This window comes from Dendropsophus ebraccatus, chromosome 4 (genome assembly GCF_027789765.1).
Source record: "Dendropsophus ebraccatus isolate aDenEbr1 chromosome 4, aDenEbr1.pat, whole genome shotgun sequence".
NCBI classification, from domain to species: Eukaryota; Metazoa; Chordata; class Amphibia; order Anura; family Hylidae; genus Dendropsophus; species Dendropsophus ebraccatus.
The window spans coordinates 102,194,863-102,266,951 of record NC_091457.1 but is presented as its reverse complement, the minus strand read 5'-3'; the positions used below and the strand labels follow the sequence as shown (position 1 = coordinate 102,266,951).

The 72,089-nt window shown below is 45.5% G+C and overlaps 1 protein-coding gene across 1 annotated transcript; it reads left to right on the top strand.

The window, feature by feature from the left end:
- The first annotated feature begins 29,662 nt into the window (after positions 1 to 29,662).
- On the top strand, positions 29,663 to 71,290 carry TRAIP (TRAF interacting protein). The gene is made up of 15 exons (XM_069968657.1): positions 29,663 to 29,868; positions 38,402 to 38,459; positions 38,762 to 38,845; positions 38,940 to 38,979; positions 52,349 to 52,476; positions 52,558 to 52,652; positions 53,315 to 53,428; positions 58,228 to 58,315; positions 59,918 to 60,007; positions 61,034 to 61,122; positions 66,577 to 66,726; positions 67,895 to 67,949; positions 68,030 to 68,170; positions 69,829 to 69,879; positions 70,518 to 71,290. Exons 1-15 carry the CDS (start codon positions 29,771 to 29,773, stop codon positions 70,635 to 70,637), a joined length of 1,401 nt encoding a protein of 466 aa, XP_069824758.1. The 5' UTR covers positions 29,663 to 29,770; the 3' UTR covers positions 70,638 to 71,290.
- The last annotated feature ends 799 nt before the right edge of the window (positions 71,291 to 72,089 follow it).

Here is a 72,089-nt window from a genome sequence, read left to right as displayed (position 1 = left end):
ACCTTCGGCCGGGAATTTACGCAAGTTGCGGGCGGCTACGTACGGACCGCGAACTTACACCCGTAGTCTACTTACACTTCCCGAGCGCCCTACATAGCGATCTGACAGCGGTCTTTTACTTGGAAATCTTCGGCTAGCCCTGGACACCCCACAGAACCTTTTGGATCGGCAAAGAAAAGTGGAAAAATGAAGAAATCACCACTCCGTACGGGACCACATGTTACGCTACGGGAGTAAGTTACGGCATTTTCGTCCTCAAACAATGGTCTGGTTCATTTTTTACGGCGCCGCGTACGTTCCGGGCGTAAGTTCGTAGGTAGTGTGAACTGTATACATCGTATACTTTCCATTGTACGCAAACTACGTAAATCTCCGGCCGCTTATTCACGGAACGCGCTATGTCCGGAGACTTACGCAGTGTGAACATAGCCTAAGCCTGGAGTAACACACTGTAAAATGAAAAAAAAAAAGGCTGTAAAATATGTAGAAAAGGCAGACTGGTTATAGTCTAACAATGTGTTGTAGTAGCGTCTATGGTAAAGCACTCCTGAAGATATATGCTGTTTACCACATCTTCTCCACGTTTATAAGATAATTCTTCATATCTCGTAATTCGGAATAGACAGTCAATACAAATGTATGGGTTATGTTCCCATACTGTACAAACAACAACCATTACATTGTGAACGGACATTGTTTAACGCTACCTACGTCCGGAATTAATGATCATGATCATTAATTCCGGCCGTAGGTAGCATTAAACAACATCCGTTCACGTAGAAGGACGTTATTTGTAGGGTGTGGGAACACAGCCTCTGGGTGCATCCATATCATAGAAAAGGACACAAATTTATGAGGCTCAAAGGAGAAGTCCAGTGAAAATTGTTATTAAAGTATTGCATTGCCCCCCAAAGGTTATACAAATCCCCAATATACACTTATTATGGGAAATGCTTATAAAGTGCTTTTTTCCCTGCACTTACTACTGCATCAAGGCTTCACTTCCTGGATAACATGGTGATGTCACGACCCGACTCCCAGAGCTGTGCGGGCTGTGGCTGCTGGAGGGGATGATGGCAGAGGGACACAGGGCACTGGAGGGACACTGAGCATCCCTCTGCCATCATCCTCTCCAGCAGCCACAGCCTGCACAGCTCTGGGAGTCGGGTCGTGACCCTTGATCAGGGGCGTAGCTAGTATTCATTGGGCCCCATAGCAAAAAAAACTTTATGGGGCCCCCTCCCCTACACACTATAACTATACTATATATATATATATATATATATATATATATATATATATATATATATATATACAGTGGTACCTTGGTTTAAGAGTAACTTGGTTTAAGAGCGTTTTGGTTTAAGAGCTCACAGTTTTTCAAAATTGTGACTTGGTATAAGAGCATTGCTTTGGTTTAATGCTCCCTGTACTGGGTGGGAGCACAAGTGGGGGAGGGGCATGGCCTGCATAGCGGGGTCTACAGCACTGTACTCTAACCCAGGAAGTCTCCCTCACCTTCCAAATCATAGCAGATCCACTTGAGGCTGGGGCTTGCATCAGGGGACAGAACTGTGGGGTAATCTCTTCATAGCTGTAACCCCCCTCTCTCCCCGGACAGAGAGTGCTGCGTGTATGTGCCCACATATGTCCTGCTCACTCCTTCATGCTCCCTGCAGTCTCCGTCAGCCTTTGTGTTTCCCATCCTCTCCCTTAATGTACAGTAACTCATAATATCACATATTCTGCTGTTTCTGAATGTTTGTTTTACATGTTATTCAGAATAATAAATTATTTTTGGGGTGTGGAACCAATTTTCTGCATTTCTATGATTTCTTATGGGAAAATTTGCTTTGGATTACAAGCATGGTCCTGGAACGAATTATGCTCGTAATCCAAGGCACCACTATATATATAGTGTTCTCTTACATGCTGCAACACAAAAAAGGGTTAATAGGCAGAAGACAATTAGCTCTCTGCTTCACTACTCTACTACTGCACTGATAACCCCTGACCTCTGCAGGAGCTCAGGGAACAGAGGTCAGAGGTTATCAGAGCAGTGAAGCAGAGAGCTAATTGTCTTTAGCTTATTAACGCTTTTTTGTGTCTTTAGCTTATTAACCCCTTTTTGTGTTGCCTTTTTTTGTGTTGCAATTAACCCTTTTTTGTGTTGCAGTACATAAGGGGGTTAAGCAAAAGGACACATGCTGTTATCTTCCCTGTGCATCCCCAGGCCCCCCTCCCCCCAAGGGCCCCATAGCAACTGCCTTCCCTGCCTCTATGGTAGCTACGCCACTGGCCTTGATGTAGTAGTAAGTGCAGGGAAAAAAGCACTTTATAAGCATTTCCCGTAAGAAGTGTATATTGGTGATTTGTTTAACTTTTGAGGGAAAATAAAATAAACATTTTCACTGGACTTCTCCTTTAAGCAAAAATGTGCAGCTTTTATTTTTAAGCCATAAAACTGACAAACAAGCCTTGATAATTTTCCACAGGTTGACTTACAGTACAGAAAGGTAGACATCCTTACAACAAATACTACGGTAGACATAGATTCATCCATACCTCACCATAAACTTCAGTGTAGGGTATATTCCTTGCTTAAAACAAATATAAAAATATGTGCATATTATAGACATGTGAATAGCCCTATAGATCAACTAAGCTCCATATGGACCTTTTACAGATTGCCAAAATGGACATAGGCCGGGCCCTCATTGCCTCAGAGATTCTGTTCAGCACTGACAAACTGAGCCAAACATGAACAGAGCCCAACAGACCCTACTGACTGTAATAGGGTCAGTCAGGTTTCTTCCATGTGTCCGCACAAGGAAGTCTTACAGGGATAAATGCTGCACACACTGACCAGTCATTTTAAAAGGACTCTAAGATGGAGGCTCCGTCTGACAGTGTAGACCAAGTCTAATACACTTGTGTGTCCAAAAGTGAGGCCAGTCAGCTGTCAGCTGTAGTCACTTAGCAGTGATCAGATCCTGTGGGAGATAGTCATAGTGGGGGAGGACACTGGATACACAGCCATGGCCTCTACAGTGTTCACATCTGAGACGCCATGAGAACCATCTCTGCATCATCTGCTGTAAAACCACAGACACTGCATCATCTGTAAACTTTACCACCAGGGAAGAAATAAAGCTTCATCAGCGTGATAATAAAAGGTCTGCAACTTTCTAGCAGTCTTTGGGGGAAATATATAATTGTAGGCCACCAGTTTTGAGCCCCTCATGCCACTCGGGGGCACAGCAAAAGGGGGTGTGGACGGTTTCACACAAACGTGCTGTTGGACATTTTTCCAAAAAAAGAAGCCAATAAAACAAAGCATGCACTCTACACAAAAATCTGCAATTATGTTTAAAAATGTGTTTGGTCTAGTCTCATTCGCCTAAAGGAGGTGGGGGTGGCACCTCTTCCTGCGCCAGATTTAACATGATTTACACATGTTAGCAGCCATTTATCATGAACAAAATCCATGATGTGTGCCGTCTCAGATTAGCTTATGGCTGTATCCATAGTTTCCCTACGGCTGCATCCAACTTCTTCAGCCCCCAGAATTCAAATGCTGAATGACTGGACTTGAGCATGCTTGAGTTGCGGTCATCTCTAACACAATGTAAACCTAGCCTTAAAGCAATCAGTCCGGAACTCAGCATCTCACTGTTGTGGTAAGTGGGGGTGTGATGGTCTCTGTAGAACAAGCTATGACAAGGGTCCATTAGATACACACACGGATAAAGGGGACAGGCAGCTGCTTGTGTTGACACGGAGTTAATGGACAAGCTTTTTGTGGACGCCGCTATGCAGGTGCTGAGTATTGGTTTTACTTATCAGCAACATGAGGGCGTTGATAATAAGTTTATCCTCAGAGCCCCTGTTAGGGCACAGAGAGGAAGTCATAGCCACCCCACTCCGTCTAACCCATCACCCCCCTGCTTCGCAGCAAACCAAAGGCAACAATGGGGCTCATTTATACATAAGGTGGAAGGGTGGAGGCAATGTCTGCAGCCGCAGCACGTCATTCTCACTTCAATCCAAAAGACACAACCTCCAGGTACAAATCTAGTCTGTCAGTACGATGTATGGGATAGTAAATATTGAATGACACCTGAAGTGTACTTAAGGATCCAGCATCTTCTGTGAATGTAAAGTAATAGATTATGGGCCAATATGGTTTTCTGGCTCATTTAGCACAACTTTCTAGACATATTTGTGCTATTGTTTTTTTTTGCTAAATTTCACCACACGTGATTTGAGACACATTTATTATATGTGACTTCAATGAATAGATGGCATAAAAAACACACAACAAAAAAAGTGCATTAAAAAGAAAAATTCATTTTAAAAAATGCTATAAAGGTCCCATGAATCTTACATTGCGTAAGAACTTACCTGATACATGTTGCACAGCTGAATCCGGCATAAAGGAATGAAAGCCTGAAAAACGGATAAAAGTCACACATCTAAGGCACTGTTTATGTGCTGTACACCTATAAGCAGTTCTCGCCATCTGTGCAGCACATTTTTATAGCCTTTTTTACATTATTTTATCATGAGTCTACACACTTAACTTTTGTTGTTCTCTTGGGGGGTGGTTTGTGCTCCACATGTTCACCGTTGTGCAACCGTTTTTGCGTAACAGTACTCCAGCCCAGACCAAGTGTAATTCCGGGATCTGTGACAAAATGTCATTGCTATCTCTCCCCAACCTCCAGTCATCCAAATGTTCTGAAGGGATGCTGGGGAAATTTACTAAGTTGGTTATAGCTATATTCACATTTACTAAGTTGGTTATAGCTAAAATTTTGTGTGAGTATATCTGTGTAGCCAAGCTCTGCTCTGTGTTTATACGTGTTGTGTATAGAGATGAGCGAATCCGAGCGTGCAGCAGCTTTTAATTGGAAGTTGGATGCAGTCCTAAGGCTGCATGGGAAAACATGGCCGTTTTTGGCCATTTGACAGCTGTTTTTATTTTTAGACGGCTGTCTTTTCACTGCCAAATAATGGCTGTTATTTGTTGAACAACGGCCATCTAAAAAAAAAACGGCCAAAGAAAGACGTTATGATTGTGGCCTAAGACGTGTGATTGTGGCCTAAGGTTGTATCCATGTTTTCCAGGAAGCCTTAGGGGTGCATCCAACTTCTAATGAAATGCTGCATGCTTGGGTTCGCTCATCCCTATACACAACACATATATATATACACACACACACACACACACACACAGAGCTAGACTGTATCCATGTGTTCCCGGACTCCCTAGGGCTGCATCCAACATGCATGTGTGTATGTGTGTATAACAAAGTTGTGTTTGGGCTACGATTTATCTGTGTTTGTGACAAACAATCAACATGTATGGCTGATGATGTGGATACAACACCAATCTATTTACTGTTGCTAGAGATGAGCGCAATCCTATTATTCGGCATTAAAATACTGGTGGCTGAGGCAGTTAGATGCAGCCCTAGGGAGTCCTAAAAAAAACATGGATACAACCTTAGGCATGCTTGAGTTGTTCTCATCTCTATGGAAGAGGTGTGATATAAAATACTGTCACCACTAATTTAAACCTATAGTTCCTTTACAGGTGAGCAATGGCTCTGGGTGGTAATGAGAACTGGTCTGGGGACGGGCGTGAGTGGATCGGAGAGGCCTGCACTGGGTGTCAACCAGGGCCCTCTATTCCAATCCAACTGAAGGATGGTTACTAGAGTAAGAACGACAAATATAGAACAGGGGGTAAAAGATAGATGTAGACTTTCCAGAGCTGGGTGGAGATACATCCCATGGATAGTAAAGTACTGAAAAATGCAATATTGATGGCAATTAATTTTGGAGGGGTTGGGTATCTCAAGTCTCTATCTATTAATTTTATGTGGATTTTTGTATGTATATGTGATTTGTTAAATGAATAAATATATAGAAAAAAATAAATATATATATATACCTATGGAGTTATCAATAAAGTGTGAATGAAGGAATGGCAGTTGAGAAAGGCGGTAATGCCGAAACGCGTCATGACTTTGTGTATGTATGTGCACCTCCTGTTATGAATAAATCACTTTGCAATTGAAGTGCTGATCGAGTGCCGGGAATTTGTTCGTGTGGAATCGTATTGACATCCACGAGCACCAAGCCACAGAGTGCCGACAACTTGGCAAAGATAAATGAAGGACAAAACACCATAAAAAAATGAGATTACTGAATGTCATGGTGGTTGTTGTAGTCTCTGCACCGTTCATTTACGTATACATTCTTGAAGGATTCTTCTCCTCTGATCTTGTAGACGTCAGGACTGATGCAGAGCTGTCAGCGGCTGCGCTCTTATGTCATATACGCCCTTTCAAGCTGCAGAGACAGGTAATGCTGCAGTGTACACAGAACAAGGAGAAGAAATAACCACAGTATACAATCAATGGAGCCTTTATGTGCTGAAAAAACGTAAATCCACTGAAAAATTTGCAGTCGGTCATCACTGCTTCCACAAGCTAAAGTAACAACACAGAGTGAGGTCACTATCTCCATAGGATGGAGTGACTGTCTCTGGGGTCATAGACTGTTTGAGATTACTACTGCCATAGGTTGGAGTTAGAGCTAAACTATGGCTGCTAACAAGTGAGCAATGCATGTATCTACCAAACAGCTATATATCCTGCTGTTAGTATGGATAGTGGCCCATATCTCTTAAAGGGAACCAATCACTGCAAAAATGCCTGGGAAGCTGTATGTAAGGTGTAATAAAGTCCCCTGTTTCTAAACGTATAACTGACATCTATGCAAGCAAATTTTATAAATGTCCTGCACTGTATGTAAATTACCCTCATCTAGTCCTGTAGGGGTTTCTCAAGCCCTCTCTCATTTTTGCAGTGATTGTTTCCCTTTAACGCATTCAGCTGGTTTTCCCCGGTCGGTGCACAGTTGCCGCTGCCACTGGAATAAAGGTTGATCATGGATAAGTCCACACTGGCTGAGTTCTGTGCATGAGCCCCACTGAATCAGAATAGGGCTCGTATACAGAACAACAGGTTCTGTATAACAGCAGAATAACAGGTATACTTTAGAGAAGTACGTCTTCTGTGATTTGAGTGTACTGGCGTTCCTACCACCCGACCATACATGGATGGCTTTTAACCTATGATGATTCAATAAAAGAAGAAGACATTTTACTGGGTGAGTGCGCTCTTGTCTTTCTAATTGCATATACTTTAGGGTATGTTCACATGGGCAAAACCTGTGCCAGGAAATGCCCCATAAAACATGTGGTTTCCATCTCCTATCGACTTCAAAGAAAAGGAAAAGATGTTACTTTCAAAACAAAGCAATCATATTCTTTTCCATGATAAATACTTTAGGGGAAATTTCCTAAGTTTCAGAAGCTTGTTTTAAGTAACATCCCACTGGAGGTAGTTTAGCCGAATTTAGAGGCGCTCTTCTCTTAAAGCATTACTGCTTCTGAGATGTCACACAGACACGTTAAAAGTTTTGATCAGTCAGGGTCCCAGTGCTCAGACCCTGTCTTAACATTAGTGACAGCCAGGTGAGACACGTGGCAGTTTGATTCACTCCCCTGCTTGGAGCTCAGTGATTGCAGGAGACAAGCTTCATAGACCTATATTATAATTTACCATCTGTGGAAGTCTTTGGACTTACAGTAACACTGTAATAAATCCGGCACACTGGTAGATGCCCTGGTGTCTGACTTTGTAATGTATTCCAGCTCTATGCTGATGCACATTTCAACTAAAACAGGAATTAGGTATGTATGACTTCAATGTATGGTATGTCAGTACCAGTTTACTGGTGAAAATCATATTAATTTTGCTGGGAAGCTGTAACCACTCCTCTCTAGACAGAGCTCCACCCACTTTTTTGCGCAACTGAGAGTAAATTTCAGTTGATCTACTACTATTGGTCTATAAGACATCCATGTTAAGAACTGAGCAAAAGGAGCTCAATAAGCCGTACTCATCCATGAAATGTAGAGTCACATTGAGAGCTAAAACTTGCTGTGTAAAGCATGGAGGATCTCATTATGAGAAATTACTTTAATCACCATACAATTGTATCCATCTTAGTTTATTTAATACAGGGACTAATCCTGAACCATGTCTATTACAGTGGATGATACAGGACCTTTGTATTACACCTGGCTGCTGTGGAGCCCTGTGTATATTCAAGTGGCTGATATGGGACCTTTGTATTACACCTGGCTGCTGTGGAGCCCTGTGTATATTACAGTGGCTGATGTGGAGTCCTTTGTTTTACACCTGGCTGCTGTGGAGCCCTGTGTATATTACAGTGATTTGGAGTCCTTTGTATTACACCTGGCTGCTGTGGAGCCCTGTGTATATTACAGTGGCTGATGTGGAATCCTTTGTATTACACCTGGCTGCTGTGGAGCCCCGTGTATATTACAGTGGCTGATGTGGAATCCTTTGTATTACACCTGGCTGCTGTGGAGCCCTATGTATATAACAGTGGCTGATGTGGAGTCCTTTGTATTACATAATGAGCTGTGATTATTACAATTGATAGTAAGGATCATGTATATGACAGTGGCTATCATGGAGCACTGTCTATACTACAGATGACACTGAGTTATGTACATTACAGTGGATGATACACAACCCTGTGTATTACAGTCACTGATAAAAGGCCCTGTGGATTACAGTTACCTATACTGAATTGTGATTACAGATGCCAGTATACGTGGTGTATGCTACAGTGACATGAAGCTGTGCAGTATATATGTAAATGGTCGCACGTGTGAGGCTTGTACAGTCTGACAAGCAGCTGTGTGTCTTACAATCAGTGATGGATTGCTGCCTGTCTCAGACAGTGATAAATGGTCGGACTGCATAAAAGCCTCATCATTTTTCAGCACAAAGCTTCTACCAGATCTAACTCATTAGCCATTTAACAAGAGGGGCACCATGAGCGACTTTTCACTGCAAGATGAAAGCAATACTCTCAGTAGCCCCTCTCCCTGACCTCTGGGGAACTGAATTAGGTCCAGACTTTGCCTTGAGGCAAAAACATATGTCTCTCCACTGAGCACAATACAAGGAAAGATGTGAGGGGCGCATTGACATCTAGTGGTGGCATTAGGTACTGCTACTGCAGCAAAGTGATCTAGTGGTCATGATGTGCATATACACAATGGCCGGAATGTGATATTAATACACAGTTATTATACCGTTATAATACATAAAATACAGTCATGATATGGTATAATATACAACATACACTATATACAGTGATGGGGATACAATAATATAATTTACAGTGATGCCTTGATATATACAATATACAGTGATAAATTAAGGTGGTATAACATATGATATACACTGGTGATGCGATATTATATACAGTGATGGTGGGGTGTACTTCACAGTGATGGTAATATATAGCAATGTGATATATTATACAAGAGTTTAAACCTTTTTATGCCATGGTTTTTCTTGTGTTTTGACCCCTTCCTATATTGTAGATGCATCTTGAAGCAATTAAAACTATGAAAGAAAGAATATGGAATTAAGTAACAAAAAAAAAAAACGTTTTAAACAAAGGAGAATATGTGTTATATTTCAATATATCTATCAATGTTGCCCCTTTTACTTAGGTGATGGGTTTGCACACTCTTGTCATTGTCTTCCATGCTTTACAGTGGGAACAACACATGTAGAAAACCTCTGCTCACCTTTTCTGCTTCTGACAAAGACATAGTGGTTGGAAACACATTTTGTTTTTTGCAAACTTATTATTTTCATAAGCTTTTCCATATAATGCATATACAGAACATAGAAAGAAAGTGCAAAAGCGTGCGTAAGAGCAGCATGTTGTTGCACAGTAGGAACATAGTAATATATGATCTGCCATAAACAAAGAAGTTATACAAGCAGGGGCGGTCTTGGCATTTCTGGGGCCCCAAGCGAAGTTATGTCTGGGGCCCCCCCCCTCGACACTCGTTCCAAAACAATAGACCGCTGTGTGTTGCCCCCAGTAGTATATACCCCTTGTGCGCTACCGCCAGTAATATATACTCCTTGTGTGCTGCCCCCAATAGTATATACCCCTTGTGTCCTGCCCCCAGTAGTATATACCCCTTGTTTGCTTCCCCCAGTAGTATATAGACCCCTGTGTGTTCCCCCAGTTATATATAGCCCCCCGTGTGCTCCCCCAGAAGTATATAGACCTCCTGTGTGCTGCCCCAGTTGTATACACTTCCTGTGTGCTCCCCCACTAGTATATAGGCCCCCCTGTGTGCTCCCTCAGGGGTATTTAGCCCCCCTGTGTGCTCCCCCACTTGGATATAGACCTCCTGTGTGCTCCCCCACTTGGATATAGACCTCTGTGTGCTCCTCCAGTAGTATATAAACCCCCTGTGTGGTTCCCCCAGTAGTATATAGACCCCCTGTGTGCCCCACCAGTATTATATAGACCCCTTGTGTGCTGCCCCAGTAGTATACAGACCCCTGTTTGCTCCCCCAGTTAAATATAGACCACCTGTGAGCCTCACAAGTAGTATATAGACCCCCTGTATGTTCCCCCAGTAATATATAGACCCCCTGTGTGCCCCACCAGTAGTATATAGCCCCCCTGTGTGCTCCCCCAGTAGTATATAGCCCCCCTGTGTGCTCCCCCACTTGGATATAGACCTCCTGTGTGCTCTCAAAGTTGTATATAGACCCCATTCTGCTGCCCCAAGTAGTATATAGCCCCAAGTAGTATATAGACCCCCTGTGTGCTGCCCCCAGTAGTATGTAGACCCCTCTGTGAAGCCCCAGTAGTCTATAGCCCCCCTGTGTACTCCCCCATTTATATAGACCCCCGATGTGCGCTCCCCAGTTAAACAGACCCCTGTGTGCTCCCCCTCCCATATAGTATATAACACAATAAAACAAACACTTATACTCACCTGGGTCCGGTCGTCTCCTCTTCTCTTCACTCACAATCTCTTCACAATCACAAGAGGCCGCACTCCCCTTGTCCTAGCGCCGATGCTCCAGTGATGTCACTGGAGCGCCGGCACCACACGGACAAAACCCTTCCTGCGGCCACAAGAGTGACTGACAGGAAGGGAGCCAATGTCTCCCGCCCTGTCAGTGCTTCTGCATGTATCTATGAGCGCTCATTACGAGTGCTCATAGTTACAGTTCAGATGGCAGCAGCGAGCGGGGCAGCGGCCCTGTCCAGCGGTCTTGAGCACAAGAGCAGGGCGTGGGGGCCCCCCTGGATGTTGGGGGCCCCAAGCGATCACTTGGGGTGCTTGGTGCCAAAGACCGCCACTGTATACAAGAATAAACTCCCCCCCCCCCCTCACAGGAATGGAGTCTCGCACCCACCCTTAATATAACAAAAGCAGGCAAATCAATTTGGAAGTCTAAGGGCTCCCAAAGACACAGCAACATCAGCTCGTACCACGTTGTATTTCGGAATGGAGTTAACACCTTACGTATATCTATTTGATATAAAAGTGTAAAATTTTGACTCATCAGCCCTAACCTCTGATGGCCTGCCCTCTAAATGGACCATCAATATAAGACTGGCGAGAGTCTGACACCTCTGTCATCAGTGTTCCCACCAGTTCTCCCTCAGCCATTCCATCTGGGCTCCCTCTAAGCTGCTGCACAATATTTAAGCGGTTATCCAGCCTGTAATAGGAATTATAATAAATCAGCGCCGATGCCACAAGTCGTTTCAATGGTTGCCTGCACTTGTCCCTGAAATCACCTTGCTTTTACTAGTGTTGATACAAGGTACGGCAGCTTTGTCCCACTCAAGCGAATAGAATGGAGATTACAAGGTTCAAGTAAACTTTAAACATACTGTGGTGCTCACATGGGCACTGTGGCCCCATCAAAATACTCCTGGGCCTCTCTCTGATCTAATATTTTTATCATTCATTTGTATGGGCTGGATGATTCTTTAAACCTCTTATTGTCCAACAATGTTATTTCTGTCATGAGTGGGTGGTAGTTCTGGTGCCAGGCTGGATATACCATTCACTATAATCTCATGGCTACTATCCAGTGACCCCATAAGAATGCAGCAGCATCTCATCTGTCATACACAAGCCAGGCTTCTGTGCCAGAGAGCTCCCTCTGCCTGGTCTCCTGGGGGCTAGTGGTTACTATGACAGCTGGAGGCCTCATAAAGGCCTCCAGGTCTGCCACTGACAACTGCCTATTAGGCTGTGCCAGATGCAAGTCAGTATGCTTGTCAGTGTAACCCTAGCTTTAATTGCTGCTTCTGCTTTAATAAAGTTTTAACATACATAAAAATTCCTCTTTCTCTCTAAACAAAAAAAATCCTTTTTTCATTAAAATGGAAGGAAAAAAAAGTCATCCAGCATTCCAGTCAACCAATCTTTTGCATGAAATACAGAATGGAGTCTATGGCACAGGCGGAGATGCGCGCCACCGCGAGCAGGGATGAACGACGGAATCCGTGGGAATTTCTCTGTGCGGATTCCTTAGTGTGAACACACCCTAACACTCACAATTTAGGGCTAGGCTTGGATTGTGTCCAGTGTCCATCTCCACTCCTTTTAGTGGAGATGATGGCTGAAGACCCAACTCCCTCTTCCTCTCACTAGATGGGCTGGGCCAGTGCAAACACCTTCTTCCCCTCTAAAGGTATGTGTCAGGAACTCACCTGACCTGGCTCCTGCGGCGTCTTCCCCGGCCTCTGCTCGAGAACGCGCCGGAGCTCCGCCCGCCGGAGCAGAGTGACGTCACGGAGACCCGACGGCGTCCCTAGTAACCGGGGACGCCGCGGTCTCACGTGACAGTCAGTCAGCTGACCGGTCTGTGCAGCTGATGCGGCTCGTGCGGGCTGAGTGGCAGATCGCTCTGCCACTTGGTCTGCAGCACCGCAGCTGCAGGGATTGCTGGATCAGGAGACCGGACCAATCAGTGTCTGGTCCGGGCTCCTGGTCCAGTATAAAGTAATGTGAAAGCCAGCTGGTATTTGCTGGCTATTAGTTGTTCTGATCCCAGCTCCCCTTGTCCTTCTCCTGCGTATCCCGTCCTGATCCCTTCTGCCTGACTGCTCGTGTTCTGACCTCTGCCTGACCTCCGACTATCCCTTGTATTTCGATTTTGTACTGCGTTGCCTGTGTGGTTTGACCCGGCTTGTTCGACTATTCTTCATTGTGTTTGTCTGTCCGTGCTGTTCTGTGTTTCACTTACGCAGTGTAGGGAACGCCTTCGTGGTTGTCCGCGACCGTTTAGGGTCGGCCGAGGCAATTAGGCAGGGCCAGTGGTGGGTTCAGATTCAGGGCCCACTGTCTCTGTCCTGTCTGTTCTAGCCGGTCCTGACAGAATAGCCAGCCCAACTGTTGTTTTTGCCTCATGGACAACCGAACAGCCCTGACTAACATTGTGGACCAAATGCAGCGACTCAACACGATGGTCCAGGAGCTCGCTGTAAGGGTCCAAGAACAGGAGACGGCACCCCGACAACTCACGGTGACCTCCTCCACACCTCCTGAACCACCTGTTCAACTTCCTGATAAGTTCTCGGGGGACAGGAGGAAATTCCGTGCCTTCAGAGAGGGGTGTAAGCTGTATTTTAGGTTACGCCCTACTTCGTCTGGGGATGAGGTTCAGAGGGTGGGCATCATCATGTCCCTCCTCCAAGGACCACCACAGGAGTGGGCATTTTCCCTACCATTTGACTCCCCTCACCTACAGAGCCCCGACCAGTTCTTTTCCGCCCTAGGTCTATTGTATGATGACCCTGACTGTGCAGCTAACACTGAACGACAGCTGACGGGGTTGAGACAGGGCCGACGTCCAGTGGAGGAGTACTGCTCAGAATTCCGGCAGTGGAGCGGTCTCTCCACGTGGAACGATTCGGCCCTCAGATATCAGTTTCGAGTGGGTCTCTGTGACAGACTGAAAGATATGTTGGTGGCATACCCTACTCCTGACTCGCTTGAGGACAGCATGACACTAGCCATCAGGGTTGACCGACGACTCAGGGACCGACAGAGAGAGAAGGGTACCCCTGACCACCCTAGAGCCCCTGTATCACCGCTCTCACACCCCAAATCCTCTCTCCCAGTCTTACCACCACCCGAAGAGCCGATGCAGGTGGATGCCACTGATGCTAAAGCCCGACGCGCCCATCGCCTGCAGAATAATTTGTGCCTTTACTGCGGTAAAGCAGGACACCAAGTTCGGCAATGCCCTTCCAGGCCAGGGCCACCGCCGGAAAACTTCAACGCCTGAGAGATTGTCGAAGGGGTCTCTCAGGCGCACAGGTAACCTTCAAAAATAAGTTGTTGTTACCAATTTCTTTGTCTGTGGGGAATAAAAATATTAATGGGTACGCCCAAGTTGATTCTGGATCCGCAACCAACTTTGTTAATCCTATGTTTTTTTCTGGTTTGGAGGTATGTCCCCTGTTGCTCCAGCGTCCTATTAATGTCACTGGAGCAGATTCTGCCCCTTTTGCCCAGGGAAGTGTACGTTATTTGACACCGTGTCTTGAGGTCAAGGTGGGGTCTGTCCATGTGGAAAGACTCGACTTCTTACTCATGCATAACTTGTCATCTGACGTGATTCTGGGGTTGCCCTGGTTGGAGACTCACAACCCTGTCTTTGATTGGCCCAACAGGGAGCTGGTACGATGGGGGCCTGGATGTGCCTCCCACTGTAATGCTGTGTCTCTTGCGGAATGCTCCTCCGGAGAGGGGGAGGTTCCGGAATTTTTATCAGACTATGTTGATGTGTTCGACGAAAAAGCAGTAGAAGAATTACCACCACACAGACCATATGATTGTGCTATTGAGCTACTTCCTGGGGTCAAATACCCTCGAGGTCGGATTTTCAATCTGTCCTGTCCTGAGAGGGAAGCTATGAGGGAATATGTAAAAGATAGCCTGCGTAAAGGTCATATACGTCCATCTTCTTCTCCCATGGGGGCGGGGTTCTTTTTCGTTGGGAAGAAGGACGGGGGTCTCCGTCCCTGTATTGATTACCGGGAGTTGAATAAGATTACTGTTAAGAATCAGCACCCCTTGCCATTAATTCCTGACCTGTTTAACCAAATCATAGGAGCTAATTGGTTTTCCAAGGTAGACCAGAGGGGAGCATACAATTTAATCCGCATCAGGGAAGGTGATGAGTGGAAGACTGCATTCAATACCCCAGAGGGCCATTTCGAGTATCTCGTCATGCCCTTTGGGTTGTGCAATGCTCCGGCCGTCTTCCAGCATTTTGTCAATGATGTTTTTCGTGAGTATCTGGGACGGTTTGTTGTGGTGTACCTCGATGACATTTTAATCTTCTCCCCAGATTGGTCTTCCCATGTGTTGCACGTCCGTACGGTAATGGAGCTTCTCAGACAAAATAATCTGTATGCCAAGTTGTCAAAATGTCAGTTTGGTCTCCAGGAGGTCTCGTTCTTGGGTTATAATATTACTCCCCATTCGTTTAGTATGGACCCGGTCAAGGTGGCGGCCATAAAAAATTGGGAAAGACCTACCAACCTGAAGGCCTTACAAAGGTTTTTGGGCTTTGCCAATTATTACCGGAAATTTATTAAGGGCTTTTCTATCATAGCTAGGCCCCTTACCGATCTAACCAAGAAGGGGGCAGACCTTGTACACTGGTCCAAAGAGGCTCTTGAGGCGTTTGACACACTTCGGCATTGCTTCTCAGAGGCTCCAGTACTGACTCAGCCAGATTTCGAACGCCCGTTTGTGGTTGAAGTAGACGCGTCCGAGGTGGGGGTGGGGGCGGTCTTGTCACAAGGGTCAGACACCCTTACTCACCTACGGCCGGTTGCATTCTTCTCTAAAAAAATTTCACAAGCAGAACGCAATTCTGACATTGGCAATAGAGAACTGTTGGCCATTAAGATGGCCTTTGATGAATGGAGGCACTTCTTGGAAGGGGCCAAACATAAGGTCACTGTACTCACTGACCACAAAAATTTAGTTTACCTCGATACTGCTAAACGTCTTTCTCCCAGGCAGGCCCGGTGGGCACTGTTCTTTTCTAGGTTCGACTTTGAAATCACCTATCGACCCGGTTCTCGTAATATCAGAGCTGACGCCCTCTCCCGCAGCTTTGATTTTGAAGTTATGCCCGAAAACTATGTCGATACGATACTAAAACCTGGTGTTGTAATATCGGTTTTGCAACCTGACTTAGTGACTCTCGTCACGCAGTCTCAGAGTATGGCCCCCCATAACACTCCTGAGTCTCTCTTTTTTGTACCGCCGAATCTCCGTCTCCGAGTATTGGAAGAGATTCATGGTTCTGTGTTGGCAGGGCATCCTGGTATTGCTGGAACTAAATATCTGCTGTCACGTCATTTCTGGTGGCCAACATGGAGCCGAGATGTTAAATCGTTTGTGGAGGCCTGTGAGGTCTGTGCTCGATCCAAGGTTCCCCGTAGTCTACCGGAGGGGTTGTTACACCCTCTGCCGGTCCCTGCGAGACCTTGGACGCACTTATCCATGGATTTTATCACAGACCTACCACTATCTAGGGGTAAGACGGTCATTTGGGTAGTGGTGGATCGTTTTTCTAAGATGTGTCATCTTATTCCACTACGTAAACTACCCAGTGCTCGCTTATTAGCCACGCTGTTTGTCAATCATGTGTTACGCTTGCATGGGATCCCGGAGAACATTGTTTCTGACAGGGGTGTTCAATTTGTTGCTAAATTTTGGAGAGAGTTTTGTAGTAAACTGGGGGTCTCATTGTCTTTCTCTTCTGCGTTCCACCCTCAAACGAACGGACAAACCGAGAGGGTCAATCAGTCGTTGGAGCAGTTTCTAAGATGTTTTGTGTCTAATACCCAGGACAAATGGCGTGACTTCATTTCACTCGCTGAGTTTGCCTTAAACAACCATGAGCAGCGCTCTACTAGTATGTCGCCGTTTTTTTGTAATTATGGGTTTAATCCCAGATACTCGTCCGTCCACTCTGCCGAATCTGTAAACCCTTCAGCTGAAGATATATTCTCGAAACTGTGCACAGTTTGGGCCCAAGCTCATCAGAGCTTGGTGAAAGCCCAAGAAACCTATCAAAAGTATGCCAACAGAAGACGCATATCTGGCCATCAATATGTTGTAGGTGAAAAAGTCTGGCTCTCAACAAAAAACCTGAAATTGAGAGTCCAATCAGGGAAACTGGCACCCAAATACATTGGGCCATACATGATCGTAGAAGTTATTAACCCGGTAACTTTCAGGCTTAAACTACCATCGTCCCTAAAGATTCATTCGGTTTTTCATAAAGTCTTGCTGAAAAAATATGTGCCACCAGTGTTTCCGTCACCTCCTCCTGCTCCGCTAGTCGTCCAGGGTGAACTGGAGTATGAGGTAGAGAGAATTCTAAACTCTCGGTGGGTGCAGGGTTCATTACAATACCTAGTCCACTGGAAGGGTTTTGGACCAGAGGAGCGTACATGGGTGGCAGTTAGAGATATACACGCTCCTCAGTTAATCCGACGATTTCATACCCAGAATCCGTCTAAACCCGGTCCAATGGATAAGGGTCCTGAGGCCCCTCATAAGAGGGGGGGTAATGTCAGGAACTCACCTGACCTGGCTCCTGCGGCGTCTTCCCCGGCCTCTGCTCCGGCGGCCGGCTCGAGAACGCGCCGGAGCTCCGCCCGCCGGAGCAGAGTGACGTCACGGAGACCCGACGGCGTCCCTAGTAACCGGGGACGCCGCGGTCTCACGTGACAGTCAGTCAGTTGACCGGTCTGTGCAGCTGATGCGGCTCGTGCGGGCTGAGTGGCAGATCGCTCTGCCACTTGGTCTGCAGCACCGCAGCTGCAGGGATTGCTGGATCAGGAGACCGGACCAATCAGTGTCTGGTCCGGGCTCCTGGTCCAGTATAAAGTAATGTGAAAGCCAGCTGGTATTTGCTGGCTATTAGTTGTTCTGATCCCAGCTCCCCTTGTCCTTCTCCTGCGTATCCCGTCCTGATCCCTTCTGCCTGACTGCTCGTGTTCTGACCTCTGCCTGACCTCCGACTATCCCTTGTATTTCGATTTTGTACTGCGTTGCCTGTGTGGTTTGACCCGGCTTGTTCGACTATTCTTCATTGTGTTTGTCTGTCCGTGCTGTTCTGTGTTTCACTTACGCAGTGTAGGGAACGCCTTCGTGGTTGTCCGCGACCGTTTAGGGTCGGCCGAGGCAATTAGGCAGGGCCAGTGGTGGGTTCAGATTCAGGGCCCACTGTCTCTGTCCTGTCTGTTCTAGCCGGTCCTGACAGTATGTAGGTTAACCCTAAGGGTGCCTTCACACACACCAGATCTGCAGCGGATGTCACGCTGCGAATTCACAGCGAAATCCACTGCGGATCCAGTGCTTCTTCATCCCAATAAGAATACATACTCGCAGTGGGATTAACATCCCACTGCTTGTATGTAAGTTAACCCCCCGCCGGCCGGAGCATACATTACCTGCTGCATGATCCGGCTTGCTTCGGGGGTTCTCGGCTGGAGTACGGGGGAACGCACTGATTGGCTGAGCGGTACGAGCAGACACTGGAAACCCCCGAAGCAAGCCGTAGCGCGGGTAAACAGGCACTGGATCCGCAGAGGATTTCATGGTGTGTGTGAAGGCACTCTTAAAGGGGTACTCCGGCAAAAATATTTTTCTTTCAAACCAACTGATTTCAGAAAGGTATATAGATTTGTAATTTATTTCTATTTAAAAAAACTCAAGTTTTTCTGTACTTATTAGCTGGACAGGGTGGCAGCAGAGAGCACTCTGTCAGACTGAAAATAAAACACCACTTCCAGCAGGACATACAGCAGCTGATAAGTATGGGAAGACCTGAGATTTTTTAAATAGGAGTAAATTACAAATCTATATAACTTTCTGAAACCAGTTGATTTGAAAGAAAAAGATTTTAGCCGGAATAACCCTTTAAATCATTCTTTCCCTTGCCTGCTACATCAATTCACAGTTTTAACATAACAATAGTGCATGATAAATAAGGCAGACACCATAGGACGTACAATATAGGGCACCCAACCACAAGCTGTGCAGAGAGTTCAGTGGGACACTGCATTGTAAATTTTTTTTATACAGTGATTTTAAGTGATGTAATATACAGTGATGGTATAATATACAGTCATGGCGTGATGTAATATACAGTGATGGTCTAATATACAGTCATGGCGCAATGTAATATACAGTGATGGTATAATATACAGTCGTGGTGCGATGTAATATACAGTGATGATGTAATATACAGTCGTAGCGCGATGTAATATACAGTGATGGTCTAATACAGTGTTTCTCAACCTTTTCAGGCCAAGTACCCCCATGCGACAAGATGCTCCAGCCGAGTACCCCCAACGATGCCATCCATTAATAACATTGCCCAGGGTAGATTTACATGTATGTTTCACAGCAAAATCCACTGCGATACGCTGCACTGTTATGGCCTATGGCTCTGCATTCTCACAGAGGATTTTCTATCTGCTGCGAGAATGTAGCCGCTGCCTATTTACCTAATTAGCTGCCGGCCCTTAACAGATCATACTTACCTCCCTGTACTCCCACCTGCTTCTCTGGCTCCCAGCTCACTGACAGCCCGCTCATCCAATCAGTGGCTACGGTGGGACTGTGCACTGATTGGCTGAGCAGGCTGTCAGTAAACCGGGTGCCAGAGAAGCAGGTGGGATATATCCCACAGAGATGGATATGTCCCCCTGGAGCCAGATACCTCCGACCATGTAGTCAAGAGGCCTTCTTCTATGTAGCCAGATATCTCCCCCATGTAGTCAGATACCTCCGCCATGTGGTCAAGAGGCCTTCTTCTATGTAGCCAGATATCTCCCCTATGTAGCCAGATACCCCTTATATGTAGCAAGATATCTCCCCATGTAGCCGGATACCTCCTCATGTAGTCAGATACCTCCCCCCATGTAGCCAGATATCTCCCCTATGAAGCCAGATACCCCTTATATGCAGCAAGATATCTCCCCATGTAGCCAGATACCTCCTCCCCATGTAGCCAGATATCTCCCCTATGTAGCCAGATACCCCTTATACGTAGACAGATACCTCCCACCATGTAGTCAGATACCTCCCCCATGTAGCCAAATACTTCCTCCCATGTAGTCAGATACCTCCCCATGTAGCCAGATACCTCCCCCATGTAGTCACATACCTCTCCCCATGTAGTCACATACCTCCCCCATGTAGTCAGATACCTCCCCCATGTAGTCAGATACCTCTCTCCCATGTAGCCAGATACCTCTCCCCAGGGGCGTAGCTAATGTCTCCTGGGCCCTGGTGCGAGAGGCCAACTTGGGCCCCCCCCCCCCTCCTTTCACGACCAAGTGATGCTATTGTTGTGTGTGTGTGTGTGTGTGTGTGTGTGTGTATGTGTGTGTGTATATATATATATATATATATATATATATATATATATATATATATACACAGTGGTGCCTTGGATTATGAGCATAATTCGTTCCAGGACCGTGCTTGTAATCCAAATCCACTCTTAAACCAAAGCAAATTTTCCTATAAGAAATCATGTAAATGCAGACAATTGGTTCCACACCCCAAATATATTTATTATTCTGTACTGTACAGTAATGAAGAGGATGGGAAACACAAGGGTGGACAGAGACTGCAGGGAGTATGAAGGAATGAGCAGTACAGATGTGGGCACATACATGCAGCACTCTCTGTCCGGGGAGAGAGGGGTTACAGCTATGGAGAGATTACCCCCCCACACACAGTCCTGTCCCCTGATGTAAGCCCCAGCCTGAAGGGGATCTGCTATGATTTGGAAGGTGTTTAGAGTACAGTGCTGTAGACCCCGCTATGCAGGCCATGCCCCTTCTCCACTCGCGCTCCCACCCAATACAGGAAGTTCTTAAACCAAAGCAATGCTCTTAAACCAAGTCACAATTTTGAAAAACTGTGAGCTCTTCAACCAAAACGCTCTTAAACGAAGTTACTCTTAAACCAAGGTACCACTGTGTATATATATATATATATATATATATATATATATATATATATATATATATATACACACACACACACACACCAAGACAGATATTACCTATTACTGCCATACTGTTACCGACCAAATCCTGTATACTGAGACCAATATTACCAGTAATACCAGTATATAGGGAGGAAACATTACCGCCACACCACAACCACTACCATCACCACCATATTGTTACTGACCAAATCCAGTACACTAAATCACCTCATCCAGTCATATAGAGGTGGCCCCAGCTCTACACAGGCTCTATACACCATATACATTACAGTGCAGTTATATCAGGTGACTCACAGGAGACGTCTTCTCTGATCGGAGTTCTTTCCTTTTCATCATCTTCTCCATCCGTCCTGGGCCGTTATGAGAACTTCTCCGAGCCACGAATCCACAGAATCTGCCAGACAGACATATTAGGCTCCACACTCTGACACCATCCTCATCTATATACACACTGCACATCTGTACTGTCCCCTTTACACCCTCATTTAGTGGGTAGCCCTGACTCTATGTGACCTCCTAATATATGCCCCCCTCTGTGTATTCCCTCTCCCCCTATGTTGCCCCCCCAAATAGATGGCCCCCTCTACCCCCTCCCTTATAGATGGCCCCCTCTACCCCCTCCCTTATAGATGGCCCCCTCTACCCCCTCCCTTATAGATGGCCCCCTCTCTCCTCACCCTCCCTTATGGATGGTCCCCTCTCCCCCCACCCTCCCTTATGAATGGCCCCCTCTCCCCCCACCCTCCCTTATAGATGGTCCCCTTCCCCCCCCCCTCCCTTATAGATGGTCCCCTTCCCCCCCCCTCCCTTATAGATGGTCCCCTTTCCCCCCCTCCCTTATAGATGGTCCCCTTTCCCCCCCTTTATAGATGGTCCCCTTCCTCCCTCCCTTTATAGATGGTCCCCTTCCTCCCTCCCTTATAGATGGTCCCCTTCCCCCCCCCCCACACCCTCATAGATGGCCCCCTCCTTTCCCCCCACCCTCATAAATGCCCCCCTCTTCCCCCCCACGCTCATAAATGCCCCCCTCCTTCCCCCCCACCCTCATAGATGCCCCCCTCCTTCCCCCCCACCCTCATAGATGGCCCCCTCTTTTCCCCCCACCCTCATAGATGGCCCCCTCTTTTCCCCCCACCCTCATAGATGGCCCCCTCCTTTCCCCCCACCCTCATAGATGGCCCCCTCCTTTCCCCCCACCCTCATAGATGGCCCCCCTCCTTTCCCCCCACCCTCATAGATGGCCCCCTCTTTCCCCCCACCCTCATAGATGCCCCCCTCCTTTCCCCCCACCCTCATAGATGGCCCCCTCCTTTCCCCCCACCCTCATAGATGGCCCCCTCCTTTCCCCCACCCTCATAGATGGCCTCCTCCTTTCCCCCACCCTCATAGATGGCCCCCCTCCTTCCCCCCCCCACCCTCATAGATGGCCCCCTCCTTTCCCCCCCCCCCCACCCTCATAGATGGCCCCCTCCTTTCCCCCCACCCTCATAGATGGCCCCCTCCTTTCCCCCCACCCTCATAGATGGCCCCCTCCTTTCCCCCCACCCTCATAGATGGCCCCCTCCTTTCCCCCACCCTCATAGATGGCCCCCCTCCTTCCCCCCCCCCCACCCTCATAGATGGCCCCCTCCTTTCCCCCCACCCTCATAGATGGCCCCCTCCTTTCCCCCCACCCTCATAGATGGCCCCCTCCTTTCCCCCACCCTCATAGATGGCCCCCCTCCTTCCCCTCCCCCCACCCTCATAGATGGCCCCCTCCTTTCCCCCACCCTCATAGATGGCCCCCCTCCTTCCCCTCCCCCCACCCTCATAGATGGCCCCCTCCTCCCCCCCCACCCTCATAGATGGCCCCCTCCTCCCCCCCCACCCTCATAGATGGCCCCCCTCCTTCCCCTCCCCCCACCCTCATAGATGGCCCCCTCCTCCCCCCCCACCCTCATAGATGGCCCCCTCCTCCCCCCCCACCCTCATAGATGGCCCCCTCCTTTCCCCCACCCTCATAGATGGCCCCCTCCTTTCCCCCCACCCTCATAGATGCCCCCCTCCTTTCCCCCCACCCTCATAGATGGCCCCCTCCTTTCCCCCACCCTCATAGATGGCCCCCTCCTTTCCCCCACCCTCATAGATGGCCCCCCTCCTTCCCCCCCCCCACCCTCATAGATGGCCCCCTCCTTTCCCCCCCCCCACCCTCATAGATGGCCCCCTCCTTTCCCCCCACCCTCATAGATGGCCCCCTCCTTTCCCCCACCCTCATAGATGGCCCCCTCCTTTCCCCCACCCTCATAGATGGCCCCCCTCCTTCCCCTCCCCCCACCCTCATAGATGGCCCCCTCCTTCCCCCCCACCCTCATAGATGGCCCCCTCCTCCCCCCCCACCCTCATAGATGGCCCCCTCCTTTCCCCCACCCTCATAGATGGCCCCCTCCTTTCCCCCCACCCTCATAGATGTCCCCCTCTTTCCCCCCACCCGTACAGGCTGATAAAAAAACAAAACTTAACTCACCTGACATCGCGCTCCCACGTTGATCCTCACTCCTTCGCCTTCGGTCTGTCCCCGGCTGCTGCGCGGCTGCCGGGGGTGTCGCGTCTTATCCCCGGCAGCGCGCGCATCCCAGAACTCCCTGCGCGCCGGAAACCGGAAGTCAGGGCCCAAGGCGCGCAGGGAGTTCTGGGATGCGCGCGCTGCCGGGGGTAAGACGCGACACCCCCGGCAGCCGCGCAGAAGCCGGGGAAAGACGGAGCCAGACTCTTGTGACCGCAAGCAAAACAATGCTTGCGGTCACAAGAGTGATTGATCGGGGGGCCCCGCGGGCCCCCCTTGTGGCGGGCCCGGTCGCGGCGGCGACCCCCGCGACCACGGTGGCTACGCCACTGCCTCTCCCCCATGTAGCCAGATACCTCTCCCCCATGTAGCCAGATATCTCCCCCATGTAGTCAGATATCTCCCCCATGTAGTCAGATATCTCCCCCATGTAGTCAGATATCTCCCCCATGTAGTCAGATATCTCCCCATGTAGTCAGACACCTCCCCCATGTAGCCAGATACCTCCCCCATGTAGTCAGATATCTCCCCATGTAGTCAGATACCTCCCCCTATGTAGTCAGATACCTCCCCCATCTAGCCAGATACCTACCCCCTTGCAGCCAGACATCTCCCCATGTAGTTAATATACCTCCTTCTATAGCCAGATACCTCCCCATGTAGCCATATATCACTTTTCATTTTCCTCTCCATCTGGCCCAGACCACCATGATGATTTCTTGCAGCTACAATTTACCTCTTGCCAGAGAACCTGCCAAACATCTTAGGCGTCACAGTTTTCCTTTAACTTCCCTCCCTTTTTCCTACCTATAGGCTCCCATACAGTAATAATTTCGCTGTTTGGTGTAATGCGCTGTAAAGTGAGTAGGTGTGTGGGTTGTCCCCGTATTTAGGATCCCTCATTTAAAAATAATATTTCCTTCTATGACCCCCCCATATAGTAATAATGCCTCCTGCCCTGTCCCCATAGTAACGCCCACCATTCTACTCCCTCCCCCTCCTGCCCCAACAAACAAAAAAAAAAAATTCATACTCACGTTATCCGCCCATGGAGGGGATCTTCCTCTATTCTCCAGCCTCTGAGCCACAAGGAGATTAAGGGGAGAGTAAGGTCTGAGGGGGAAAAGAAGGAAAGAGGAGGATAGAGTAGGTGAAGAGGGAGAGGAAGAGAGAGAAGGTGAAGGGGGAGAGGAAGAGAGAGGAGGTGAAGAAGGGAGAGGAAGAGAGAGGAGGTGAAGGGTGGAGAGGAAGACAGGGGAGAGAGGAGATGATGGGGGAGAGGAAGACAGGGAAGAGAGTAGGTGAAGAAGGGAGAGGAAGACAGGGGAGAGAGGAGGAAAGGAGGAGAGTGGTGATGGGGGTGAGAGAAGGTGATGAGTGATGAGGGGTGAGAGGAGGTGGTGGGGGTAGGGAGGATGTGGAGGGGGTACAGAGGAGATGATGGGGGTAGGGAGGAGATGATGGTGGTAGAGAGGAGGAGTCAACTATTAGCACACACCTGTTAGCATCATGTGATGTTTTTCTCCTCCCTTTTGGGGGGCGTATCCCTTGTAACATACTGGTCATATCCTCTTATAAAGCTTGTAATATTCAGTATAAATTTGCCATGATGAAGGGACCAGTGTCCTGAAACGCGTCGGAGTGTTTTCTATTGTTATGTTTGGATTTTAAGAGGATTTCTAATAAAGACTTTACATTTTACTTGGAGCTGTGGACTTCCACTTTTTACGTAGAGAGGTGATGATGGGGGTAGAGAGGTGATGATGGGGGTAGAGAGGAGGTGGAGGGGGGAGAGAGGAGGTGGAGGGGAAGAGAGGAGGTGGAGGGGGGAGAGAGGTGATGATGGGGGTAGAGAGGAGGTGGAGGGGGGAGAGAGGTGATGATGGGGGTAGAGAGGAGGTGGAGGGGGGAGAGAGGTGATGATGGGGGTAGAGAGGAGGTGGAGGGGGTACAGAGGTGATGATCGGGTTAGAGAGGAGGTGGAGGGGGTACAGAGCTGATGATGGGGGAAGAGAGGTGATGATGGGGGTAGAGAAGAAGTGGAGGGGGGAGAGAGGTGATGATGGGGGTGGAGAGGTGATGATGGGGGTACAGAGGAGGTGGAGGGGGGAGAGAGGTGATGATGGGGGTACAGAGGTGATGATGGGGGTAGAGAGGAGGTGGAGGGGGAGAGAGAGGAGGTGGAGGGGGGAGAGAGGTGATGATGGGCGTAGAGAGGTGATGATGGGGGTAGAGAGGAGGTGGAGGGGGGAGAGAGGTGATGATGGGGGTACAGAGGAGGGGGGAGAGAGGTGATGGGGGTACAGAGGTGATGATGGGCGTAGAGAGGTGATGATGGGGGTAGAGAGGAGGTGGAGGGGGGAGAGAGCTGATGATGGGGGTACAGAGGTGATGATGGGCGTAGAGAGGTGATGATGGGGGTGGAGAGGAGGTGGAGGGGGGAGAGCTGATGATGGGGGTACAGAGGTGATGATGGGGGTAGAGAGGAGGTGGAGGGGGGAGAGAGCTGATGATGGGGGTACAGAGGTGATGATGGGCGTAGAGAGGTGATGATGGGGGTAGAGAGGAGGTGGAGGGGGGAGAGAGCTGATGATGGGGGTACAGAGGTGATGATGGGCGTAGAGAGGTGATGATGGGGGTAGAGAGGAGGTGGAGGGGGGAGAGAGGTGATGATGGGGTAGAGAGGAGGTGGAGAGAGGTGATGATGGGGGTACAGAGGTGATGATGGGGGTAGAGAGGAGGTGGAGGGGGGAGAGGGCTTATGATGGGGGTACAGAGGTGATGATGGGCGTAGAGAGGTGATGATGGGGGTAGAGAGGAGGTGGAGGGGGGAGAGAGCTGATGATGGGGGTACAGAGGTGATGATGGGGGTAGAGAGGAGGTGGAGGGGGGAGAGAGCTGATGATGGGGGTACAGAGGTGATGATGGGCGTAGAGAGGTGATGATGGGGGTAGAGAGGAGGTGGAGGGGGGAGAGAGCTGATGATGGGGGTACAGAGGTGATGATGGGCGTAGAGAGGTGATGATGGGGGTAGAGAGGAGGTGGAGGGGGGAGAGAGGTGATGATGGGGGTAGAGAGGAGGTGGAGGGGGGAGAGAGGTGATGATGGGGTAGAGAGGAGGTGGAGGGGGGAGAGAGGTGATAATGGGGGTAGAGAGGAGGTGGAGGGGGGAGGGAGGTGATGATGGGGGGATTCGTCCCCAGGCTTCCGCATATCCTCCTGGAGCCCCCGGCTGGACGCTGCAACCCGATCCGGGAGCCGCGGGGGAAGAGCGTGAGGCTGCCTGGGGACGAATCCCGAACAGGCTGCCTGAGGTGACCCGGCGGAGAGGAGATGCGGCGGCAGGCTGTTGTCCACGCAGGCGGCCGGTCCGGACCAGCAGGGCCTCAGAGACAGTGAGTTGAGAGGCTGCTGGTTTGTGACCTCGGACTTCATCCTTCCCCCAGCAGCCTCACCATGTCCTGTACCCCACAGAAAGCTGGTAAGGTTGCTGCTGGGGGAAGGATGTGAGACAAGCGGCGGGGATAGGTGCCGGGACACTGCTGGGTGATAGCAGTGTCCCGGCACCCAAAATATTTTCTCCCCCCACCTCCCGGCGTACCCCCTCAGCCTGCGGCGCGTACCTCCTGGGGTACGCGTACCGCAGGTTGAGAAACACTGGTCTAATATACAGTCATGGCGTGATGTAATATACAGTGATGGTCTAATATACAGTCATGGCGTGATGTAATATACAGTGATGGTATAATATACAGTCATGGCGTGATGTAATATACAGTGATGGTCTAATATACAGTCATGGCGTGATGTAATATACAGTCATGGTATAATATACAGTCATGGCGTGATGTAATATACAGTGATGGTCTAATATACAGTCATGGCGTGATGTAATATACAGTGATGGTATAATATACAGTCATGGCGCGATGTAATATACAGTGATGGTCTAATATACAGTCATGGCGCAATGTAATATACAGTGATGGTATAATATACAGTCGTGGTGCGATGTAATATACAGTGATGATATAATATACAGTCGTAGCGCGATGTAATATACAGTGATGGTATAATATACAGTCATGGCGCGATGTAATATACAGTGATGGTCTAATATACAGTCATGGCGCAATGTAATATACAGTGATGGTATAATATACAGTCGTGGTGCGATGTAATATACAGTGATGATATAATATACAGTCGTAGCGCGATGTAATATACAGTGATGGTATAATATACAGTCGTGGTGCGATGTAATATACAGTGATGATATAATATACAGTCGTGGCGTGATGTAATATACAGTGATGGTCTAATATACAGTCATGGCGTGATGTAATATACAGTGATGGTCTAATATACAGTCGTGGCGTGATGTAATATACAGTGATGATATAATATACAGTCATGGTGCAATGTAATGTACAGTGATGGTATAATATACAGTCTTGGCACAATGTAATATACAGTGATGGTATAATATACAGTCGTGGCGCGATGTAATATACAGTCATGGTCTAATATACAGTCATGGCGTGATGTAATATACAGTGATGGTATAATATACAGTCATGGCGTGATGTAATATACAGTCATGGTCTAAAATACAGTCATGGCGTGATGTAATATACAGTCATGGTCTAATATACAGTCATGGCGTGATGTAATATACAGTGATGGTATAATATACAGTCATGGCGTGATGTAATATACAGTCATGGTATAATATACAGTCGGCGTGATGTAATATACAGTGGTGGTCTAATATACAGTCGTGGCGTGATGTAATATACAGTCATGGTATAATATACAGTCGTGGCGCGATGTAATATACAGTGATGGTATAATATACAGTCGTGGCGCGATGTAATATACAGTGATGGTATAATATACAGTCGTGGCGCGATGTAATATACAGTGATGGTATAATATACAGTCGTGGTGCGATGTAATATACAGTGATGGTATAATATACAGTCGTGGCGCGATGTAATATACAGTGATGGTCTAATATACAGTCATGGCGTGATGTAATATACAGTCATGGTATAATATACAGTCATGGCGTGATGTAATATACAGTGATGGTATAATATACAGTCGTGGTGCGATGTAATATACAGTGATGGTATAATATACAGTCGTGGTGCGATGTAATATACAGTGATGGTATAATATACAGTCGTGGTGCGATGTAATGTACAGTGATGGTATAATATACAGTCTTGGCGCAATGTAATATACAGTGATGGTATAATATACAGTCATGGCGTGATGTAATATACAGTGATGGTATAATATACAGTCATGGCGTGATGTAATATACAGTCATGGTCTAAAATACAGTCATGGCGTGATGTAATATACAGTCATGGTCTAATATACAGTCATGGCGTGATGTAATATACAGTGATGGTCTAATATACAGTCATGGCGCAATGTAATATACAGTGATGGTATAATATAGTCATGGTGCAATGTAATGTACAGTGATGGTATAATATACAGTCTTGGCACAATGTAATATACAGTGATGGTATAATATACAGTCGTGGCGCGATGTAATATACAGTGATGGTATAATATACAGTCATGGCGTGATGTAATATACAGTGATGGTCTAATATACAGTCATGGCGTGATGTAATATACAGTCATGGTATAATATACAGTCATGGCGTGATGTAATATACAGTGATGGTATAATATACAGTCATGGTGCAATGTAATGTACAGTGATGGTATAATATACAGTCTTGGCACAATGTAATATACAGTGATGGTATAATATACAGTCATGGCGTGATGTAACATGTTACACAGTGAGGCTGTGATACATAATATATCGTAATTTAACGTGATCATGTGACTTATATAAGACATATGGTTACGGTGACATACATGATATACAGTGATATTGTTTGGTAGTATAATTGTGTGTCACGAAGTGATATGATATCATACATCATACGCACCATACAACCAGCTTACCCGCTATAGGTCAAAACTCCTGTCAATCTACCCGTTTGTTTCCTCCCCTCCGGCTACGTACCTTACCGTCGTGCTACGTCATGACGTTAGCGTCTGTACAGCCAATCAGACGGAAAACGCTGTGGTGACATCCTATTGCCGGCAGTAATCGCGGTAAAAACGAATCCGAGAACGGAGGATCCAGGATCTCCCGGGCTGGGAGCTAGTCATGCCCATCCGCGCCCAGTGCACCATCTGCTCGGATTTCTTCGATCACCAAAGCGATGTGGCGGCCATTCACTGCGGACACACCTTCCATTACCACTGGTAGATACAGTGCAGCCCCGTGTTACATAACTGTACAGTATACCGTGTTATACCCATGTATACTCTCTATACCACATAGTATAGCTATATGTGCTGCTATACACCGCATATTATATCTATGTGCACCCCTATACACCACATACATTATATACACCCCTGTACTCCTGATATGTATGTATACCCTATATACTTCATATCTATGTGCCCCCTATACACCACATACATTATATACACCCCTGTACTCCTCATATGTATACCCCTATACACCACATACATTATATACACCCCTGTACTCCTCATATGTATGTATACCCTATATACTTCATATCTATGTGCCCCCTATACACCACATACATTATATACACCCCTGTACTCCTCATATGTATACCCCTATACACCACATACATTATATACACCCCTGTACTCCTCATATGTATGTATACCCTATATACTTCATATCTATGTGCACCCCTATACACCACATACATTATATACACCCCTGTACTCCTGATATGTATGTATACCCTATATACTTCATATCTATGTGCACCCCTATACACCACATACATTATATACACCCCTGTACTCCTGATATGTATGTATACCCTATATACTTCATATCTATGTGCACCCCTATACACCACATACATTATATACACCCCTGTACTCCTCATATGTATGTATACCCTATATACTTCATATCTATGTGCCCCCTATACACCACATACATTATATACACCCCTGTACTCCTGATATGTATACCCCTATACACCACATACATTATATACACCCCTGTACTCCTGATATGTATACCCCTATACACCACATACATTATATACACCCCTGTACTCCTGATATGTATACCCCTATACACCACATACATTATATACACCCCTGTACTCCTGATATGTATACCCCTATACACCACATACATTATATACACCCCTATACTCCTCATATGTATACCCCTATACACCACATACATTATATACACCCCTGTACTCCTCATATGTATACCCCTATACACCACATACATTATATACACCCCTGTACTCCTCATATGTATACCCCTATACACCACATACATTATATACACCCCTGTACTCCTCATATGTATGTATACCCTATATACTTCATATCTATGTGCACCCCTATACACCACATACATTATATACACCCCTGTACTCCTCATATGTATGTATACCCTATATACTTCATATCTATGTGCACCCCTATACACCACATACATTATATACACCCCTGTACTCCTGATATGTATACCCCTATACACCACATACATTATATATACTCCTGATATGTATGTATACCCTATATACTTCATATCTATGTGCACCCCTATACACCACATACATTATATACACCCCTGTACTTCTCATATTTATGTATACCCTATATGCTTCATATCTATGTGCACCCCTATACATTATATACACACGCCTGTACTCCTCATATTTATGTATACCCTATATGCTTCATATCTATGTGCACCCCTATACATTATATACACACGCCTGTACTCCTCATATGTATGTATACCCTATATGCTTCATATCTTCACTACCGTTCAAAAGTCACATTGAAATGTCCTTATTTTTTAAGGAAAAGCACTGTACTTTTCAATGAAGATAACTTGAAACTAGTCCTAACTTTAAAGAAATACACTCTATACATTGCTAATGTGGTAAATGACTATTTTTGGTGCAATATCTAATACCCCTATGCACCACATACATTATATACACCCCTGGGCTCCTCATATGTATGTATACCCTATATGCTTCATATCTGTGCACCCCTATACACCACATACATTATATACACCCCTGTACTCCTCATATGTATGTATACCCTATATGCTTCATATCTATGTGTACCTATATATTATATGTACCTCTACATTTATCTATATACATACCTCATATATGTACGTACCCCTATACCCATCTCTCTCCATATACTGTGTGTGTATATATATATATTATATACACACACCCACACTTGTGTACCTCTATATATCTATACACACCTCATATATGTACGTAATCCTGAGAATGCAGAATTGGATCGCTGGCGGCGGCAGAAGTTAAAGGGGTTATCCAGCGCTACAAAAACATGGCCACTTTCTTTCAGAAACAGCCCCACTCTTGTCTCCAGCTTGGGCGGAGTTTTGCTGCTCAGTTCCATTGAAGTGAATGGAGCTTAATTGCAAACCGCACCTAAACTGGAGATGAGTCGTGTTGTCTCTGAAAGAAAGTGGCCATGTTTTTGTAGCACTGGAAAATTCCTTTAAATGCAACCCTAAGGCTGCCTGGAAAACATGGATATAGCCATAGACTGTATCCATGCTTTCCTGGACTCCCTAGGGCTGCATCCAACCTCCAGTCACCTGTAACCATATGCCACATGCCTGGGTTCAGATGCACTCGAGCGTGTTCGAGATTCACTCATCATATTATATGCACATATACCCTATTAAATGCATGTATACCCTATACACCTAATATTATATGCATGTATATCCTATACACCTTATATCATGTGAATGCACCCCTATCCACTTAGATGTATGTATACCCTTATACACATTATGTATGTATATCCTATACACCTCATATTTTATCTGTGTGCCCATATATACCACATGTATCTCTATATATCAAGTACACCCATAATACAGAGTAATCAAAAAAGGATGGTGCAAAAGTGCAGGCCTGTAGTGGGAAGTGCACAAGGTCAGTGGTCCCTTTTTTTTTTTTTTTTTCTTTTTTGCCGAGCATACTGTCACTGAATCAATGGAGCTGCGTCATAGAGGGGCGGGATTTCCTCCCACTGGGGGTGGGCCGGCGTGCCTCCTGTGCTTCAGCCCAGGTACCCGTGGATAGAATGGCGCCGTTCAAAAAACGGACCGTGGCACCAGCTTTCCCGTGACAGCACCGTTTTATCCGTGGGTCATTTTAGATAGGATGTACCTGATGGTACATCCTCTTTAACCTCTTAAGGACCCATGACGTACCGGCACGTCATGGATCACTGTCACTTAAGGACCCATGACGTACCGGTACGTCAGCCCTTTAAACGGGCGCCGCGGCCGGCCGGGTCCCGATCGGGGGAGATAGCCTGCTATAATACATAGCAGGCCATCTCTCCCTGTCGGCATGGAGGGTTGTTAACCCCCCCCCATGCCGACGATCGCCGCTATTGGCTGATAAGCCCATAGCGGCGATCGGAACCTTTCCGGGCCATCGGTGGCCCGATGACCCGGAAAAAAATGGCGGTCGGTGCTGTCCGAGGACGGCACCGACCGCCATTACTGTAAAAAGTAATGGTGGTCACGGTACCACCGTCCCGATCGCCGTGAACGGCCGGCCAGCCGGCCGGCCGTTCACGGCGATCAAAGTCCCCACAAGTAATAAATACCTGCTCCGGACCCCTCAGCTAGGTAGCTGAGGGGTCCGGAGCAGGTATTTGTACATTACTCACCTGTCCCGGGGTCCTGATCGGCGTCTTCCGGGTTCCCGGCGTCCTCTTCATCTTGTCGGGACTTCGGCTTCTTCCGTGAGTCCCGATCGTCTGTTTCCGGCTCCAGCGTCGTCTTTTTTCGTATTTTTCCGGCTCCAGCGTCGTCTATTTTCGGATCTTGCTCTCTGCTGCCCCCTAGCGGCTGATAAGTGTAATACACGTATCAGCCACTACAGGGATGTTCAGAATGTAGTAAAAAAAAAATTTTTTTTCCCAATTTTTTTTTTTTCTATTTTCCGCACCCTATCGCCGCTGAGTGTTGATCAGCATCGCACGAAAGTGCGCTGCTAATCAGCAACTCCTCCTTTTTGGCGTAGGGTGGTTTTTTTTATATCCTACTGCCACGGTCTGCTGATAAGTGCCGAACATAAGTGCGGCATTCATCAGCAACACCATTTTTGGCGTAGGTTTTTTTTGTATACTTACTGTAAAAAACACGTAAAAAAACATTACACCACACTACATTGAATAAAGTTTTACACTACACCACTACATACCCCATATACCAATCCCCGTATAAAGATGGCCCCCAGGGTGTTTTCGGTGTCGGACGCATACGCTATTATTGCCTCCGACAACAAAACAGCCAGTGAGGATGAATGGGGGGTCCTTCGTTCCTCCATTCATCCTCATCCTCCTCATCATCCAGTGACGTGTCTGGGAGTAGCGTAGCGTACGCTGCCCCCCAGACACGTCTTTTCCGCCAGAACCGTCCCAATAAGAGATGACGGTATGGCGTGAAATTCTACAAACTCTGTGAGAGTACCTCAGGGTACACTTACAGATTTAGGGTACGTGCACACTGCGGAATGGCGAAGGATAACCCTTCGTGCATTCCGCAGCTGGCACCCGCCGGCGGACTGATGCAGGGGCACGTCTCCACCCGTGTCATAGACTCTATCCTATGCATGGGCGGATTCCATCATCCGTCATTCCATCAACACGTTGGACGCAGAGCGGAATCCGCCCCTGCATAGAATGGAGTCTACGACACGGACGGAGACGTGCGCCTGCATCAGTCCGCCGGCGGGTGCCAACTGCGGAATGCACAAAGGGTTATCCTTCGCGATTCCGCAGTGTGCACGTACCCTTAGAGTGTATGAAGGAAGGGACACTCGAATCCAGCCCCCAGATGCCCCCTCCCCCCCCATCCTCGGAGTTAGTGGGGACATCGTCCGGGAACTGATCTTCCCACTGCTGGATAAAGGTCACCACCTGTACGGGGATAACTTTTATACCAGCACCCCCTCTTCCGGTCCCTCGCTGCCCGAGCTACTGTAGCTTGCGGCACAATCCGAACATATCAGAAGTAGTAATAGTGCCCTAATATTTAGCAGCCATGGAGCGGACCCAGCGCTTCTGGATATGAAGGACCCCGTATCGCACCAGGACAACATTTTCCAGGTGACGTCCCCCACACTGGAGAAAGGGAGACCCCAGAAGAAGTGCAGAGTGTGGGGTAACAGGGGGATCAGGAAGGACACCATTTACCAGTGTGACACCTGTCCTGATCACCCCGGCCTCTGCATACTGGATCGCTCCAAGGTGCACCACACGTCACTGGGGTTCTACATTATCTAAATTCTGTCCCTTATTCCTATTTCAGGGGTCACGTTGATCCGGGGATTATTCTGATCGCCATTATGGAGTCAGGAAGGAATTTTTCCCCTGTGATGAGGCTACTGTCGTCTGCCTCACGAGGGGTTTTTGCCTTCCTCTGGATCAACACAGCTTGAATTTGATGGACACCTGTCATTTTCAACCTTATAAACTAATAATTGGCCTAATACCCCCAAATAAATTAGAATTGTCCCTTTTCCCCAGCTAAATAGGTATGGCGGCCATTCCCATTAGAAAATGCCATGATGCAATTACAAAGCCTCTGTGCGGCCAGGACAGTAGAAACCCCCCACAAGTGACCCCATTCTGGAAACTACACCCCATAAGGAATCTAACAAGTGGGGCAGCGGGTATATGGCCCCCTGGTGACGGCCACATTTGGGACGTGAAAATGAAAAAAATGGTATTTTTTATTTTCACGGCACATGTTCTACACATGTGCCCATCACTAGTGGGGTCCATATGCTCACTGCACCCCTTGTTAGATTCCTTATGGGGTGTAGTTTCCAGAATTGGGTCACTTGTCGGGGGTTTCTACTGTTCTGGCAGCACAGGAGCTTTGTAATTGCGACATGGCCTCCATCCCCCATTCCAGCCTCTAAATGGCGCTCTGTCCTTTTGGTGACTTGCCCTGTGCCCATATGGCAAATTATGTCCACATGTGGGGTATTTTCGTACTCAGGGGAAACTACCCTACACGTTTTGTGTTCATTTTCTTTTTTAACCCCTTGTGGAAATGGAAAAAAATCAAGGCTAGACCAACATTTAGTGTAATTTTTTTTTAATTTTTACTCTAAATCATTGATCTTGTCTTGATTTTTTCATTTTCACAAGGGGTTAAAAGATAAAAAAAAACACAATGTGTAGAGCAATTTCCCCTGAGTACGGAAATACCCCACATGTGGACATAAAGCGCCATGCGGGTGCAGGGTAAGCCTCCAAAGGGAAGGTGCGCCATTTGAAGGCTGGATTTGGATGGAATGGATTTCGAGGGGCCATGTTGCATTCAAAAGGCCCCTGTGTTGCCAAGACAGTTAAACCCCCCACAAGTGACCCTATTATGGAAATTACACCCCTCAAGGAATGTAACAAGGGGTGTAGTCAGCATATGGACCCCACTGGTGACGGGCAAAAATGTGGAACAATGTGGCGTGAAAATGAAATATAAAATTTTTTACACTATAATGTTGGTCTAGCCTTGAATTTATCATTTTCACAAGGGGTTAAAAGAGAAAAAAAAAAAAAAATGTGTAGAGCAATTTCCCCCGAGTCCGTAAATACCCCACATCTGGACATAAAGCGCCATGTGGGCGCAGGGCAAGCCTCCGAAGGGAAGGAGCGCCATTTGGATTTTAGAGGTTGGATTTGGCTAGAATGGATGATGAACGCCATGTCGCATTTACAGAGCCCTTGTGCTGCCAAAACACTGGAAACCCCCCACAAGTGACCCCATTCTGGAAACTACACCCCTCAAGGAATCTAACAAGGGATGCAGTGAGGATATGGACCCCTGGATGACGGGCACATTTGTGCCATGAAAGTGAAAAAATGAAAATTTTCACTTTCACGTCACATTTTTCCACATTTGTGCCCATCACCAGTGGGGTCCATATGCTCACTGCACCCCTTGTTAGATTCCTTGAGGGGTGTAGTTTCCAGAATGGGGTCACTTGTGGGGGGTTTCCAGTGTCTTGGCAGCACGAGGGCTCTGTAAATGCGACATGGCCCTTGAAATCCATTCCAGTGAAATCCAGCTTCCAAAAGCCAATTGGCGCTCCTTCCCTTTGGAGGCTCGTCCTGCGCCCGCTTGGCACTTTATGTCCACATGTGGGGTATTTCCGTACTCGGGAGAAACTGTGCTACATGTTTTGTGTTTTTTTTTTCCTTTTATCCCTTTGTGAAAATGAAAAATTGAAGGCTAGAACAACATTTTAGTGTAAAAAATACTTTAGTCTTTTTTCAAGCCATATTGTTTGGAAAATCTGTGAAGCACCTGTGGGGTCCAGATGCTCACCGCACCCCTTGTTACATTCCTTGAGGGGTGTAGTTTTCTAAATGGTGTCCCTTTAGGGGTGTTTTTTAGGTTTTGGCACCCCAGAGCCTCTGCCAACCTGAAGTGGTACAGTCAAAAATGACCAAAAATAACGGAGCCATTGAAATTCACTAGGCGCTCCCTTATATCTGAGGCTTGTGGTTGCGTCAAATAGCGCAATAGGGCCACATATGGGGTATTTCTATAAACTGCAGAAACGGGGCAATCAATATTGGGGTGCATTTCTCTGGTAATAGGTTTATAATTATGAAAAATATTGGATTACAATAAAATCTCTGCACAGAAAATTAAAATTTTCAAATTTCTTACACACTTAGCTTTTATTTCTGTGACTCCCCTAAAGGGTTAAAAAACTTTCTGGATGTGCTTTTGCAGAGTTTAGGGGGTGCAGTTTCTGAAATGGGGTGCTTTGTGGGGCTTTCTAACATACAGGCCCCTCAAATACACTTTAAACCTGAACAGTTCCCTAAAAATATCTGATTTTGAAATTTTACTGAAAATTTGGAAATTTGCTGCTAATGTTTTAAGCTTCCTATCGTCTAAAAATAATGAAATATAGTTTAATAAATGCCGCCAACATAAAGTAGACATGTTGCTAATGCTATTTAATATATAATTTATGTGGTATAACCATTTTCTGTATAAGCAGAAAAGTTTTAAAGTTGGAAAAATGCATTTTTTCACAATTTTTCACGCTATTTTGGGTTTTTTCATAAAGATTCGTTATAAGTATCGACTCCAATTTACAAGAAATGTGAAGTACAATATGTCACGAGAAAACAATCTCAGAATCAGCCAGATAGGTAAAAGCATCCCGAAGTAATTAATGAATAAAGTGACACTGGTCAAATTCATAAAATTTGCTCCGGTCCTTAAGGCCATTTCAGGCCCGGTCCTTAAGGGGTTAAGGAGGTGGTGGCGGCGGCCTAAAGATACAGCGGAGAATGGAAGAGCCGGATGCTGGATCACAAGCAGCGTGGACAATAAGGGATGGTGTGTCCTCGGTTATGAATACAAAGCTTTTTTTGCACTTTCCTTTTTAAATCAGCCTGTATACATCTTGATATACGTCCCCCATTATGACATGCACCCCTGTGTTATATATTCCTGGGTATGTTATGTGCATTCTAAACACATACTCCGCTGTCATTGTATATTCCCTGCATACAATGCACATATCCTATTGTATTTTATATATGCCTGAAGCTTATGTCTACTCTGGTACATGCAGTGTGTCAAGAGAGGGCATAGACTACTACATGCACCCCTGTGGTAGATTTGCCACAACTCTGCATTTACTGCTTCTTCTCCTATCCTCAGCCTGCAGCAGTGGTTCACCTCAGCCCCAAGCCAGACGTGTCCTCAGTGCCGCATCCAGGTAAATATCCCTCTCACCTACCTGTACCACTCAACCAAACGCTAATGATTTCCTTTCCTTTATTTGTATTGCACCAACTGATTCCACAGCACTTTACATAGTTTGCCAATTTTAGATCCCTGTCCTTGGGTCCTTTTGGTTGTGGGAGGAAACATACAAACATACAAACTCTTTGCAGATGTTGCCCTTGGTGGGATATCTCAATGGGGAACTGCAGCTGCTATCCACGTGGCATTTTTTATATTTTAGAAGAACATAATTCAGAATACTGTATCTTCATACCTCTCTTGCTCTCTTCTAAGGTCAGTAAGCGGCAGATCATACAGAAGCTTTTCTTCGATGTTGGTTTGGAAGAAGAGACGACACTTGACCCTGAGTCACTAAAGGTGCCCTCTTCCCTTTCCTGTCTCAGTGTATTTGTGTATGTGTAGATTCTCTTTCTGTGGACTGTAATGATTTGCTTTTTCTCTTATGTTGCAGAATGAAGTGGACCGAATAAAAGCAAACCTTCATATAAAAGGTGCGCAGGGGAATGTTCTTTATATTGGTCTGTCATTTTAGCTACAGATAATTTAAAGTGAAATTGTTGTCAGTTTCATGTTTCCTAAACAACAAGTCATCAGGGTTCTCCCCTGTGGCTTCTACCAGCCTTGATTTTGATAGATTTCTGTCTATAACTAGAGATTCAAATGTCAATGGTTAGGATTCGTGCAAACCCAAACTTCCGGCGAGTTTTCTGATCTTTATCTATAACCAAACAGGCTGGTGTGGCGGGGAGCATCTGCTAGGGACAGCCCCAGTTACTTATGGTTAAAGTTTCCCTTAAAATTACCTGATTTATCATGCTCACAGTTTAAAGGTAATCTGTCAGCTCCCAGGCCGTATCTAGGGTACTTACAGTGTGCTGTAGCTGGCAGTCCCCTAGTGAGCATGGTGCTTTTTGCTAATTTTCTAGTATATGTGTAAAAAAAAAAAAAATATATAGTGTTGTTGTCAATAAAAAGCGCCTCCCCTAATAAGTCTGCATAACGTGCATAACAAGTCAGTTTTACCCCAGGGCGAATGGCGTAAAAACACATTTCCCCCAAATAAACAAAATGTGTTTTTTTTTTTTTTTCAATTTCACCACACTTTGAATTTTTTCTGGTTTCGCAGTGTACTTTATTCAAAAATTCAGTGACCCAAAAAATAAGGGCTCATGTGGGTTTCTAGGTGGAAAAATGCAAGTGCTATGGCCTTTGATGCACAAGGAGGAAAAAACGAAAACTCAAAAATCAAAATTGTCTCTGTCCTTAAGGGGTTAGAGTAACTGTCATGTATTTTTTTTTTTTTTTTTTTTTTAATTGCAGAAATCAGTAGTATAAGCGATTTTAAGAAACTCTGTAATAGGTTTCATCAGCCAAAAAAAGCCTCCTTCTGTACTCAAGAAGCAATCTCCCAGCCTCCCCCCCTGACTTCTTATCTGTGCATTATCAGGCAAACACGTCTTCATTACAGAGAAGCCAGTGAAGACGGGCTCTGCTCTCTCCATTGTAAGCCTATGAAGGGGGGAGGGGCCGAGGGAGATGAGTGAGCAGGAAGAGGTGACATGAAGGTCAGCTGTTTGTAGACTGTCTGGGCACCTAAACCGCAGTATTCTGGGGTCAGAAAGGTCAGTGCTTATCTATGAACTTACTGAGAGAAGATTGCAGGGTGTTGTGCTGTGCAGAAATCCTCCGTGCTCAGGCACTCCTAACAGCCCCTCCCCTCTCCATAGCCACATAATGGAGACAGAAATCCTGCTTCATTTGATGTGAGGGGGGAGGCTGGGAGATTGCTTTTTCACTACAGAAGAAAACTCTTAGTACATAAAACCTATTACAGAGTTTCTTAAAATCGCTTGTACTGTTGATATTTAATGTTTTCAGAAAAATGACCCTGAAATGACAGTTACGCTTTAAGCTGTGATCTAGGGGTAACTTTCCTTTCTAGTAGACCTACCAGCAGTTCATTATTTGGTTTAAATCCCCTGATGGGAATGAAATATAGGTCTTTCTCTCCTCACCTTCACGACGGCACCACAGGAGTTAACTCATGCCCTAGGGACAGGAAAAGCACAAACACGAGAGGTTAAATGCCCCTCCCCTTCCTGCTAGCACCAGTGCTTTGCCTTTCCCTGTAGGGCAGGCACGAGAGGTGGGGGATCCATGGTGAAGATGAGAAGATCCCCCTGTTTGAAGATTTATTTCCCCTTACCAGCAGGGATCGATTAGGGTTTAACCTCCTTCCTTCCCATGGAGGCGGCTGGCTGATCTTCGGATCTGGGGTAAGGGATGGCCCGCTGGTTCTCCTCGCGCCATCCCTGACGTGGCGGGGGGCACGCAGAGAGTTTCCGTTGCTGCAACCTCCGGACCTCTCCTTTGTATACGCGCGTCCCGGGACTGGTCGTGCTGTGGCAGGCGCTGTGACCTAGTGGTCGGCGTTTGCGGCCTACTTCCGGCCGCAATGTACGAGCGTTCGGTGGAGGTCAGGCCTGAGGCCTAGTCTTTCAGCAGTGCCTTCAGTGGGGGGAGCACGCTGACGCCATGTGCCGGAAGAGACAGAACTCCTGGTCTTCCGCGGACGTCGGGCGGCAAGTTTGGAAAATCTGCAGAGTTGTGTGTCATCAGTCTTCTGAGGTCTGATCCACTGCATCACCTATGAGGAATCCTGCTGCAGACTAGCCTCCTCTGCCGCTGCCGGTGGTAAGTGTGCCAACTAAGTCTGCTACACTTGGGGGAGAGTGCTAGGGGTCAGTTTTGTATAGTTCTGACTGTCCCAGTTTTCTATCTCCCTCTCTTCTTCCCTATACCTTTCAGGGTGATATATAATTACTCTGTGTGGGCACCAGCGTGCTGTATTCACCTTGGTGCTTAGGACTGATATATATATACTTATATATGTATGTATGGATAAGGTTTTGCTCCTAGCTTTATTTTGCGAGAAGGAGCTTCTCCTCTTAGGAGATTTGCCTGTTACTATGCGGGCCTCTCTCCTTTATTAACAAGAACATAAAACATCCTGTTTTTAATGTCATCATTATAGAGGATGTTTAAATGGATGGAAGATCTGGCCAATCAGATGTTGCATTTCACCTGTTAAACACTTGCATAACCTAATGTAACTGTCTACCTCTGCACTGTTTTTCTCTTCTCATCTTCCTTCCTATCTGTTCGGTCAGATAATGAAGGATGATATGGCAGCTGCTACACCTATTGCTATACCTTCTTATGGCTTAGCAGCTTTCAGTGTACCAGAAGTACCTGTTAAAATCTAGGAGTCACAGGGCCTGTCCTTTTGCTTCTAGGTTTGAGTCTTGTACATTATCTGATTCAACTATTTGAATCCAGTAACTTATCTCTAGGCTTCTCTGCTCTATCACATTGATACACAGAGTCTAGGGAATATATTTTGTCATTTGATCTTACCTTCTCTCTGTCAGACTTCCACTGGGATGGAGGATACACAAGAGGTGTGATCTATTGGAGATGAGTTGTTTGCTGGGGTTAGCATGTGGAAGCTAGTTCCTATTCAGCAGACCTTTCAGGCCTCATCACTGATGATTAACAAAACCTGGGAAGAATGGGATTTGGACACCCAGGTGGTTAGAGTTACTAGTAATCACCTTGCCATTTGTAGGCTCTTTAACTGAGGCCAGGAGGATTTGTACAAGTCTTATAGACTGTTACTTTTCTCTTGTGAGAGATGTTGCTGCTACATGTGTTCTTGTGCAGTACATATGGGAATCAATCAGAGACGACCATCAAAATAAATATATATAATATATGTTCCCTCGGGAACACATTATTGATGTGTCTTTTCTTTTGTGGCGCTTCCTTAGCCTTCTTGGCTGATTCCTCAGCAGTGATGGTCCGTATGGCTGCCAGGAATTGGGTTCTACCTTTTCTGCCATTAGTCACACACACACACAAAAAAAAAAAAAAAAGCTGAAATCCCGTTCTATGCTAGGTCTTCAGTCTGCCCTTGATAGTATCTGGGAAATTCTTCTGTTCTAATGGACCTTCAGTAGTTAAGAAGTATGGGTTCAATGTAGCACCATAGAATTTAGGAGCATTATAGGAGGGATGTCTATGGACCTCTCCCAAGGCCTCCCAGGACTACACCAGGTCACTATCCTGGAGGTGGGGGGAGATTCTGGAGTTCAGGAGGCTTGGATGTGTGTCACCCAAGTCAGCTGGATCCTGGATGTTATTCTCCAGGACTTCAATATAGTCATCTTCTCCCTCCAAATGTTTCCTAATCCACCTACCTTCTCAGCTCATTTAATCAGGACTCTTCTACAGTGTCTAGAAGCTGATAAAGCCCTATGTTGTGACCTCTGTCCCAGTGCCAGGGTTAGAGAAGGGGCACTTTTCAGCTATTCCTTATTTAGTAACTGAACAGAACATACAGGCTTAGTATAAACCTGGAACCCATAAAAATTTATCTGATACAGAGGATTCAAGATGGAATCCATGTAGTCTACTACTCAACTTAATCTATAGGATGCTATAAGGGCGTTAATCGACTTACAGAGATGCTTCTACTATGTTTCAACTCATATCTTTAGTAGTAGTTTGCAAGGGCAGTTGTGTCCAGCATTATCAATGCAGTGCTCTCTCCTTCGGGATTCATCAGCCCTTTTGCATCTTCTGTAGTTTATGGGGAAGTTGATTCCCTACCTTCATCGGTTTGGGATAAATATTTCCGCCTGTCTGGTTGAGTTTTCTTTCTTTGACAGATTCCACATAGAAGCTGCTCAGAAAATAACGACAGCCAGTGATGATCTTTATTCCTGGGGGTGGCCGATAAACAATCAGTAATCGGATCTCAACCCAGACACCCAAAATATATTTGGGGATCCTCTGGATTCCTAGGTAATAATCTCCTCTCTCCCCTCAGATTGGGTATCTCTGGTGGAGAAGACTAGACTGTTCCCAATGTAGGAGGCCTGGTTACACTTGAGGACTATGTCCATTTGAAATCCATGACTACTTATTCTCCAGTGACACCTTAGAATCAGACTCATTCTAGATTCTTACTGTAATAAACCAATAGACTTGTCGTTCTGAATCAGGCACAGGTATCCTTTTCTCCACAGGTCTGGTGTTCTCTATATGTTGGTCTACATGGCTTACTTGAAGATGGGGTTATCTTTGTATCCCTCTTCCTAAGATAAGATTAGTCACAGACGTTGGCCAGTTGCTGCTATCTCAAAGGACAGCAGCAAGATCTTCAGGCCTTAAAGAGCTGCAGGCAGTCGGGTGCCTTTACAGCAGGCGAATAATATTTGGAATCTAACAAGTCACATTTTATTGGACAACAGTACCACTGTGGCACATCTGAGACACCAGGATAGTGCAGAGCAGAATCCACTTCAATCCATTCAGATTGGATCTTCACCTAGGGGAGCGACATATTTATCCCCAACAGCCACATATCTTACGATTCACATGGTTTATCTTAGCAGTCAATCCATTTTCATGAGTGAAGGGTGTCTCAAGGAGGAAGGTCCAGATTTTATCCCTCAATTGGGTCTGCCTCTGATTTGTTCGTAGATTTATCAGAACAAGGAGGTATAGAAGTTCTTTCCAAGCAATGTTCCAGTGGCGGTGGATGTACTTGAACAGCCTTGATTTTCAGTCTTGTATACGTTCCTTTATCTTTTGGCTTTTTCCTGGGACACTACAGGAAATCCTAACAGTGGAAATGACTGTCATTATCCGGTACCATTTCGGCCAGAAGGTGTAGTCAGGCCTTGTACGGAGACGGGTTCTGGAGCCTCTGGGCTCTTCAACTTTTGGATTTGAGCCTTCGCCTTCTACTTCTTCAGGGACCAGTTCCGTCCGGATCTGTCAAGACTCAAGATGTCGACCTGAATCCTAAGTCTATGTTTAGGAGCAGAGGCCTCTTTGAGGCTGTGATTCCTACAGTCTAGGAAAATGAGGCCGTTCTCTTCTAGGATATATCAGAAGGTCTCAAGTCTGCCACTCTTAAGGTGCATGTTGCAACCTTATCCGCTATTTATTGTTATATGATATATCATCTGCTATTTATCATATATCTGCTATTACTCATTATATCATATATCATCTGTTACTTATTATATCATATATCTGCTATTAATCATTATATGATACATCATCTGCTATTTATCATTTATCATATATCATTTGCAATTAATCATTGTATCCATATATCTGCTATTTATCATTATATTTATCATGAATCATAGATGTGTTTAGAACTTATGAGGAACGCTTTTAAACAGGAATCCTACCTTTAATTGACATTTCCCATGGGATTTTAACATTGGACTTGAAGACCTTAATAGTCTTCCTTCAAAACCTATTTGGAGTACAGTCTCAAGTTCCTGTTCTACAAGACAGCCATCCTGTGACCATAATCTTAGATAAGACGAATCGGAGATCTGCGCACTGATTATCCGTGACTCTTACTGTCTTTTCCAGACTGACAGAATAGTGTCACACCGCTCCCGATTTGTTTCCGCGGTGGTGTCATCTTTCTTGGTCTTATGATCATTCTATATCAACTCCAAAGATGATTTAGGATGGAAGTTTTATTCCTGGAATGTAGGGAAACTGTAATATAGTTCCTGGAATCCTGTAACACCTGGATTGATCTTCATTCAATTCCAGAGGAAGAATATACTGAAGAGATTTCCAGCAGTTTCTAGCTGGTGGAATCTGGAATGCTGTATGGAAGCATAGGTATAGGACTTACCTTTACCTTTTATTGATCAAGGCCCTTTCATTCAGGGCTGCATTCACTTCTTGGGCGGAGAAGGCTTACACATCTTTAGATCAGATTGCAGAGCTATCACCTGGTCTACTACTTTTGCCATGCATCGTGGTTGGCAGTTTCAGCTCAGTGAAGACCTGGTTTGGTAAGAAAGGTCTTCAGGCTGTGGCCCCGCCCTAGGGGAAATTGTTGGTATTTCTCCTGCGGTGCCGTCGTGAAGGTGAGGAGAGAAAATAGTATTAGTCTTACCGGTAAGACGTTTTCTCCGAAACCTTCACGACGGCACCAACATCCCTCCCTATATTCTATTGTTGAATATAATACTCACGTGGTGCTCAGAAATTGTTATAATGCACTGGTGCTAGCAGGAAGGGGAGGGGCTTTTAACCTCTCGTGTTTGTGCTTTTCCTGTCCCTGAAGGTTTCGGAGAAAACGTCTTACCAGTAAGACTAATACTATCATTTTTAAGGCTCTGTTCACACACAGTATTTTTGCTCAGTTTATTGGTCAGTATTTTACAACCAAAACCAGAAGTGGATTGAAAACTCAGGCTATATTCTTACACTGTTGAAATTGAGTGGATGGCCGTCATTTAATGGCAAATAATTAGTTATTTTAAAACAATGTCCAATATTTGCCATTAAATGACAGCAATCAGCTTAATTTCAACAGTGTGAGAACATAGCCTTTCTGTGTTCTGAATTCACTCCTGGTTTTGATGGAAAATACTGACCAAAATACTGAGCAAAAATACTGTGTGTCAACATAGCCTTAAAAATGATACAATAATGGGGAAAAAAAGATTTTTTAATTTCCATCAGGGGATTCAAACCAGAAAATGAACTGCTGGCAGGTCTCTAGACAGGTGAGTTACCCCTAGACCACAGCTCCAACACATTAGGGGAAAGAGATTCAATTATACCTGAGTGTTTCTTTCAGACATAAACCGCCTACAGAGGACTGCTCTTCAATCTGACAGCTGACCGAGCAGGAGGCCGGGCAGCATTGATTATTCATGAAGAAGGGGGAGGAGGAAAGAGTAGGGAGGTGTGCCACGAACAACTCCTCATTAACTCTTCATTACAGTAGGAGACCTGAGATTGTAGATTATCTGCTGCACGGAAAATTACCAAAAAGGCACCATGCTTCCTGGGGGACTGCCAGCTACAGCACACTTTCAGAACATCAGGTAGGGCCCAGTAGCTGACAGATTCCCTTTAACCCCTTAACGACCGCGGGCGTAAGGGCCCTATTCCACCGGACGATTATCGTTAGCATAATCGTTAACGATTAACGATCTCAAACGACCGCTATTGCGAAAGACCTGAAAACGTTCACTCATTTCCATAGAACGATAATCGTTACTTATGATCGTAATTGCGATCGTTTCTTCTTCCGTATTTCTTCGCTATTGCGTTCGTATCTATTGCGAACGACCGAACGATGTCTTATTCAATGCGAACGTTTTGCGAACGAGCAACGATAAAAATAGGTCCAGGTCTTATAAAGCGATCAACGATTTCTCGTTTGGTCGTTAATCGTTACTGCATTTCAACCGAACGATTATCGTTTAGATTCGAACAATTTAACGATAATCTGAACGATAATCGTCCGGTGGAATAGGGCCCTAAGTGTACGCCCCCAAAACCCGTGCCTTAACGCAAACGGGCGTACATTTACGCCCGCGGTTTCCCCGATCGCTGCGTGTACACGCAGCGATCGGGGAAGATGGCCTGCTATAATGTATAGCAGGCCATCCCTGCTTGTCGGCACGGGGGGTGATTAACCCCTCCCGTGCTGACGATCGCCGCTATTGGCTGATCAATTCAGATCAGCATATGGCGGCGATCTGCAGCTTTCCGGGTCACCGATGGCCCGGAAAGCAATGGCGGTCGGTGCTGTCCGAGGACGACACCGACCGCCATTACTGTTAAAAGTAACGGTGGCCACGGTGCCACGTCCCGATCGCCGGGACCGGCCGGCCGCTCACGCTCACGGCGATAAGTACCCCATGAAAGGGTTAAATACCTGCTGTGGACACCTCAGCTAGGTAGCTGAGGTGTCCAGAGCAGGTATTGACCCATACTCACCGGATCCAGCGTCCCGATCGCGTCTTCCGGGTTCTGAACGCGACTTCCGGGTTCCGAACGCGTCATCGTCTTCGTCGGCATCTTCGTGTTTTTCCGGCGGTCCCCATCGGTAATCATCGGCTCCAGCGTCGTCAAACTTCGGCTTTTTCCGGAATTGGCGTTCTACTGCCCCCTAGCGGCTGATAAGTGTATATAATACACATATCAGTAGCTATAGGGTTGAAGAAAGATTTTTATTTTTTTTTCTATTTTCCGCACCCTATCGCCGCTGAGTGCTGATCAGCATCGCACGTAAGTGCGCCGCTGATCAGCAACTCCTCCTTTTTGGCGTAGAGTGTTTTTTTCCTATATCCTACAGCCACGGTCTGCTTATAAGTGCGGCATTTATCAGCAACTCCTTTCTTGGCGTAGTTTTTTTTTTTATACTTAATGTTAAAAAAACATGTAAAAAACACTGCATTTACACTACACGGAATAAAGTTTTACACTACACCACTACATACCCCATATACCAATCCCCATATAAAGATGACCCCCAGGGTGTTTTCGGTGTCAGACGCATACGCTATTATTGCCTCTGACACCGAAACAGCCAGTGAGGATGAATGGGGGGTCCTTTGTTCCTCCATTCATCCTCATCCTCATCATCCAATGACGTATCTGGGGGTAGCGTAGCGTACGCTGCCCCCCAGACCGTCTTTTCTGCAAGTACCGTCCCAATAAGAGATCACGGTATGGCGTGAAATTCTACAAACTCTGTGAGAGTACCTCTGGGTACACTTACAGATTTAGGGTACGTGCACACTGCGGAATGGCGAAGGATAACCCTTTGTGCATTCCGCAGCTGGCACCCGCCGGCGGACTGATGCAGGCGAGCGTCTCCACCCGTGTCATAGACTCCATTCTATGCACGGGCGGATTCCATCGTCCGTCCAAAGAATGAACACATTTGACGGAGAGCGGAATCCGCCCGTGCATAGAATGGAGTCTATGACACGGACGGAGACGTGCGCCCGCATCAGTCTGCCGGTGGGTGCCAGCTGCGGAATGCACAAAGGGTTATCCTTCGCCATTCTGCAGTGTGCACGTGCACTTAGAGTGTATGAAGGAAGGGACACCCAAATCCAGCCCCCAGATGCCCCCCCCCCCCCCATCCTCGGAGTTAGTGGGGAGATCGTTCGGGAACTGATCTTCCCACTGCTGGATAAAGGTCACCACCTGTACGGGGATAACTTTTATACCAGCACCCCCTCTTCCGGTCCCTCGCTGCCCTGTAGCTTGCGGCACGATCCGAACATATCAGAAGCAGTAATAGAGCCCTAATATTTAGCAGCCATGGAGCGGACCCAGCGCTTCTGGATATGAGGGACCCCGTATCGCACCAGGACAACATTTTCCAGGTGACGTCCCCCACACTGGAAAACAGGAGACCCCAGAAGAAGTGCAGTGTGTGGCGTAACAGGGGGATCAGGAAGGACACCATTTTCCAGTGTGACACCTGTCCTGATCCCCCCGGCCTCTGCATACTGGATCGCTTGAAGGCGTACCACACGTCATTGGGGTTCTACATTATCTAAATTCTGTCCCTTATTCCTATTTCAGGGGTCACGTTGATCCAGGGATTATTCTGATCGCCATTATGGAGTCAGGAAGGAATTTTTTCCCTGTGATGAGGCTACTGTCTGCCTTACGAGGGTTTTTTTGCCTTCCTCTGGATCAACACAGGTTGAATTTGATGGACACCTGTCATTTTCAACCTTATAAACTAATAATTGGCCTAATACCCCCAAATAAATTAGAATTGTCCCTTTTTCCCCAGCTAAATAGGTATGGCCGCCATTCCCATTAGAGGATGCCATGATGCAATTACAAAGCCTCTGTGCGGCCAGGACAGTAGAAACCCCCGACAAGTGACCCCATTCTGGAAACTACACCCCATAAGGAATCTAACAAGGGGGGCAGCGGGGATATGGCCCCCTGGTGACGGCCACATTTGGGACGTGAAAATGAAAAAAATTGTATTTTTTATTTTCAAGGCACATGTTCTACATATGTGCCTGTTACCAGTGGGGTCCATATGCTCACTGCACCCCTTGTTAGATTCCTTATGGGGTGTAGTTTCCAGAATGGGGTCACTTGTGGGGGGTTTCTACTGTCCTGGCAGCACAGGAGCTTTGTAATTGCGACATGGCCTCCATCCTCCATTCCAGCCTCTAAATGGCGCTCTGTCCCTTTGGTGGCTTGCCCTGTGCCCATATGGCACATTATGTCCACATGTGGGGTATTTTCGTACTCAGGGGTAATTACCCTACACGCTTTGCGTTTATTTTCTTTTTTAACCCCTTGTGGAAATGGAAAAAAATCAAGGCTAGACCAACATTTGGTGTAATTTGTTTTAAATTTTTACTCTAAATCATTAATCTTGTCTTGATTTTTTCATTTTCACAAGGGGCTAAAAAAAATAAAAAAAACACAAAATTTGTAGAGCAATTTCCCCTGAGTACGGAAATACCCCACATGTGGACATAAAGCGCCATGCGGGTGCAGGGTAAGCCTCCAAAGGGAAGGAGCGCCATTTGGTTTTTTGAGGCTGGATTTGGCTGGAATGAATTTCGAGGGGCCATGTTGCATTTAAAAGGCCCCTGTGTTGCCAAGACAGTTGAAACCCCCCACAAGTGACCCCATTATGGAAACTACACCCCTCAGGGAATGTAACAAGGGGTGTAGTGAGCATATGGACCCCACTGGTGACGGGCACAAATATGGAACAATGTGGCGTGAAAATGAAATATTACATTTTTTACACTATAATGTTGGTCTAGCCTTGAATTTATCATTTTCACAAGGGGTTAAAAGAGAAAAAAACACAAAATGTTTAGAGCAATTTCCCCCGAGTCCGTAAATACCCCACATGTGGACATAAAGCGCCATGTGGGTGCAGGGCAAGCCTCCAAAGGGAAGGAGCGCCATTTGGATTTTGGAGGTTGGATTTGGCTAGAATGGATGATGAACGCCATGTCGCATTTATAGAGCCCTTGTGCTGCCAAGACAGTGGAAACCCCCCACAAGTGACCCCATTATGGAAACTACACCCCTCAAGGAATCTAACAAGGGGTGCAATGAGGATATGGACCCCTTGACGGGCACATTTGTGCCGTGAAAGTGAAAAAATTAAATTTTTCACTTTCACGTCACATTGTTCCACATTTGTGCCCGTCACCAGTGGGGTCCATATGCTCACTGCACCCCTTGTTAGATTCCTTGAGGGGTGTAGTTTCCAGAATGGGGTCACTTGTGGGGGGTTTCCAGTGTTTTGGCAGCACGAGGGCTCTGTAAATGCGACGTGGCCCTTGAAATCCATTCCAGTGAAATCCAGCTTCCAAAAGCCAATTGGCGCTCCTTCCCTTTGGAGGCTCGTCCTGCGCCCGCTTGGCACTTTATGTCCACATGTGGGGTATTTCCGTACTCGGGAGCAACTGCGCTACATGTTTTGTGTTTTTTTTTTTTCCTTTATTCCCTTTGTGAAAATGAAAAATTGAAGTCTAGAACAACGTTTTAGTGTAAAAAATACTTTTGTCTTTTTTCACGCCATATTGTTGGGAAAATCTGTGAAGCACCTGTGGGGTCCAGATGCTCACTGCACCCCTTGTTACATTCCTTGAGGGGTGTAGTTTTCTGAATGGTGTCCCTTTAGTGGTGTTTTTTAGGTTTTGGCACCCCAGAGCCTCTGCCAAGCTGAAGTGATACAGTCAGAAATGACCAAATATAACGGAGCCATTGAAATGCACTAGGCGCTCCCTTATATCTGAGGCTTGTGGTTGCGTCAAATAGCGCAATAGGGTCACATATGGGGTATTTCTATAAACTGCAGAAACGGGGCAATAAATATTGGGGTGCATTTCTCTGGTAAGTTTATAATTATGAAAAATATTGGATTACAATAAAATCTCTGCACAGAAAATTAAAATTTTCAAATTTCTTACACACTTTGCTTTTATTTCTGTGACTCCCCTAAAGGGTTAAAAAACTTTCTGGATCTGCTTTTGCAGAGTTTGGGGGGTGCAGTTTCTGAAATGGGGTGCTTCGTGGGGCTTTCTAACACACAGTCCCCTCAAATACACTTTAAACCTGAACAGGTCCCTAAAAATATCTGATTTTGAAATTTTACTGAAAATTTGGAAATTTGCTGCTAATGTTTTACGCTTACTATTGTCTAAAAAAAATGAAATATAGTTTAATAAATGCTGCCAACATAAAGTAGACATGTTGCTAATGCTATTTAATATATAATTTATGTGGCATAACCATTTTCTGTATAAGCAGAAAAGGTTTAAAGTTGGAAAAATGCATTTTTTTACAATTTTTCACATTATTTTGGTTTTTTCATAAAGATTCGTTATAAGTATCGACTCCAATTTACAAGAAATGTGAAGTACAATATGTCACGAGAAAACAATCTCAAAATCAGCCGGATAGGTAAAAGCATCCCGAAGTTATTAATGAATAAAGTGACACAGGTCATATTCATAAAATTTGCTCCGGTCCTTAAGGCCATTTTAGGCCCGGTACTTAAGGGGTTAAAGCTGTAGCACAAAGAAATTCTGAAGACACATGCCCCCTTCTGATGTGTCAGTGTTGTCACCATCTACATCAGTATTCACATGTACATGTATAACTGCTAGCACTCATGACAGGCAACATGTAGATATTACTGTGGATAGTGTCTCTGTAGATCAGATAAGTCATTCTTATTGGTTAGTTAAGGAAATTGTGTACAGTTCAGTGTTGGGTCGTGACTCCATTGCTGCTGATTTTGTGTCCACTAGCCTGTGCTCCCTTGCGATATGAGGTGATGTGATGAGGATGGTGATAAGAATTGTAAAACAAATGGTCAGGTATTGGGGTTGTTCATGCGGTTTTTCCCCCTGTGAGAGCCTACTGTTGGCTGACGTTTTGTGAATCAATGTTGCATTGTGGGAATGCTAGATTATTAAGGAATTAAAATGTTTGATTTGTCAGAAAAGGAAAAAAAAGAATGTCAGAATCTAGTGGATTCCCTGCGGGAGATGCTGGACATCCGGAATGTCACCATAGAATGTCTGCAGAAGAAGGTGGATGAGCTGGAGATGCTGTGCTCCTCTCTGAAGGTATCCATGTCAAAGGAGTTGCTACCTATCCTCTTATCTGACTGCAGGACTCTGCTTCATCACTCACTTGATTTGTTTCAGAGACAGATGAAATTCTTTGATCAGCAGCAATCAGAGACTAAAGCTGCGAAGGAGGAGGCACGTCGATTGCGGAAAAAGCTTCAGCAGATGGAGAGGTGGGTGTAACTGTTCACCGGACACATTATAAGTAGAGATGAGCGACCCGGGTTTGAGTCGATCCGAACCCGAACATTCAGTATTTGATTAGTGGTGGCTGCTGAACTTGGATAAAGCTCTAAGATTGTCTGGAAAACATGGATATAGCCAATGACTATATCCATGATTTCCACATAGCCTTAGGGCTTTATCCAAGTTCAGCAGCCACCGCTAATCGAATGCCGAAAGTTCGGGTTCGGATAGACTCGAGCATGCTCTAGGTTCGCTCATCTCTAATTATAAGGCTAGGCTAGTGTGGACATTGGGAAAGTTTCTAGTGTACGAAGAATTTATAAATTTTTGCAGTATATTCCTTTTTTGCTGGGTTTGGGTAGACCAGAAGACTGTGGTATGGTGTTATGAAGGGGACGTGCTCTGTGCCAACATTACAACATTTGTAGTGCAAATTGCTTGGAGTTGACAGTAAACAATAAATCCATTGTGTTTAACAGGCAGGGTTTTAGCTAGGACTATTGTATACATGTGCAATTATGTCTCCTTTGTGGTCTATTAGACAAATTAGCCGAAAGGGTTTTCTTTTGGCCTTTGTGTGTTGTATACATTAAACGGGGGGCAAAAATGCAGTGTGAACCAAGCCTAAGTCATCGTCTTTTCATCACAGCATCGAGGTTCTGCTGCAGTCTCAGAGGCCGGAAGTGGAGACCATGATCAAAGATATGGGCTCAGGAGCAGCTGCTGTGGAGCAATTGGCTATATTCTGCGTCTCGTTAAAGAAGTAAGACACTGACTACAGAGGATGTGATGAGGTTGTGGGTCAGTGCATTGGAGGAACTGCTGATGAGGTGTAATGTACAGTACCAATGTACACAGTGACTGCAGAAAGTATTCACTACCCACCCCACTTGCCTTTTTTATGCATAAATGTAGAAACTTTTTTTCCCTTTTGGTAGGAAAAGATCTGTCCACTGCAATTTTTTAAAGGCTTTATTTATGAATTTTTGTATTTTTGCTAAAAATCAGAAACAAACATCAAGGCACACAGCAATTCTTGGGTAGCTGAGAACCTGTCCACGGCAATTCAGTGATGTTTATAAATGATGGGAAAACCAAACCTATACATTTGACCAGTGAATGGTCGGGTCCTGTGTAATGTAGAGAGTGATTAGCTTAGTAAGTGCAGCTCTGGGGTATAATATCAATCAGGAGCAGTACAAAATAAGTAATGTACTGTATGTACACAGTGACTTTAAAAGCAGAGTAATGAGTGCAGCCCTGGTGTTTAATACAAGTAGTAAGCAATGATCAGTACAGGGTAGTAATGTAAGATAACATTTGAGTTAAATATACTTCTGTTCTGGGGTCCTTGTGCTTTGAATTAAATGATTATTTTGGGAGTGGTGTTCTGGGGTAGTTAGATGTAAATAAGTGGCTGTGACTTCTTATATACAATTATTGACCAAAAAAGGGCACCAAGGAGGAGGAGTTATAACTAAATAAAACATATTTGTCAATGTAATGATTACATATAAGTGATTACATATAATTAGAATGAAAGGATACATTTATTGGGGAAAACTCTATAATTGAAAAGTTGGGCCACCTCTAGCCTGGATGTAAGAAGAGATACAGTAGGGCATGAAGGCATACAGGTTCCATATGACATCCTATGGCACATTTGCCGACAGTAGATGCAGCTAGGTCTGTAAATTCTGCATATTCTTAGGTTGCTAAAACTGGCTAGCCATAAATGCTCAATTAGTAATTTAAAGGAGAAGTCCGTCCAAAATTATTTTTTTTTATATGTTATTAATTATGGAAAGTTAGACACATTTCTAATATACACTAATTATGGGAAATGCACATAAAGTGCTATTTCCCTCAAATTAGAAGATCAGGCAGACTTCAGTTTTTCTAAAAACCAGTGACGTCACGAACCAAACCAGAGCAGGGCTGGGTGTAATTCCTATGAAGCGTCCAGCAGGGGCGCAGTGTATGGAGAAATGACACTGTAAGAATAACTATCACATGTGCCAGCAGCCCCATCCACGGCACATAGGATGGGGCTGCTGGCACTTGTGGTGCAGCTGCCCCCGTGCCAGCAGCCCCTCAGTGAACACCCCCACCACCTAAAGACCCCCAAACTACTCCTATCAGAAGTGCCATCGGCCCCATCCACAGCGCTTAGGACGAGGCTGGTGGCACATGTATTGCGGCTTCCCCCTGTCTCCCACCCGGACAGCAGACCCCAGACCAGCCGCTTCCCCCCCCCCCCCCCCTAAAACCCACAAACTTCACTACTCAGGAGTGCCAGCAGCCCCGTCCACGGCGCATAGGACGAGGCTGCTGACATTTGTAGTGCGGCTCCCGCCTCCGGCGCCATAGCAGACCTTAGACCAGCGGCCCCCCCAGGACCCCATAGCTTACCCCTGCACACCCCCTTCCCCCGGGTGCCCCCTGATCTGCACAGAGAGGACATACACATCCTCCTGTGCTGCGGCGATTCCCCGCTCTGCCTCTCTCCTCTACCGCTGCTGTACGGGAGAAGAGGCAGAACGGGGAGACGCCACAGCACAGGAGGATGTGTATGTACTCTCTGTGCAGATCGGGGGGCACCCGGGGGAAGGGGGTGTGCAGGGGTAAGCTATGGGTTCCTGGGGGGATCACTGGTCTAAGGTCTGCTGTCGCATGGGGAGAGGGGGGCTGCTGGTCTGAGGTCTGCTATGGCGCCGGAGGCAGGAGCCGCACTACAAGTGTCAGCAGCCCCGTCCTATGCGCCGTGGACAGGGCTGCTGGCACTCCTGAATAGTGAAGTTTGTGGGTTTTAGGGGGGGGGGGCGGCTGGTCTGGGGTCTGCTGTCCGGGGGGGGGGGGGGGAAGCCGCGGGGAAGCCGCAATACATGATCTACTAAATAGAGGGAAATAGCACTTTATGTGCATTTCCCATAATTAGTGTATATTAGAAATGTGTCTAACTTTCCATAATTGATAACATATAAAAAAAAATAATTTTGGCCGGACTTCTCCTTTAATATAGCAACCAGATGGATTAAGAAGTTGTTGTAAATCGGGGGGGGGGGGGGGGGGGGGGGGGGGGGGGGGAGGAAGAATTCCTGGAAAACCCTTGCTGTGTGTGGTGAGCATTAGCCTGCTTAAAAATACTAGTTGGAAGCCATGAGAGACAATACATGGCCACAGGATGTCCTGCACGTAGGGGTGCGTTCACACTGAGAAATCTACGTAGAGAAGTTCCTGCTCAAAGCCGATCCATTGGAAAGGCAGCCTCTGCTAGGCCTCGTTTGCTGCCCTGGCTTAGCGATAGCTACAGTTCGTCTTCAGCAGCCTGTTGCAATTAAGTGCCGAATCATGGACAAATACAGTATGTACATTGTTTATGAGCAATCGAGTTATTGCTCATAGAAGCCCTCTAGAGGGACTACAAAAGTGTACAAAAATTTAATCTATAAATAAATCCATCCCATAAGTTTTAACCACCCCCTTCTTATTTTTTTTAACATATAACGTACACAAATAAATCATATTTTGTATCACCCAAACTGTTAAATTATCACATCCCTGATCTTGTACTGTAAAGGGCGTAAAAAGTGCGAAAGACCGCCAAACAATACACTGAGAGCCTTTTTATAGGGTGAAGTACACTGTATGTGTACATGTATACACCAAGTGTATGCACGTAGTATCAAGGACTATTTCTCTGCGCTCAGTGTCCTGACTTTGTCAAAGGCTACATGCCACGATGTATGTAATACATCACTGTTATCAGGGTCTCTGTCTCTAGTTTATGCTGCTAGTGTTAGGGCAGCATAAACATGGTAACATATTCCTTTTAATAATCACAGACAGGAAGAGTGAATAACATTTTAAGTTGGTTTATTAGAAGCAGGAAATATTGGCATCTCTACACTCACCGGCCACTTTATTAGGTACACCTGTCCAACTGCACGTTACCACTTAATTTCTAATCAGCCAATCACGTGGTGGCAACTCAGTGCATTTAGGCATGTAGACATGGTCAAGACAATCTCCTGCAGTTCAAACCAAGCATCAGTATGGGGAAGAAAGGTGATTTGAGTGCCTTTGAACGTGGCATGGTTGTTGGTGCCAGAAGGGCTGGTCTGAGTATTTCAGAAACTGCTGATATACTGGGATTTTCACGCACAACCATCTCTAGGGTTTACAGAGAATGGTCCGAAAAAGAAAAAACATCCAGTGAGCGGCAGTTCTGTGGGCGGAAATGCCTTGTTGATGCCAGAGGTCAGAGGAGAATGAGCAGACTGGTTCGAGCTGATAGAAAGGCAACAGTGACTCAAATAGCCAACCGTTACAACCAAGGTAGGCAGAAGAGCATCTCTGAACGCACAGTACGTCCAACTTTGAGGCAGATGGGCTACAGCAGCAGAAGACCACCTGTTACTAGCATGGTGTACCTAATAAAGTGGCCCGTGAGTGTAATCTGCAGGTATTGTGGGATGTTTTTAGTATACAGTGGTTAGTACCTACCAAAGTGGCCTATGGAAGGACAATCGGCAAAAAGAGGCCCTTGGGACCCAATTGTTACTGTAGAAGTTACGGTTGGCAATGTCAGACTACACAGTGAATCCCAGCTTGTAGCATACAGGGCTGTATGGCTAAAGACAGACACTTGTTCCCCGCTGCTATCATGGATGTGAGCATCAGAAATGGAACAAGGAGATTAGATGGACTGGCTTGATGGATGACATTTATCCATGGATGGCCAGATGTGTCTGCATTGCTTACCTGGGAACAGATGAGGCTGAGATGCGTGATGGGAAAAAGTCAAGCTAACAGGCAATGTACTGTGACACACACCACTTAAAGAAGCACTCTTAATTTTGTTGAAGGTTGGCATGTATACTCACCTATGATGATTGGCACAGTGTCATTCCAGTGCTGTGGCGCTGTTCAAATCCCGCTGGTGCCCGTGCAGCGGAGCACCGGAATGGCGCCACACTGCAGGAAAGCTGTCGTCACAGGTGAGTATACGTGCCAGCCTGCTGTGGCTTCTGATTCTACATTTCTCAGACCTCAGGGGTAAAAAGTCCAATCCATGAAGGCCACATCTCTCCACTTAAGGGAATTAAAGGGTCTGCTGCTAACAACTTGGTGCCAGATATCACAGGATATCTTTAGAGGTCTTCCAGAGTCACAGCAGGAGGAGACCTACACATTGTTAAGCAGGTGGTTTTGAAGTTGTGGCAGATCAGTATAATGCTGAGTGGGAGTGAGTCTGACTCTCAGTTGGCCGCTGCTCTAGTTTCAAGGGCCGGATACACTACATAAACAGTTTATATTTGCTCCCCCTGTGACCCTGGATGTAGCTCTGGTGTCTGACACTCAAGGGGTTCCCAGGGTCAGCAGAGACTTGTTAATATAAATAATTTATCTTAGCCAAGTAAATGGACGGTTGTTTATGTGCATGAACAAGGTGGCTGCAGCAGACGAGGAGGAGAAGCTGCTGCTTATTATATAGAGGATCAGGGGGTCTTAATCCCCCTCCAATGCCTGTAACTCCATCTGATCATTGTGTATTTACAGGGAGTATGAGAATCTGAAGGAAGTGAGGAAATCCTCTGCAGACATGATGGAAAAACTGAAGAAGGAATTATTCTCTTCCAACAACAAGGTCAGGGGACAGGGAGTGTCATAGTCTCTTATGGGATAGTTCTCTGTACCCCAGTCTGTCAGATATCTCCATCACCTGATGACATTTTGGGTCTGTGAACCTTTTTAATAATTGTAGGGGAGAGAGGTGCATTGAAGTTATTTTCAGTGTAAATGTAAGGTTACGGTATGCAATATACTGATGTCTTCATAAAAACTTTTTAAAAATCTGTGTTATAGGATTCCCCTTGTTGTCCATAGCAACCAGTCAAAACTTTGCTTTACATATTGATGTGCTTGTCATTCAGTGGATTATGTAATAGCTGTAAACCTGCTCATTGATTACTTCACATCCCCTGTAATGTTGTAGCTTTCTCTCCTCGATTATTTTATATAAATGTATATAACAAAAAGGACATTTAGCGCAATCAATACTACCCTATATGCTATGGCTAATAGTGAGAACTATCAATGGCTACAAGTAGTAATGAACGATATCAGTACCTGTAGCGTGCTTCTGTTTCCGTTCGTCTGTGTAGCAATGTCCGCAATGGAAACTTCACTGCTGGAAGTTGATGTATTAGTATTCTTGGTATGATCACCATAGCATAATGCCGTATAGGCTTTTTTGGTGGTGCCCTGGCCGGCGGCACAATTCCACAGTAAAACCCAGTAGTCCGATTTCAAACTTCCCGGGAGATTCAGTGACGTCACTCTCTGTACGGATCCTCAGTAAGGCCAAAAATCAACAAGTTTCAGCAATTGTCAAGGTTGCCCTCGTCTGGATTATGGCATGTCTCCGTACTTCTCCCCTATTTGTGGGTTGTCTGTGATCTGGACGTTTCAGGTGTATGGTGATTATACTCTTGCAGTGCTCAGTTTACCTTTTCTGAACCACTACAGAGTGTATATATTGTTTCTGAGATGATTTTAACATATGTTTCCTCGTTGGAGGTTTGGTGCAGTATATCATATCCTTGTAGATAGCAATAGCTACTATATGAGTCACGTATACTTGTACTTTATATTGTGGAATGACTTTTAGTACACGGATTCCTCGCTGAAGGTTTGGAGCAATGTGTCATGTCTTATTTTTTTTAGTCTTTGTGTTTTTTTTTTTAGTAGCTTCTATATATGCCACACCTATTTATGCTGATAGAACTGTTGATATGCTGATTATTTCAATCAGGAATTGAGCTGCTCTATTGATATGTTGGTATTTATAATTTAGTGTATATTAGTATAACTTCAGCGACTGCATTGTATTTAGCAGGTATGATGCGATGTTTCAGATACTGTGAAACCCCATGGTGTCTCTTCAGTAGTGCTGGTAGTTCGGTACATTAAGTTGGATATATGACTCTCTCCTTTCTACAATTATAGGAAGGCATAGAGCTTCAGATCAGCATTTAGACCATTGGGCATAAGCGTGTTTAAAGTAAAGATCCATCTTGTCTCTGCCCTGGATAACTGTTCGATATAATCACCCCCCCCCCCCCCCTCCAGTGGGGTCAGACCTCTTCTATCCCTGCAAATGTTGAACCTTCAAACTTGCCTTGATGTTTTTCTGCATAGTGCTGTGAAAGGGGGTGTCCCTCATTTTATATAAATGTCTCCTTCCTAGGCCCAGAAAGCAGAACTCGAACTGATGAAGACGCGGGAGGATCTCAGTGCCACACAAAAAGAGCTAGAGAATGCAGACAGGGAAATCATGGTGAGATTGCTGCTGTCCAGTGTGGCAGGGTATAAATGGAAGTAGCAGTGGCGCCACCTGGTGGATTAATAAATTATGGGAAACTTGTAATGACAGAAGCCATGTTCTGTGCTGTGGTATCAGGTATGCAAAAAAAAAAAGTCAATAGAGCCTCGGTTGCAAGTCTAAAAACACTGGAATAGGCAGATTACTCTCCAGGAAAGGTAACCTGTTGCCAAGGGGTGCCTCCCAATAGGGAGATCACCAAACCACCATACGTAGCCACTTAAAGTGACACGGTCACCTCCTTTTTGCATTCTGACATCTCTACACAAGTGTAAAGGGTAAATTTTAGCGTTTTTCACGCCTTATTTTATATCATACGTCATGGTGCTTGTTCAAGTAAAAAGTGATCTTTTATGAACTGCAGATTGTGTTACGTGGGCGGGGCCTTGCAGCATTAGCACCACGTAGCCCCGCCCACAATGCCACCGTTGGCCCCGCCCCCTTGACGGCCATTGGTGGGCTGACCTAGAGGGAGTGGGGCCTAGACCTTTAGGCCAGCCTGTTCCAATGGCTGGTGAGATGGCGGGGCCAGTGGTGCCGTTGTGGGCGGGGCTAAGTGGCGCTAATGCCACGAGACCCCGCCCACTTAACATAATCTGCAGTTGATAAAAGATGACTTTTTGCTTGAACAAGCACCATGACGTATGATATAAAATAAGGTATGAAAACCGCTAAATTTACCCTTTACCCCTGTGTAAAGATGTCAGAATGCACAAAGGGGGTGACAGTGTCATTTTAAGTCCCACTCTGTTGCGAGTATTAGGACACAAATGGGGGAACTACTAGGGTGGCCCCTTTTGCATCAAAGTCTAACTTAGTTTCGAGTATTGAAACATGACAAGGGATTACCATCCACAGACAGCTGTTTAGGGGTATTGCCCCTCGTCAGTGTGGAGCAGAATTGTGGCTAATGGGGCAATGAAAAGTAGACCAACAATGTCACATTTTAGACTTAATTTATTATTTCAATATTTTGCTCAGAGTTTAAAGAAGAAAGTGGAGTTCCTACAGAAGACACTGAGCACGCCAACCGCAACCAATGAAGCAATCAGCCGTCTAGTATTTGAGAGGTTTGTTAATAGACTTTTAGTAACAAAACATTATTCTGCATCAGATCAAACATTGTAGCATCCAGTCGCTTAATGTGAAGGTTACAGAAAGGGATGGATGCACAATGTAGAGTAAGCTGATTTTACCCACCTCTATTTCTCATCTTTCCTTTACCACTAACGAAAATAAACTGAATTTACGTAGCAAAAAATGTTTATTAATTTCATAAAAACATCATTAACCCCTTCAAGACCAAGCCTATTTGCACCTAAAAGACCAGGCTCATTTTTCAAAATCTGACCTGTCTCACTTTATGCGCTTATAGCTCAGTGATGCTTTAACGTATGCTAGCGATTCTGAGATTGTTTTTTCGTCACATATGGCACTTTATATTAGTGGCAAAATTTGGTCACTACTTTGTGTGTTTTTTGTGAAAAACATCAAAATATCATGAAAAATTGAAAAAATTAGCATTTTATGAACTTTGAAATTCTCTGCTTCTAAAAAAAGAAAGTTGTATTACATAAATTAGTTACTAAGTCACATTACCAATATGTCCTCTTTATTCTGGCTTCATTTCATAAACATATTTTACTTTTTTAGGGTGTTACGGGGGTTAGAAATGTATCAGCAAATTACCACATTTTCGTGAAAGTTTCCAAAACGGATTTTTTTAGGGACCAGTTCTTTAAGTTGATTTAGGAGGTTTGTATACTGGAAACCCCCATAAGTGACCCCATTTTGGAAACTAGACACCTTAAAGAATTAATCTAGGGGTATAATGAGCATTTTAACCCTACAGGGGCGGAAAGTATTCACCATTAGGCCGTAAAAAAATGAAAAATTAAAATTTTCCAATAATATATACATTTAGATTAAAGTTTCTCATTTTCAAAAGGAACATGAGAGAAAAAGCACCCCAAAATTTGTAACACATGTTCTCTTGAATACTACGGTACCCCATATGTGGGCGTAAACCACTGCATGGGCACATAGCGGGGCTCAGAAGCGAAGGAGCGCCAATTAGCTTTTTCATTGCAGATTTTGCTGAAGAAGTTTCCGAGCGCCAGGTGCATTTGCAGAGCCCCTGTAGTGTCAGCAGAGAGAAAAAAAACCATAAGTCACCCCATTTTGGAAAGTACACCCCTCAAAGAATTCATTTTGGGGTAGGATGAGCAATTTGACCCCACAGGTGTTAGAGGAAAGTATTCAAAACTAGACAGTAAAAATGAAAAACTCAAATTTTTTCCAATAATATGTTCCTTTAGTTTGAAATTTTTCAATTTCACGAGGAACAAGAGAAAAAAAGTACCCCAAAATTTGTAACGCAGGTTCTCATGAGTACAACGGTACCTCATATGTGAGCATAAACCACTGCATGGGCACACAGCGGGGCTCAGAAGGGAAGGAGCGCCAATTAGCTTTTTCAATGCAGATTTTGCTGAAGACGTTTCTGAGCGCCAGGTGTGTTTGCAGAGCCCCTGTAGTGCCAGCGGAGTAAAATCTCGCCATAAGTCACCCCATTTTGGAAAGTGCACCCCTCAAAGAATTCATTTTGGGGTGTGGTGAGCATTTTGACCACACAGGTATTAGAGGAAAGTATTCAAAAGTAGACAGTAAAAATGAAAAACTCGTATTTTTCCAATAATTTGTTCGTTTAGTTTGAAATTTCTCAATTTCACGAGGAACAAGAGAAAAAAGGACCCCAAAATTTGTAACGCAGGTTCTCCTGAGTAGAACGGTACCCCATATGTGGGCATAAACCACTGTATGGGCACACAGCCGGGCTCAGATAGGAAGGAGCGCCAATTAGCATTTTCTCTGCAGATTTTTCTTAAAGAAGTTTCTGAGCACCAGGTGCGTTTGCAGAGCCCCTGTAATGTCTACAGAATAGAATCCCCCCAAAAGTCACCCCATTTCGGAAAGTACACCCCTCAAAGAATTCATCTTGGGGTAGGATGAGCATTTTGGCCCCACAGGTTTTAGAGGAAAGTATTCAAAATTGGCCAGTAAAAATGAAAAACTTGAATTTTTCCAATAATATGTTGGTTTAGTTTGAAATTTCTACCCCAAACCCCAAAATCTGTAACGCAGGTTCTCCTGAGTACAACGGTACCCCATATGTGGGCATAAACCACTGTATGGGCACACAGCCGGGCTCAGAAGGGAAGGAGCGCCAATTTGCTGGAGCAAAACCGCAGCTAGTAACAGTTAATTAGAATAGCGCAGTTACTAAAATACAACAAAAAAAATTAGATTACAGGTAATGTGGGGTGGTTACGGGTAATCTAGAGGTGGTTACGGGCAGTCTGGGGTGGTTACGGGCAGTCTGGGGTGGTTACGGGTAATCTAGAGGTGGTTACGGGCAGTCTGGGGTGGTTACGGGCAGTCTGGGGTGGTTACGGGCAGTCTGGGGTGGTTACGGGCAGTCTGGGGTGGTTACGGGCAGTCTGGGGTGGTTACGGGCAGTCTGGGGTGGTTACGGGCAGTCTGGGGTGGTTACGGGCAGTCTGGGGTGGTTACGGGCAGTCTGGGGTGGTTACGGGCAGTCTGGGGTGGTTACGGGCAGTCTGGGGTGGTTACGGGCAGTCTGGGGTGGTTACGGGCAGTCTGGGGTGGTTACGGGCAGTCTGGGGTGGTTACGGGCAGTCTGGGGTGGTTACGGGCAGTCTGGGGTGGTTACGGGCAGTCTGGGGTGGTTACGGGCAGTCTGGGGTGGTTACGGGCAGTCTGGGGTGGTTACGGGCAGTCTGGGGTGGTTACGGGCAGTCTGGGGTGGTTACGGGCAGTCTGGGGTGGTTACGGGCAGTCTGGGGTGGTTACGGGCAGTCTGGGGTGGTTACGGGCAGTCTGGGGTGGTTACGGGCAGTCTGGGGTGGTTACGGGCAGTCTGGGGTGGTTACGGGCAGTCTGGGGTGGTTACGGGCAGTCTGGGGTGGTTACGGGCAGTCTGGGGTGGTTACGGGCAGTCTGGGGTGGTTACGGGCAGCCTGGGGTGGTTACGGGCAGCCTGGGGTGGTTACGGGCAGCCTGGGGTGGTTACGGGCAGCCTGGGGTGGTTACGGGCAGCCTGGGGTGGTTACGGGCAGCCTGGGGTGGTTACGGGCAGCCTGGGGTGGTTACGGGCAGCCTGGGGTGGTTACGGGCAGCCTGGGGTGGTTACGGGCAGCCTGGGGTGGTTACGGGCAGCCTGGGGTGGTTACGGGCAGCCTGGGGTGGTTACGGGCAGCCTGGGGTGGTTACGGATAAACTGCTGTGGATTCACGGTGGGGGGAGATGAAATACAGCGGCGGCACCGGCCCATTAGTGACCGCCGTTTCGGCGGTCACTAAGGGGTTAATGGGGGTCAGCTGCGGAATCGCAGCTGATCCTCATTATCTCCGGTGCTGTACACAGATGAGAGCAGGATCGCTGTCCCTGCAGCGATCCCGTTCTCATCACAAAGCCCCCTCAAGTCAGGAACGTATATGTACATTCCTACTGCACGGGGCATGTGCAATAGGAACGTATATATACAGATGGCTGACGTGAAGGGGTTAAATAGGACAAGGTAAAACCAAACATAAAAATAGAATAGTGGCAATCCTGGAGAAGAGGACAAAATAATGCATGATTACACAGACCATGATCCCGAAAACAAAGCAGTAAAAATGGACTAGTTAAATACAAAGCTAATACATGGAACCGACTAATTATATAATGATGTAAAGTGCAAGTTTGACAGAATATGATAGTATCACAACATCCAGAGTTTATTCCCTATAGAATGTAATTAGTCGGTTCCAGGACCAGGCCCAAAATGACCCAGTGGACTGCGCAAATTTTGATCTTAGTGTTTTCGTTTTTCCCTCCCCCCTTTCTAAGAGCTCTAGCACTCTCAGTTTTTTATCTACAAGCCATGTAAGTGCTTGTTTTTTACAGGAATAGTTGTACTTTGTAATGGCGTCATTCATTTTACCATAACATATATGATGGAATTCCAAATATATTATTTATGAAGATATAAATAGGTGAAATCGTAAAAAAGAATGCAATATGGTAACGTTTGGGGGGTTCCTGTGTCTACGTAATACACTATATGGTAACAGCGACATGATACTATTATTCTATAGGTCAGCCCGAACACAACCATATGCAGGTTACACAGATTCTCTAATGTTATATATGTATTTTTTTTATGAAATCCTTTTTTTTTTGGCAATTAAATATTAATAAAATGGGCCTATTGTGACACTTATAACGGTTTTATTTTTTCACCTACGGGGCTGTATGGGGTGTCATTTTTTCCGCCATGATCTCTAGTTTTTATTAATACCATATTTGTGAAGATCGGACGTTTTGATCACTTTTTATTGATTTTTTTTAATATATAATGTAACATAAAATCGGTAATCCGCGCACTTTTTTCCCTCTTTTCGTGTACGCCGTTCACCGATCACAATGACGCTTGTTATATTTTAATAGATCGGACAATTACGCACGCTACGGTATATTATATGTTTATCTATTTATTTATTTTTATATGTTTTATTTATATAATAGGATGGGGGGGTTATTTCAACTTTTATTGGGGGAGGGGTTTTGGGGTAGTGTAATAGTGTTTTGAACTTTTTTTTTTTTTTTTTACACATTTGAAGTCCCTTTGGGGGACTTTTACATACACTAGTTTGATTTTTACACTGATGATTGCTATGCCTATGGCATAGCATTGACCAGTGTTATCGGCGCTCTGCTCATTGAGCCTGCCTGTGCAGGCTCAGTGTAGCAGATCGCCGATCGGACCGCACGGAGGCAGGTGAGAGACCTCCGGCGGTCCGTTTCAATGATCGGGACCCCCGCAGTCACACTGCGGGGGTCCCAATCTGTAAGTGACAGGGGACTCCCGGCTCGCGGCGTTTAAGGGGTTAATGACACGCGGCAGCGCGATCGCTGCAGCGTGTCATTACCGGTGAGGTCCCGGCTGCTCACTGCAGCCGGCCCCCACCTCCTATGAAGCGCGCTCCGCTCCGGAGTGCGCTTCATAGCGGGAGAAACACCCAGGACGTAGAGTTACGTCATGGGTCGTCTGGGGACAGACTTCCATGACGTAATCCTACGTCCAGGGTCGTCTAGGGGTTAACTTGTCCATTTTTACGGCTTTGTTTTCGGGATCATGGTCCGTGTAATAATGCAATATTTATCATCATCTTCGGGATTGCCACTATTCTATTTTAATGTTTGGTTTTCCCTTTTTCTTATTTAATGATGTTTTTATAGAATGAATGAAGATTTCTTTGCTACGTAAATTCATTTTCTTTTCGTTAGTGGTAAATGGTTGATGCTGTAGTAGCGTAACAACCTTATGAACATAAACAGACACTGATCATCATATGGTTATATTTTGGTGCATATAGGCAAATTTTCAGTTAATTCCCATCTTTCCTTACTGACCTTTATACCCTGTCCTAAAAAAAAATGTTTTCTTCATCCCACAGTCCTGCTCCTATTGGTCTGCAAAGGCCTAAGCTCCGTCCTCCAATGTTGGGAGAGGACATCAACCTGGATCTGAGCTTTGATGTTAACACCCCAGAACACACTACACAGAAAACCATTATCGCTCCTTCTAAGAAAATAAAGCTGGACAAGTAAGACAACAGGCGAGGATCTATGCACGAGGTGTTCCTGACAGTGAGGGTCTCATATGCCAGGGCTTCATTTCAATCTGTGATTGGTTAAATACATCTTATATATTAGCCGATCTACATCATGGGGTGTTTTCATTGAAGGGGTTATCCAGTGTTAGGATAGAGGTTGCAGTCTTGGAAAAACAGCACCACACCTGCCCTTAGTGGAACTCGGCGGCAAATCTGCCCCCGAACTAAAGATGAGTGGTGCTGCTTCTGGACAGGAGCAGCAATGTTTTTCTAAGCCTGGATAACTCCTCCTTAAAGAGTACTTGTCTTGAAAATTTACTTTTGTCTTCAAAAGTTATTGATGACAGCGTATCTACCTGCTTTCTTACAGCTGTGTGAGAGAGCACAACAGCAGTGCATTCTACTCCCTGGCTGTATCTCCATATTGGCCTAGTCCGACCATGTAAGGGCCCTATTCCACGGGATGGTTATCGTTCATGATTATCGTTAAGTCGTTCGAATCTAAGCGATAATTGTTCTGTTGAATAGCAGTTAACGATTAACGACCGAACAATAAATCGTTGATCATTTAATAAGATCTGGGCCTATTTTTATCGTTACTCATTCGCAAATCGTTTGCATTGAATAAGACATCGTTCGGTTGTTCGCAGTAGTGACGAACGCAATAGCGACAACAAGACGACCGCAAGAATGATCATAAGTTACGATTATCGTTCCATGTAAATGGGTGAAAGATTTCAGGTCTTTCGCAATACCAGTCATTTGGATAGTTTATCGTTAATGATTATGAAAACGATAATCGGCCGTGGAATAGGGCCCTATGAGGCTACATTGTTGGAATTAATGGCTGGGCAGAGAGTGGATTGCGCAGTTATATCTCTTGATCACAGGGGGTCTCAGTGTAGAGACCTGCTGTGATCAATAACTTTTGATATGCCTGATGACATGTCAATGTTATTTTTGATGACAGAACTTTGAATGTTGATTTATAATGTTGCCTGTAGCTATGCAGATAGAAGGCTGTAGTTACACAAGGTCTATTTAGTGGTCCCTGACTGTACTGGTTTGGAAGTAAATGTTACAGTATTTCTTATCTCTCCTACAAGCTGCAGCCCTCATATATGAGGCTCTTGCTTTACTACAGTATCTCTTTCTATAGTTCTCCTGAGAGCAGCCAGACTAAGAATGCGCTGAAGGACTCTAAAGGATTAATGGTAAGTGCTTGTTTTTCTTTCTTCAGGAAGGCTTATATGCTTATTATTGTCAGCTTATATAACGTTTTTTCCTCCTCCAGAACTTTGCAGGAAAGATAAATGCAGGGATAGGAAAGGAGGATGAGGAAGAGGACATTGCGCTGCCATCATTTATAAAGAACTCATTGTTGCACAAGAAGCCAATGAAGAGCCTGATAAGTTCACGGCAGAACATGGGGGTAGTAAGTACCAGAAAATCTGCTATTATAGCTGCATTTCCTTTACATGTTCCCTATTACATACACAGGCTGGTGCGAAGGTTTTGAGGCAGCAGTCACAGTGGCGCTATGTCTCTTTGTGTGCTACAATTTGTCTCTCTGTGTTGCAACACAGTGATGTATTGTCAACTGACTAAAAAAAAACAATCCATTGTAAATATTTTTAATGCTGGTATCACTCTGGGTTATTGTAAAGAATAGACGCAGCACTCACGTAGCCAAAAGCACACTTCCCAAAATCGGGAATATAATCTGTTTTGGGGTGTTTTATCTTATTTTATTGAAAACTGTTGCATGTAAATAATCACAACAAATACAGTTTGATAAAAGTCCTGAAACAGTGTCCATAAGTGCGTTGTGTAGAACATATATACATTTTGTAAATGCAGAAGGCACAATCTGATTAGCTGCATAAATAACAAAATAGGAAAAGTTAAAGTAAATGTACCATCAGGTACATTCGCTTTAACCTGACCCAGAGATCAGCGTCAGTGCCGTGGTCCATTTTTTTTGAACCGTAGCCCGGTTCCCGTGTACGTCGGCGTTCTATCCACAGGTACCGGGCCTGAGCTGAAGGCCGGCCCGCCTCCCAGTGAGAGGAATTCCCCGCCCCTCTTAGAATCAATGGAGCCGCGTCATAGAGGGGCGGGGAATTCCTCCCACTCGGAGCACCGCGGCCTGCCTCCTGTGCTTCAGCCCCGGCCCAATACCTGTGGATAGACTGGCGCCGTACACAGGAACCGGGCCACGGTTCAAAAAATGGACCGCGGCTTCGGCTTGCCAGCGCTGATCTATCAAGTGGGTCAAGTTAAAGCGAATGTACCTGATGGTACTTTAGCTTTAACGAGCAAAAACTGCTGGTACATGTAATTGTCCATAATTCACTCTGTCTTGCGAGCTAGTCTATAAACCAGATTACTGTCTGGAAAAAAAATTCAAAACGTACAATAGTATTAACCAGCCATTTCCACAGCAATATAGTTGGCAGATCATCAGTCTCTGAGAAAAAATGAGTATACAATGTGGATACCAAACCTTGGGGACCCTGTGACTTAAGTAACCCAATTAACGGATATGATATAGTATAGATGTCCCCTGATTGTCTAAAATGCTGTTGTGAGGTGTTTTTTACCTGTAAGAAGCCAAAGAACTGCTCGCCGAATACCAAACCGTGATTGTATAAAGGAGAGACATACAGTACCTTCATAGATATCCCCAATAGTACGTAGATTGTGAGCAACCCAGAGTGGGTAACTCATAGGCAATAAGGCCTGGGAAATAATCATTATCCCATAAAGGCATTTTAGATAAAATATTGGAAAAACTGGACACCTTTTTTGCCTGTCTTTAGACCAATCTGGCAATATAATTGTTAAAGGATAAAAATACACAATGGTGTATGGATATTTGCTAATGCAAACATATGGAAAATACAATGATTAGAACTTAATCATATAAGGCAAATAACAGAAAAAAACCTAAACTCTGAGAAGGGTAAAAAAATATATATAGTATGCGGATACTGATATAGCCTTCTCATTTTGTGGCCATATGAACATACCCTTACATATCCAGCTGCCATATTTTGTCCTGCATGTTACTAAATCATGATTTTCTTTTAGGTCAGAACGGGATTCGATGGATTGGGTGGACGCACAAAATTTATTCAGACTGTATCCTTTAAATGTAAGATGGATGCTGTAAGCAACCATCCCTACATATCAGGTCATGTAATCATTGATGTTGGGTTATGGCCACTATGTGTCTGGATTATACAGTGGCATCACTGCACCTGCTCTCAAAGGGGTTGTCCAGGCTTAGAAAAACATGCCTGCTTTTTTCCAGAAACAACACCACCCCTATCCTCAGTTTGGTTGTGTTTTTCCAGCTCAGTACAATTTAAAGTGTCACTGATGTTTGAGAAAATTTTTGACGTATCATAGAGACATGTCAAAAGATTTGATTGGTCCAGGTCTGAGTGTTCAGACCCATACCAAGTGGGAGAATGAACATTGAGCAGAAGCACTGCAGCATGTCCTCTCCCCCACCCTGTGTAAGAAAAAAAAAAGGTGTTGGGCTCTATAGACTTACATTAAGAGCCTGACTCCTAAAAAGGAGAGTGGGGCTCATAATGTAAGTCTATGGAGCCCGAATTGCAGTATCACACACACAACCTAGGGACAAGTGTGGTGCTGTTTTTGAAAGCAAGTAGCTGTGCTTTTTCTAATTCAGAATAACCACTTTTAAAAGGGGCTAGCTTCTTTTATGCATCTTATGATACAGATATTTATTACTTAACACTCTAAACCAGAGCTGTGTCACTGAAATACGCCCTCTGCCATCCAAGATAAAAAGGAAGAAGGTGTCCAGACCAACCACTTCCAGTACTGTTACCTCTGGTCAGCCACGACTTGAAGACTTCTTAAAATAAATGTTACTAGAGGACTTTGGACTAGTAGAGGACCCCCAACTTTAGGGTGTTATTTATAAAGATCATTCTGAAATCTGGTATCCTACAACTAATGCTGTTTAGCATTTAAAGACTACTCAGTAGTAAATCTTCCCTGACATCTTCAAACAGCTGATTACCTATGGCATATCTCAGTTCAGTATACCAGCCCTTACCTGTAGCTGTAATTTGGGACGTCTCTGCTTTGTATACCATCAGCTTACTGATGCAGTCACAATAGATTACAGACTAACTACACCCATCTCTCACTGTCATATTGTCACTTATATATATATATATGTATATAGGGGTATTTTTTTATATGGATAAAGAAGAGCGACTGTACCTTCTTTTTATTGTAAATTGATGAACTTGTGACATTTTGTATTTTGTTTTCAAATAAATGTTCCTATGATTGTGGGGTGAATCTGCCCCAAGGTGAGCATCTAAGGAAGTGACATCATGTGTGGTGAGAATCTTCTGTGCCACCAGAGCTGTAATGTTCTAAAGGCTGACTTCACACTACCCTAAACCTGTGGGAAAAAATGCCAATAAAAACCACCAGCAGCCAGGTGTTAGCTGGAGGTCATGTTTTTTTTGCCTGAATAAAAATGTGTGTTTGAGGGTACCCTAATTCTTCTCACAATGGTTTTCAGATCTGCAGGGTATTTTCTTGTGTTTTGTCTTAAGTCCATTGTCTTTGGTGTTCTAATAATGAGAAACCTCCCTGTTCTAACCAGCAGCACAAGTGGACTACTTCTATTCCTAGGAGCTGGTAGCACAGATAGCATTTAATTAAAAAATGTTTAAAATCATTATTAGGCTAATAAGCCTGCTCACTGCCCGCTTTATCTGTCCTTCTGGTTGAGGGCAGCATAAACTAGTGACAGACATGCTGAACAGATCTGTGTATTACTTACATTATTCTGTTCAGCCGTTCTCCTAATATGCTGGAGAATAGGATTCTTGCCACACCCCTCCCTCCGCCCTCCAGCTGCTGATTGACAGTTGACTGCTTATGCACATCATAGATAGGTAACTGCCTACCAGCAGCTGATTGGCAGAGTTTTCTGCTTCTTATGAATATTGAGAACTACTGGGCTTATGCACATAATGGAGGGGACTACTTATTGTTACTTATTGTACATGTTGTTCAGAAGGATATCTCTAAATGAGCTTCACAGAACAATGTAAGTGATATGTCATTTTCTGAGCTTCTCTGTCACTAGTTTATGCTACCCTGAGATAGAACAGCAGAATCCTACTGACAGTTTCTTTACACATATTTTATCTAGATGCTTTGCTGTTTAGTCTTTCTTATAAATATTTATATTATTTATAATATCTTATTTATAAGAAAGTCTTTCTTATAAATATATATTTTTTTACTTGTTTTATTATCAAATCAGAGAAAAACAGTGCAACACCTCAAGG

Excerpts from the sequence above, each read along its gene's own strand:
- TRAIP (XM_069968657.1), top strand. The coding sequence starts at position 29,771 with ATGCCCATCCGCGCCCAGTGCACCATCTGCTCGGATTTCTTCGATCAC. Across the intron at positions 38,846-38,939 it reads TTGACCCTGAGTCACTAAAG|AATGAAGTGGACCGAATAAA; the intron begins GTGCCCTCTTCC and ends CTTATGTTGCAG. Across the intron at positions 53,429-58,227 it reads TTCTGCGTCTCGTTAAAGAA|GGAGTATGAGAATCTGAAGG; the intron begins GTAAGACACTGA and ends GTGTATTTACAG.